Below are 53,580 nucleotides of genomic sequence, written 5' to 3'. Positions count from 1 at the left end.
TTGTTCTTTCAACCTGCAGGTGGCGCTGTTTAGTCCTTGATCGTTGCAGAAAAAGACATGGGGGGGCAGCGAGCATCAGCACTCTCCACCGCACACTCCCATTAACGCTCATTTCATTGTCCCGGAGCCTGGAAACGTGGGAGTCACCGGGCCGCCCTCCTCGTGTCTGAAAGCTCATTTAAAGTAGCACATCTTGTTCCTTTGTTGCCTTTAAAGCGACTCATTTCCATAATCATGAAGTGTTAGTGTGGATCTGCACCGGCTTTGACTGAGAGACACCTGCTCTCACTCTCTCTCTCTCTCTCTCCGTCTCTCTTTCTCTCTCTCTCTCTCTTTCCTCTGTCTTTTGTCTCTTGCATCTCTGCAGCTCACAGCCGGCAGCACCGAGCAGCAGGAGGAGGAAGAGGAGGAGGAGGAGAAGGAGAAGGAGGAGGAGGAGCGGGGTGTACCTGACACCTACAGCCGTGAGTCGCAGCTCTCTTCTCTCGCAGACACACTGGCCGCCGCGGGCGCCTCCTTCCCTCGCCTGGCTGTGTGTGCGTTAGTTAACCGGAGCTTTGTGCAGTTTGAACGGGACACGCTGCTTCTGCTGACAAACTCCTGAAATAAAAATTAAAAAAGAAAAAAAGAAAAAAGAAAAGAAAAAGGGAAAAGAAACACTGAAGGATCCTCTAAGAACTCCGGATTTTCTGACGGATCGTGAGGAGAAGGACTACACCTCAGAAGATGCGTCTCCCGGTGCTTCTGTGCGTGCTGGCGAGTCTCTGTGCAGCACCGGGCCCGGTGGCCGGGGCGGATGGCAGCTGTGCCGACCTGCGGCAGTTCTACACCGGGAAAGGGTTCACTCTAGCCGGGGTACCTCAAAGTGAAATCTCCGGTGAGTTTTTGGATTAAAAAAATAAATAAAAAAATGTTACTAAAAATTTTTTAATTTAATGCACTTTGCAGCACTTATTCAAACAGCTTTTTATAATTGTCGTTATATTTTGAACTATCCTGCTTTAATATAATGACTTTTCTTTGGTTGTAATCTTTAAAATGCAATTGCAAGTCAAAGATTAAGCTGTTTCCTCTTTACATAAAGCTTGGGGAATGTGATTTTGTGCAATCTGTGTCAAATCTGCACGTGGAGACAAGTTTTCGGTTGCATTTCTTGTTTTATTGTTCCAGCTTCTTGTATTATTGTTGTTGCGCTTATGCTGCACCTCAATACATGTGTCTCATTGTGAAATTCTGTGGCCTCTCTGTGCACACTCCTATTACCATTTTCTCTCCCTGAGCATCTCCAGTGAGGTGTTCTCTCCAGTCTGCGGGCACTCCTGCACGTCTCTATTATAGTCCTTTCTGGGGCATTTTCATTGTCTGCTGAAGGCACAATTGCAGGTGGGTCTAAGCCCTGTGTCTTGTGGAGCCATTATCATCTATTCATTGCAGTTGTGGCTGTTTGCTGACGTGTGCACTGCAGGTGCGAACAGGTTTTAATATAAACTATTCAGGAGAAGACAGACTTGCTTTTGGCTCTTGGCTGTTCAATAACAGTGGCGCACTAATGTTTTCGGAGGCCTTTTGTATTGTCTGCTTTGGACACTGCACAGTGTGTGTGTGTGGCCTTATTCTTATTTTGCATAAACTGATCATTTAGGCAAGCCTGGAGCGTTATCCAGTGCTTCAGCAATCTCACAACACAAGCTGCCGTTGAGCTGAGAAGGGATAGTTTACTCAACCTGTTCTTTTGTTTCTGATTCCCGAGCCCCGTCTTGTCAGTCAGCTGTCTAACGAGTCAGGAAATCACGCATTAAATCAATCAGTCAATTATCCAGCCAGTCAAGTAATCAGTCAGCTCGAGAGCTTGAGCCAGACATCACACATCAGACTCTGTCCGTCTCGTCTCTTAGGATGCTGCTGTCCACAAATGCTGATTAAACTGCCTTCGCTTGGAGGAAAGTGAAATTGAGTTGTTTTCCCCTTTAAGGCAATCATCTATCGTTCTCTGTCTCTAAAGATGGACAGAAGGACAGTGGCCTGGCGAAGGAGGAGATGAAAGTGAGGCGAGGTTGAGGTGTGTGTGTGTGTGTGTGTGTGTGTGTGTGTGGGTGTGTGTGTGTGTGCTCGGTGTATATGATCTGAAGGTCATGTTGTGTCAATGAAAATTCTCTCGTATGGGCGGGCGAGTCATTAATATTGGATGTGTTTTTGTGGCTGTGTGAGTGAGACAGACGGCAGCAAATAGATAAGAGTGAGGCCAAGGGATGTGGAGAGGGAGAGAAAATGAAAGAAACTGAGAGAAAACAGAAAGACACGGAGAGGCAGGTTGACAGAGACCGAGCAAGTGAGTCACCCGAGGTCCCCGTCGTCTCTAGGCGAACGACTGCGGACCCGACAAGATACTCTCCCTCTCAGTTTCTCATTAAAAACCCATCTTTTATTGACAGCTGGAAAAACACAATGCTTCAGTCACTTGGACCTTGATCTGCTCTAGTTATTTGAGCAAGAGCTTTGCTTTCTCAGACCTCATTAAAACTGTAACTCTGGAGGACGTTAACCAGGGTGAGATTCCTGATGTACACTGAATATTCGTGTAACTGCATTAAACTGGAAAGATCCTATGGATATAGAGCTGTATAGTCAGTTATTTTCTGCACATTAACCCCTATTAGAAGGGCCGTATCGGGCTGTGTCGCAGCTTTCAGCCTTCTTTGTTCCAAGTTTTGCACTTGTCATTGTTTTTTGCATGCGTGCATCACAGCTCTAGAGACAAGTGCTCAAAACTAACAGCTTTGAATTCACAACTTTCCGTGTTTAAAGGTCAAATAATCAAACTGAGAGTACAAAAGCTTTATTTTGATTTGTGCAAATGTTCAAATAAAGCAAACTGCGGTCTTTTGTTCCTCCTGTGACTGCATGCTGATAATGAGGACATGGACAGCTCTTACCTTCGAAATCTCACAAGGATCTTACCTGATAATATCTTTTAATAAAATCAAATTAAAACACTTGAGTTTTTCCGCAGGGACACTTGAAACCATCAAAACATCATCATCAGGAGCAAAATTACCAACAAAAATTCAGCCTTACCGTACTTATATCTTGCAGGGCAATAAACCCATGCACAGATGTTGCAGCCCCGTGGCCTTCCTGTGCTGCAACAGACTCACACTCGGAGGAACAAACACTTTTGTAATGGTTTAGGACAACACCCAGCTGTCGCCAGTCATGAGCAGTTCACAGCTGGCGTTATCTTCAGAGCAAAACAGTGGTAGAAAAAGTTATTTCAGTTTATAGACGGCAATGGGAGCAAAGTACATGTCTTTCTGAGCCTCGAGAGTACAAGGGCAACACTTCAGCTGAAAGAATAGAAATGTGTTTTAGCCACGCTAACAGCATGATCCTGTAGGGATGGCAATGCATGTCGGTCCATCAGCTGGTCCCATTCTTTGGTTAAGATTGATAAATCTCAAGAGCGGTGCAGTGGATTCACAGACAACTCACTGATTTAAGGTGTAGCACCCCCATGAGGTCAAACATTTAATCTGTCCAACACTTTGTTTCCTGACAAATCCAAAAGAACTAATTATGTCACATCGGCCTGAGCTTTGTGCTAATTATGCTAACATGCTAAATTAGCACGGTATGCATTAAACCTGCTAAACAACAGCATGTTAACATTGCCAGTGTTAGTTAGCATGCTGAAGTTATGTATGAGTTCCTGACTTTAATGTTGTAATTAAACCTGTAAGACATTTTGGCAAACTTGCAAAAGAAGAAGCGCCAGATGCAGAAGAAGTTTAACAAAACATGATGTTTGATTATCACTGTCTCTAATATCTGTCTCATATGGATGTAACTCTAATAAACATAGCTGCCAATATGTCAGTACAGTAGTTTGTTTCAATGCAATCCTTTTCAAAACCGATCAAACAGAAAGTATTTTAAAACTAAGTGAAGCAGCCTAATAAATTAGTACGGAAAATGAATTCAACATTTGGAAAATTTTCAAAACTGTGAAAGTTATTTTGAACTTTTCCCCCAGTCGATACACAAATTTATTCTCACAGCTCAATTCTGGCTGCTAACCAGCAAGCTAGTCCAACATTATTGACATGTCGTTAGATTTTTCATGTAAGAAAATCCTCCTCATTTTATTTTTTATTTTTTTTTGTTTCCCAATCCGACAGACTTAGATATTAAAACATCCCATTTTCATTTTCACTTTCACTAGAACACGAACAAAAAAGCAGAAATGCAGCGTGATCCCACTCAGAAACCTGTAGAGAAGGGAATACGTGCAGTGCAGTAATCTGGAAAAGATATAAAACACTTTGCAAAACGTGCATAATACCAGGTACACCGATAAAATCTGGAAGACGGTGTTGTTATGAAATGCGTGATACTGTCTGGCCTAAACGAGGTGTGACACCTGTATTTGTAAGTGGATATGATAGATATCATAATTCCAAAGTAAAACGTGTGTAATTCGACGAGCAGATGCTCTAAATTCCTACCCAGGTTTTCTTTAAAAAAAAAAAAAAAAAGAAGCCTATTCTTCTCTGTCTCTGCTCACACCTATTGTCCTATAGGTTTAACGCCATGTGAATGGAAGCCGTCTTTCCTGCTGTCTCCCCCTGTCTGTCTCTGTGCCTGCGAGCGTTTTTAACCTCACCTGGTCAATAGTTAAAGACTAGCGTATCCTATAGTGTGTGTGTGTGTGTGTGTGTGTGTAGTGTGTGTGTGTGTGTGAAAGCCAACACCTTCTCCGGGGAAGACACTTAGTTTCATTCACACATCTTTGTCTGTGCAGAGCAGCACACACCCAGGTTATCGAGTGACACACAGAAACAGAAGCACAGTATATAACCTGTATACTTCATGCTCTCTGTGTACGGAGCTGACGACTTTTGACGCCTGTGTGTGTCATGTGGCGATTTTGTATTTTTCGGCTTGTTGCGTGCCTCAAAAATCACAGATGAGGAGCAGAAAGGTTACGTGTTGGTGACGATGTTTAACGCGATACAGAGCTTCCTTTCATTTGCGTGTACGCAATCTCGTGTTCGATACAGAGCACCGAGGGTGGAGCAGTAACTCGATATTATGATCCTTTAGTCAAGTTCCCATTGACAGTTAGCTCGAATTTTGTCAGATTTTCCTGAACATGTTCTCCATCCACATCCTGTTGTACCTGTTATGGATGTCGTTGCAGAAGACGGGGAGGATGAGTTAGATTTTTATTGAGAATTATTGCAGTGGCTCCCTCGTCATGAAACACTGGTGTCTACGTCTATGGCAATTTTCAGTTCAGCCCTTCAGTGATCATGTACGTCATATGTTGTTGCACCTTCCCTTGCATTTGGCCACATTTTGCTTTCAGCCTTGTGTCAGAACCACATTACATTTCCGTTTTTTATTTTTTATTTGCAAATTGAAAACCTGCCGTAAATCAAGTGAACGTGAAACGCACCTCCTTAGTTTAGTCACGTTGTTCCTCCAGGAACCGTTAAGAAAAAAAAACAACTCCGTATGCGAAGTGCAAGGTAGAAAAAAAATCACGAGAGGACTGTGGAAAGGTTCAGCACTCCCTGAAGTAATCTCTTTCGGTTTCTCCTCAATTCTAATCGTCTTCATGAAAATACAATAACATATAATTAACCGTGTATTTGCCTCAGGAAAAAACTGTTCTGGGAGGAGGCATCGCCAATAAAACTGATCGGCTCTAAGTGGTTTCTGATGTGTGAATTATACAACTTTGGCTAACGAACAAATCCTGACATCATAACTTTAACGGTTTTAACTGATGCAAGAAGCTGACAGTGTGACTGTGGAACGCGGTTCACTGATTTAAAATTTCACTTCAGTTTTGAATCACATACGGGGATTTCCATGAACGTTGAAGTACGTTAACCTATGACGTATATTATAGTCAAGTAAGTAGTCAGTAAAAATGCCTCTCGTAACCACCTCAGAGAAAACAGACCAGAACGATAGGAAGGGATTTTCAGTCACACTGTGAAGGGTGGTGGAAACATTTGATTATCTGTTCAATATTGGCAAGATATTGGCGCCTAATACCCTTTAAAAAAACAAAACTTGAGTTGATCGCACTGATTCCTCACAGCAAGAAGGTCCCGGTTCGAATCCAGGCCGACTAGGGCCTTTCTGTGTGGAGTTTGCATGTTCTCCCTGTGTCTGCGCCTGTTCTCTCCGGGTACTCCAGCTTCCTCCCACTGTCCAAAGACATGCTCGTTAGGTTCATTGGTCATAGGTGTAAGTGAGTGTGAATGGTTTTCTGTCTCTCTGTGTTAGCTTTGGGATAGACAGATGACAGCTGAGATAGGCTCCAGCCCCCCCGCGACCCGTCACAGGACAAGCGGTTACAGAAGATGAATGAATGAATGAACTTGATTGGATCGTTTCTCTCTTATTGGATTAATGACATTCTTTTTGCACATGTGGGGAAAACCACATGGGGTAAACTTCAGGTTAAGTGACGAGTTTCTAGAAGGGACAGAAAAATGAACAAAACCAGAATATACAGCAACATTAAAAGTCCTGGTTGTCTTCTTCTATAGAATGAACTCTGTGTTCTTATGAATTGTTTATCTTTTGTTATATTTCCAACGGATTTAACGCTCCACATGGCCGGAACCACTTTGCACATGTCAGTCAAGATGTTTTGGGGCTTGTAAACACATGCAACAAAATAGTTTAGTAATTGTTTAATTACTTATCTCTAGGTCAAACACTTCATTGATGAGCTAAAAATATAGTAGACTACGAATTTGTCTGTAGTTTCTGCCTCGCAAACACGGAAAAAACATCTTAGAGAAATGCTATGCAGCATTTTTTATTTCTTATTGCACGCTTAAAAGTGCCAGACTGCTTTTAAATTATACAGGCATGAATATTTTCAGGTTTTATCTGACGCTACCTCATATCTGTCGACGGTATCTGTTAAACCGCTACATGAATGAACGTTAACGCGTGTGTGTGAGGGAGAAAATTGACGCTGTCTGTCATCTGTCACACATCACATGTTCGCTCGGGCGCTCGCAGCACACGCCACCAAGTGGAACGCCGAATGCCCAGCGCGCACTGACATACACTGAGGCACAAACACAACACACAAGCTCTCTATGCTCTGCTGTAACTTCCTCTTCCTCTCTACGGGTACCTGTCTTATTCCTGGTACTATTGTTTTTGCAGATAGGCTCAGATCTATGAGTGCTGGGTTGTGTGTGTGCGTGTGTGAGAGAGAGAGAGATGGCTTTGGCTGGCTGTTAAAAGCAGAGCTGTGAATCTTTCATGATGTCTGATGCAGCGACATAAGCGAGACAGACCGAGATAGAGGTGAGGACGAGCAGAGGGTTAGAGGAGACCAGGAGGAAGATGAGAGGAAGGGAGGAGGCGTTGTCCCGGTTGCCTTCCATGTTGCATCTAAACCTATGCCTTCACAGATGAGGGATTAATGCTGCTACAACTGGACTGATACAGATACTGGCTCCTGTGATCCATAATTCATCATTCTGTAGTGGCTATTTATCAGACGATAAATGCATATTGTCAGGAAAGATAGTAAATAACTAAACTCTACCAAAGAGTGATATTCACTATAGTTGAACAGCTTTATCACATCTAGCATGATCTCGTTAGCTTGTTCAGCTAATTAGCTCACTACTGTAGCAACTTAGCGATACGAGCAAGCACATCGTTAACTACATAGTTTGCATAGTTTGTGGCGTTAACTGTTAAACTTGAGTATTTTATCATGTTGACTGTACATAAAGATGATCGAACCCTACATGACGTAACCCGTAGGATACTTGAAGCTCAATGGGTGGCTCAGTAGGCCGCCATCTTGGTAGTGCCGGACTCCTCACCCATAGGTCCCTTTAAAGGGCCACCCCCCCCTTCTGTATGTGTAATTTTAAACTGACTGGGGCCGTCTGGGGCCTTTCTGTGTGGAGTTTGCATGTTCTCCCTGTGTCTGCGTGGGTTCTCTCCGGATACTCCGACTTCCTCCCGCCGTTCAAAGACATGCTCGTTAGGATAATTAATGATTCTAAATTGGCCGTAGGTGTGAGCGGTCCACGACGTACGCCGCCGCTCACCTCCCCACAAGAAGCAGGAAAATGAATGAATGAATGACTGAAAGTCAAGGGGGGGACTAACTTGTGTTTGGAGCCAGCCTCAAGTGGCCATTTGTGGAACTGCATCTTTTGGCACTGCCATCTTGGCTTTGTTGTTTTTCAGCCCCAGAGGTTGCTTCTCGTCTTGTCCTGTTTGTACATTTGTGTACATCATCACCCCCCCCCCCCCCCCCCCCCCCCCCCCAGCGTCATGCTTCTTCTTAGAGAAGAGCCTTCCTCCATCAGGATTGGAGTCTGTCTTTCTGAGTTCAATGTTTCTGTAGCATAAGTTTGTTTTAGGAGTTGGGGTTGCTGGCCCCAAGCTCAACCTTCCCCCATTTCTGGGCTCGGGATTGTTTTGGGGTTGGTCTGTTTGTCCCCTTCCCTAACCTCCTCCAGGTAATGGACTATAGTCTCATACCACGTGAGACCAGACAGGTTTCGGGTCGAGTACAAGCTGCTTCGGCACGTCAAGCCCGGCCAACCCGGCCAACCCCTGCTACTGTGTAATCAAGGTTTCTCCTAGAGAAAGCATTTCATACCAGCAGCGCAAGACAGACATTTGTGTACAATTTAGCTGTAATTCGAATATGATTACTTAATGTAAGGTGCAAAACCTGTTTTGTGAGGTCACGGAGACTTTGAACTTTGGTCACCACCAAATTTAATCAGTTCATCCTGAAGTCCCAAATTTAAAAACGCACACAAGAATGGGATGGACATGAAGTGACTGAGGTCATTCTTGAATTCCAAATTTGAAGAAATTTCCTCAAACTGTTCCAGAAATATTTTGCCACCAGAAGGAATTTGCCAGACGGATGGTCGGCCCCAAAACATAACATTTTTGGATTATATGGGAGTTGCGTGTGGAGTCAGTCAGGCCGACTACACCAAGCCTCAAAACTGCTCTTTAGAGGTCCTGTGGGTGTCCTTATGAAGGATTTGCCCGTATTTATATACAGTCCATGTCCATTTATTCAACATTTCTTTTAATCTCTGTCCTCTCCATCTGTATTTTGACCATGACAAATGGCACAATGGTTTTATGTTTTAACCTGAACCACATTGTCTGGTCGTTCAGCTTGGAGGACTTGTTGGTAATACTCCAAAGTTAATAACGCACATTTACATATAGGTATGGACCCATGTTATCCAGAATGACTGCGAGTAGAGGCACACGAAGATTAAATTCCTCCGCTGCCAACATATAATCAAGTCAAACTGATGAAGGGTCAGAGTCATGCAGCCCTCCTCAATCACCATGATCATCACGTATTGTAGGAGCGGTGGGTGAAGGAAGGGGAAAAAAAAGAAAAAGAGCAGAGCAGCTACACGTTCGATGCCTTAACATCAATCTTTGCACCTAAAATCGATGTGGAACAAATCAGCATCGCTTCTCGATAACCTCTGTCCTCCTCTTCTGCTGCTTTCTCTCCTCCACTCTCCAGTTCACGCCTCTTGTCCTTGTTCTCTCATCCTCCCTTTAATGTTTACATGCCCCTCCTTATCGCACGCCGTTTTTACTTTCTCCTCCTCCCGGTGCTCGTCTCATCCTGCCCTCCCTTCCTCCTCCTCCTCCTCCTCCTCCTCCTCCTCCTCCTCCTACCCGGGAATTGAGTATCCATCTGTTTTCCAAATGAAAAGATGAGTTGTGTCTCTGATGTGGTGGATGTTGTGGTTGCTCGGCTGCTTTATGAGTCAACGCTCCTCATACATAATGCTCCGCGGAGCCCTGTGCACAGCATGTGTGTACGTGCTGTATATATTACACTGTGAGCGTGGAAGGAATGGAGATTTATTGGTATTTGTGTCACTCCGCTAACACACATTTACATAAACTTGTGTGCCACTTGTTATACTGGTCGTTTTTCTGAGCTGAATCCAGGGCCACATAGCATTTCAAGCCATTTTTAGGCATGAGAATGTAGATGTTTTCTGTTTTTCTTTGTTTTTAATGTTCAAAAACTGATGATCTTTCAGTTTTGGTCATCCACCTTCAGCAAAAACTTATTATTTTGCTTTTATTTTAAGATAGATAGAGATAAACACACGGATGAATAAAGTAATGGATGTTTAAGCCTTCACAGTGCTCCTCGGCTGAAGAAGCAACATGTTTAATACAACAGTGGATAGAGGCGGCACGAGTGGGTGAGATGTGTCGGCTTCGCTTGCAGTTTGCGCATTAGCTGTCGTGCGCTGGGCTTTGTAATTTCAGCGAAGGACACAAGCGCCGTGTCCGCGGTGTGTAACGTTCAGAAAGGCGCTTTGGAGACAATACACTGAGGCGTCACAGCGCTCTGCTTTCCATGTCACTAAGCTTTGCAGCCCAACACGCAACTGCGGCGCTGCCACCACTGAACAGTGATTAATTGGTTATTACAAGGACTAACTGTTGTAATGAATGCAAAATGTGATGCATGAAAATCAGTGTTTGTGAGCTAAAACCCTTCACTGCATCAATTGATCTTTTACCTTCATATATGCACAGGTCTGTACTGATTTCTACATTTTACAGAATATATATATATGCCAGTGCAAGTTAGTTGTGTGATTGTGAATAAAGAGTATAGTTTTATGTGAAAGATCCTCCACGAGATAAAAAAATAAATAAATAAATAGCCTGCTTGGAACAGTACTTTGTGTTTAAAGGAATAATCTTTTTCTCATTGAAATATTGAGAATATGCAATAACTTTCATCTATGTCAGTTGCTACTAGCCCATTGTTTAAGTTGCATATTGGACCACGATAACATGTATGCAACAATGGCTACTTTCACGTGGGAACTGATTTTAAACTAATAATCCGAGCAGATTGGCCCAATCAGGAAGAAACTGATGTGAGAGGATGTAACCCTGATAATCTTTCTCTCTGGTGAGAATAAATATATTCTTTCTGCAAATGTTTGCCCAATGTGGGGTAAACATCAGGTGACAGGATGAGTTTCCAGGAGAGACAAACAACATGGAGGTAGCTAAATAGCCGGCTGAATGAAGATGAATGAAGCCGGAATTGATACGGGCAAAACCCGGCTCCATCTTGTCGTCTTTGTCTATCTTTTTTTTTCTTTTTTATAAAGTTGGCATTAGATGGTCAACAGTAGGCAGAAAAGTTGTGAATGATTTTCTTGGGGGCATGTTGACACATATATTTTATCAGATCATATTATTTAGTGTCCATGTAAACAGTTAATTTGAAATCTAAACTCAAAAGGGTTTCAGTCATGCTGAAGAAATATTGATCATCTAAATGTAGCCAATAAAAAGTTGAAATAACCGATAATAGATAACATGTTGTTGTGCCAACCATTGTCTTTCGGTGGTGTCTGGTGATTAGCCCGTCAGTAATATAAACATGTGCTCCCAACTATACAGCATACATTGTGAACTGATCCGGGTGAAGATGTTTGACTTGTGTTAAATGATATAATAGGAGCAAAATAATAAGAAATAGGAGAAATAGTCAATAAAGATTTCATACATACTGTATCTATGTGTCATTGACATACATAGCAGTGACACTCCTTGATGGCAACAGCCATCCCCAGCAGGATGCAACCTGACACAGGCACACACACAAAAACGGCTTAGGAACAACTGTGTTGACCTGGCCTCCAAATTCACTAGATCCCAAACTGATCAAGTATCTGTGGGATGATCCACAGAGGCCCCTCCCCTCAACCCATAGGACCCAAAGGCTCCCACTAACACCATTCTTCATAATGTTATGCCTGCTCGATGTATAAGACAGTAGTTTGTAAGTAGTTTTTTATCGGTTTTATAACCTCAACAACCTCTTTGGAGGAAAATCTAAGGCCACTCATTGCTGTTGACAGGAAGTGTCCTAACTGAGAGGTCATAGCCACACACATGCGCACACACACGGTACGGATAAGATCACGGGTGGAGATTAGTTATCAGATCTGACTGAGCGCCACTGGCTGTCCCTGGCAGGTGTATCTGTCTTGGCTCTGCAATGCAAAACAAACAGACCTGGCACCGGGTTTCCAGGAGCGGCCGAAGGAGGTGATCATCTTTGATACAGTACACGTTAGCAGAGTGAGATGAGGATTGATTTTAAGGCAGAGGAGTGGATTCAAAAAGGTCAGATCAATGAGAGATCACGCTATAGCTTTCACCCTGGATTCCAGCGTTTCACTCTCACGGCGAGATGGTGATTTGTTGAAAGTTAAGACACACATGGACACTAACAGCTCTGTGCCAGCCCCCTGGGATGAGAGGTGTGGTTGTTAATGGAGAACCCGAGACCGGTCTGAGGGATCCATCACCGTGTGCATTAGGTTTTTTTGCATGTGTTTCTGCATGTGAGGCTCAGACGCCGGCCTATAATTAGACTTGTTGCTGTGAAAAGCCTGACCCTGACCAGGCCTGCTGTGTTTGTGCTTCTCCGAGCCTCACTGTGCTCCCTCATACTTTATATCACTTTAACCTCCCGAGCTACAGCGCGGGGGTTATTTCATCCTATTTTTTATTTCACGGCATTTGTTTTTTAGTACGTGCTTTGCTGTTACGAGTGACAGAGAAGTTTATCTGATAAAGGTGGCAAACTGCATAAAAAACAGCTCTTTGGCTCATAACATTGTGAAGACAGTATGTGAGTCATGTTGTGATGATACACTAGGGCGTCCGTGTGGCTTTTGGAAATGTACCACGCTTTGCGCAGCAGCTCCAGCGCAGCACTTACAGCGCTTTGCCTGTGGGCACATTGAAAGACATAATAATGAATTAATGTGAATAATCAGAAGAGGAAACGCTCACTATGAAATTTAAACAGCTGCTTTTCTTCTCCGTTCTGCTCTGACCATGATAAACCTCATGTCAATGGCGGTTGTTTTTTCTCCAGTGATCACTGTCGCCATCACTCATCACTGAAGCTGTTTGAGGGATTTTATTTCCTTTTAGCCGAGTTAAAGCTTTTTGGTTTTCTCATTGCACGTCAATGAGCGTAACGTCTCGACTTATTCAAATGACAAAAAATCCAAAATGTGGGCAAGGATTTGGAGTTACAGAACCAGAACGAGGAGCGCTGGCTTCATGCTCTAACAGGTCCATAAATTGCAAAGAGGCGTACACCAACGAGTTATGTTCATGCTCAGTTATGACGTCAACCGGATGCTGGAAAAAAGTCCAAACCCCGATACTCAGAAGTGTGCAAATTCTGCTAATGGAGATGCATGCTTTGTAAAAATTAAATGACTTACCAGAGCAAGGCAGCCCCTACACATCAGCATCTCGACAGACAAGGTCTTTCTGACATTTTTGGACTCGACAGTGAGTTTCGTCTTGTTTTTGGTCAGTGGTCAGAACCTCTGAGTCGCCGTTGCTTCCTTATCTGTAACAGGACAAGAATACAACAATGGCTCATACAGCAACACTGCTTTCCAGCGTATCTGCAAGCTACAAGCAGTTTTGCATATACAAACCTATAAAACGATGTAGATTTCCATAAACGTTGGGCTCCAAGTTTTTAAATAACACATTTGCATTTCTAATTAAATCACACTCAACAGTACGCATGGTGATTAATGGTAAACAATGCTTCTCCTAGGTCTAAAATGGTTTTATTATGATGAACAAGTTTGAATGCAGGTTGTTAAAAGTTTTGTTTCTTATTTAGTGGTAAATTTACTTTTTACTCGCTGTAACTTCTTACAGCGGTTACAGCCTTTATCATACTTCCAAACCACGTGGCCGCTCTCCCACCGGTTCTGATCATCGTCACTTTCCTTCAGTTGCTCCGACGCTGAGGACTTGACCTGGAAACGCCCCGACCTCAGTCTGTGACCTAATGTTCGTCCGACCGCAGAGATTTGATGCCCCCTGCTGAGAAAGAGCCGGGATGGAGGATCTGCCTCTGACGTGCCCCTTCGCTCACACACATTAATTTATTCCCACCTCTCGCTCACCACCTTTCCATCACCACTGCAAACGCTGCGCTTGTTGGATTAACGGCTGATGTCTAATCTCTTGCTAATCCTGGCCTGTTAATCTGTGTGTTAGCGGTTCTTAGCTCACAGCAGGACTTCTCACGGCACCGATCTGACCACGGAGGGAGTAACACACTCACTCCATATTTATTCCCGTATTTTGGGGCCTTTCTCTCATTTGCCATGTCACTGAAGCTCTCACTATTACTCAGTTACCTTTTAATTCATCACGATGCAACGGAGCCATTTCCTGTTTATCAGGTCAGCTGAAAATAACGGCTAATCCCTGTTGTCGGAGATGGCTGACGTGACCTTTGCCTCTGCATACTTCCACAAATGTGCACAGTCACTGAGAGAGACGCTGACTCGTCGCAGCGTGGCACACACCAGTTGGCACATGTTGTCATTTTTTTTTACAGACTGAGTGTAGGGGAGTAAAAGTAGTAGTTAGTTTAAAAGCCTTTAACGTCTCCCAGAAATTACATAGAATTATGGTATTATACGGTGGAGTCGGTGCCATGCCACACACACACACACACACACACACACACACACACACACACACACACACACTGGGCAGCAGACAGGGCTGGACTGTGGGGTGGTGGGATATTTTTAGTTCAGTAATAAAATGAGGAAAGGTTCAAGAAAAACACTGTTTGCCTTCACCTCCTTCCTTCCTTCTCTCCTTTCTCTGCCTTTATTTTGCAGTTTTCTCTTTTTCCTGTCTCACTTTAGCATTCATATATGTTTCCTCTCTGTTTTATGTTTTCAGTGTTTCATACATAAGAATCTGGGGTTGATATATTACGGTGCAGCATTATAAAATTAATGAGAAGATCAGAGGAACAAGGAGTAAGTATTTGCTCATTATACCAATTGCTTAAAAGCTAACAGATCTCAGCGAGATGAAAATATCTTCACGGCCATGGCAGGGATTGTCACGAAATATGATCCTCCACTGGAGGGATGTTAAATTTAATATTTATGACTATAAATCCAGGCACATGTTCATCAGCCCCTTCTGTCCTTGAGCGTACTTAGAAAAAGTGTGATTAGAGCTAATTAACTTTATGCCACATGCTAAGCTAATGTGGTTCACATGGCTTGTTTGAAAGGCTGCTACACCTGTTGCCCGGGCCACACCGAAGTACATCTTCATTGTCGATTCGTCTAATAATGCTGTAACTATAGTGACAAACCATTGCTGTAGTTCCTTTTTGTTACTTCCAGTCCAAATTAAATAAGCAGCTGGAAACAGACCTCCCCCATCCAGACATTTATTGCTGATCTGTTTTATGCTCTGGCAAACATCTGTCAGGCCAGTCAAATCGTTTCGACGGAGTTTATGTGGTTATGGACAGAAGAGTAACGGCAGCGTAGTCATACATGTCATTTGTGCGCCGCGGAATTAAAACCTCTTTACAACAAACTGGCTCTAATTGGTTGGACGACTGCTATCCCAATTTTTTGTTCCACTCTCTCTCCTATATTGAAATCCAAATGGCATGTTACCAGTCTCATAACCCGATTAGAATTGAATCTAGCCACACGAGGCTGATCACAACAGGCAGTGAAATGAACGTTTCGGCTCCATTTCGAATAACATCTAGAGCTGCGAGAGGATTTTTTTTTTTGCACAGTTTGTCGAGCTGTTTCTTTCTTATATCTGCGGCAAGTATTGATAAAGCTACCAGACCAGCAGCGGCATTGATTTTCATGTGGACCAGAGCTGTCAGTGGTTTGTTTGCTTGGGGGGGAAAATTGTGTTGAACTGCCACAAGTGTAAGCAACTTTTTAAATCGATCAGCCAGGACTTTAAATCACAAAATCACAGAAAAGATAATAAGCTACAGATGTACCCACTGCCTAAAAGCTGATTAGAGTTTCGTAATTTACTTTTATTCGCTCTCTCTTTCGTCAATAGTCTTTCCCTCTTTCAGTTGCATTTTATTGCTTTCTCATCCCTCCGTCTCTCTGTCCTCTTCCATCATTACAGCTCTGCGTCTCTCGAATCCTTTGCCCCCCCCTTGCTGTGGATAGTAAAAAGGTAAAAGTGTACTTTGGGAGAAAGGCCATGTGGGACTTTAAATCACATACAGGTGCCCTCAAATGGGGAAGAGAGTGTCTGATGGAAACACACACACATGTGCATGCAGACATACCGTCAGCCCCTCATTTAGGTAGCAGTAATTCGCCGCAGTAAGTGACAGGGTTATTGTAAGACGCTCATTAAGAAAGGGAAGCGGCGAATAAACGTCTGACTGAAGGGGATAAATTCAAACCACTGCACCACTTTTACTGCTTGGCTATGGGGCTCTTTGATGTGGCGTGTGTGACGGCAGGGCTAGGGCAGACTGAGGGCGTGTGAGTGTTTGTGCGTTAAAATGGAGGCTCTTTAAAGCGCTGATTTCGCATTTTATTTGTAATGCGATCGCAGCAAAAACGGGGCGTTCGCGTGTGCGTGTCTGCCGTTACGACTTCCGGGGTCGGAGGTCAGAGCGGTTACAACGAGATGGGCCGTTATCGCGGTAACACGGTGCGAGGTCACTTCCTCCGGCGCACTTTTAAACTCAGCAGGAGAGGAGGAAGTGAAGAAAGATGAAGGGATCAGACGGCGATCTTTAGAGTCGAATGAAAGGATGTAAGATGAAACTGATTTTAAGAGAAGAGTTGAGAGGGAGGCAGCGTGGATTGAGGGAGGGACAGGGTGAGACGAGACTGGAACTGTGAGGAAATCAGGGTGAGAAGGTGAAGACTCATCTGCCTTTAATTTCTGTTATATAGGACAATGATACCAGTATGTTTACACTCTATTATTGTGCAGTCACGAGGTAATACTATCTATAAATTTCCTTTTCTTTGACAGCATTGACAAGAAAAATGTGACATAAATAAACAAGATAGCCAAACCAAAATAGATGACATTAGTTTACAAATTAAAATGCTTTCAGGTATAATTATCACAAGACAATCTGTCATTATCACATTGCGATAAGTCTGTTTATGTTTGGTTCGGCTCTCAACCGCATAATCAACCTTTAAGTGTACAGAAACAGAGTTACATGACTGATATGTGCTGTGCTGAGCCAGAACAAGGAAATGAAAGACACGCGTATCGTTGAGAGTTAGACATGTGCGCAAGATTATAAAATGCTCAGCAACAGAGTTCATAAGACATATTTGGAAATGGTTTGAATGGTATATCCTGCAATATTGTGAAACCAATGTTTTCCATCACGAGGCCAAAGCCTGTGCTCCTTAGTCATTGGCAACTACCTTTACGCTAACAAGCCTCTTGTGTCGATGTTGAGGTACTCACCAAAACCAGCATCAAAGAACTACAGGCGATGAAGACTGACTGTGACATCAGGGCATAAAGTTGCACCTGAACACACCGGTCACAGGCAGTTAGCGCAATTTAGCTGCAATTTAGTTGGACAATTGGTCTACAGTTCCATCTGGGCCTTTCTGTGTGGAGTTTGCATGTTCTCCCTGTGTCTGCGTGGGTTCTCTCCAGGTACTCCGGCTTCCTCCCACTGTCCAAAGACATGCTTGTGTGTGCACATGAGTGTGAATGGTTGTCTGTCTCTCTGTGTTAGTCCTGCGATAGACTTGCGACCTGTCCAGGGTGTACCCCGCCTTTCGCCCAGTGACAGCTGGGATAGGCTCCAGCCGCCACATGACCTTCCAGAGGACAAGTGGTTACAGAAAATGAATGAATGAAGGAATTAGTTGGTCTACAGTTTATTAATTGTAGTTAACCATGTTGTAAAAGTATTGATGTTGATGATGAAGATGTAAAATGAGAAGGAACCTCTGTGTGACATTTGAACTTTCTCTTCTTCTGCACTGGTTTGCTAAGATGAGTAGCCAATCAGAGTGATCTCTCTTACCGACTTGTTTTGCCGCTAGTTACAAGATTTTGAGTAGTGCCAAGTTGAAAAACCCCGAGCCACAGACGTTCATCGATGACCCGACGCCAGAAAATGACCACGAGTCATTGTCAGACAGCAGTCTAGCTGTTTAGCAACCTATTTATGGAGAGGTGAACGTAAAAATGAGCACATTGACGCTGTGGGAGAAAGTTCTTAAAACCGTAATAAATCCACAAGAGAACTGCGGAAGATTTCAGGGTGACGGAAGTTGGTCAAACCTGTGATAGACGTTTCCAAAATATAGTTTAGGTGATCATTCAACCTTTTATCTACTGTATTTGGCTAACCTGGAGCAGGAGTTGAATCTGACCTCATCATGAACTTATTTACTTTGCTTGGTTCTTTTCAAAAGAACATCCTTTCTTTGTCAGCAGCTAAACCCGGTTGAAGTACAGCCTAACATGTGGAAACTAGTCGTTTGACACACTCCAGTTGTGCCTTTGAGTTCGCTGATTCAGCCTCGGCATATACCATCCGGCCTCTGAGAAACATTAGTCTGCAGTGTCGGTGCAGGTAAGGTGGAGCATTTCTGCTGCGGCCCAGAGTCTAATTAAATTTACACGTCTCATTTAACCAGCTAGATGCCTCAACAGTCTCCGATATTAGAAGCATCTCTCGAGTTTCTCAAGTAAATTGATCTTGTATTTTTTATGGTAAGGAAATTGTGTTTAATTAGTTGAAACTGAGGAAAGTGCAACTGCAAAAAAAAACTTTTAACTAGCTGAGCAAAAACTCAAAATTGTGATTAAAGATCTCTCTCTTTCTTTGTGAGTGTGTCTTTGTAGCCTGGATGTTTTCACATCCACATTTGACACCAAAAAGTGAGCTGTGTCTGCATGCGTTGATAGCTTTTTACCACATATTCAGAGCTGTGGTGTGTATTTGTGTGTGTGTGTGTTAAGATAAAAGATAATTCCTTTCATTCAGCATAACCCACATCCTCAGGCTGTTATGTCTGTGCAGCAGCATGTAACATTAAATGCCTCACCTCACCTTTTTTGTGTGCTGTGAATAAAAGCGTATTCTGTACATTTAACTTTAATACCTGCTGTGTTTGTTATGAAATGCAGTGACCTGATCTTCTCAGTTGTTTGTCTGGTGGCCTTGATCCGACTAATCAAGGCCACGAAGGGAGGAGTGTGTGTTTGAGTGTGTTTGTTCTCTTAAGCTCCCAAATGAGGCCGTTTTGCATTTAGTGGTGTTAATCTGGCTCTGTTTAGAAGCATTGTTATGTGTGGCATGCTTAGATATGATTACTCGCGACACTACCTCATTTTTATAACCTAAGTATTCTCTGCAGTTGTTTTGTTTAATGTTTCGTGAATAAATAGTAATTTTTGGGGATAAAGAGTCTGAAAGTTGAGACTTTTGTTGTCTTTTTACTCATCACCTGAACTGTGCTTTAAGTGGAAAAGAGTAAAGGCTTGTTTAAGGTACTGCGGGAAACAGACGCCGTAACCTACGTACGTAGCCTACGCCTGGCTCGCTCTGTTGAAACGCCACAAAAACACTAGTTGGTGCTGTGTCTTTTTTGCCAGTCGGGTTCATTTCTGTTTCCACTTCCTGCTTCACTTTCAGCAATGGCGACTGAAACTTTCGCCAAAATTTTGCCAAAGATAAGTCATACAAATGTGTGTATCTCCGAACCTCCTCAGTTAACCTTTCCTCGATGTGTTCCATCTTTGTTGATCCAAAACAATCAGTTTGAAAATTGCAAAGCTGGAGAAGCAGCCAGAAATACTAAAGTGGAAACACGCTACTACCAAGCGGACCAATCACAGCTCTTGCCACATGTGTTGCCGCAACGCATAGTTACATTTCGGGGGAGGTCCACATCAGTTACGGCACTAGGGTCTGCGTATATTCTGCGCTGTCACCATAGCTACGGTGTCAAATTGGTGCAGGAGCCTAAACCACCTATAAGTTGGTACGCCAGAAGGTAAAACAGAGAAATTGTTTGCACTGTCACCAGCCTTGGATTTAGCTGTCTTGAATGAAGTATAGCGGGAGCCAAAAGGTAATTAGCTTAGCTAAGCTTAGCTTAGCATAAAGTCTGAAAGCAAGGGAAACTAGCTAGCCTTACAGAACCTCTAAAGCTTTACCTCATTTATTTAATAAACACATTACAACAAACTGTCGGCCTCTGGTTTCAGAAGGAGCTAAGCTAGTTGTTTTCAGATTTTTGCTCTAAACAAGCTAATCACCTACTCTGTACTAAATGTGCAAACGTGATAATGATTTAAATTTTCTCATATAACGCCCATGAAAGAAGCAAATAGACATGTCAAACACTGAGAAACACTGATTAAAATTAATGATGCCGCAGATAATAATTACAGCTACAGGATCTTGGCAGAACTTTGTAGTTGGACTGGGGCGTTAAAGTGTCAGTCTGGAAGATTTTCATTTGTCTGTTGAGCAAATGCAATACATACATGCAATTACCACTTATTGCCACAGGGGGAGCCAAATAGAACAAACCGGAGATCTTGAGATTACCACTCAAATTCAATTAGAGACAATTTTCTGTCGCTGTTGATCAGGTCAGTTAAAAACAGTCCACTCGATCTTCAGTAGCTTCAGGTCAAATAACTCACTGCAACAAACAGCTCAACCACATTTACTTGGACTGGGTAAATGTGTGATATTTTTGCAGCCCAATTCCATAGAATTTCTGTTATGAAACCACATTGTAAAAATAAACAACTTGAGAGAGGAAAGAGCAAAATCTTCCCACGAACATGCAATTACCGCAGGGCAAATACCAATTATGTGATTGTAGCCAAAAGCCAAACTGTGTGTGACATGCGAGCAGCAGGCCACCAAAACAATAACACCATAACGGGAGAGATTAATTAATTATAAGTGTCAGACTGTGGTAAACAGAAAGCTGCTGTCAAATGTTTAAATGAATTGCTGTATCAACAAAGTATGTCTTTCATTAAATCAGGGTGTTGGCGAGACAAAAGTGTTGGCTTGGTTTATTAAAGGTTTGTGTTTATGGGAGTTTAATTTGAGTCTCAGTTTAGTTAATGGCCACTGAGAATAGGTTTAGATTATAGGTGGTTCTTTGGCTATGTCGCCTCTGAAGTGTCCGTCATGCCGCACTACTGAGTGGCCTATGTTCAGCTCTTTGCTCCCCTCCTGCATGGTTTCCTCTCAGCCCTGCAGAGCAGCAGAGAATTATCTGTTTGCCTGCTTGGCACACGTGCTCAGGTTGGCTCACTTGTCGAGACGGGCTCAGGTATGTCGGGGCCGCTACAAGGAATTCAGAGAAAAAAAGTGAGACGAAGTAGGAGGGTGTGACACTGAGAAGAAAGCGAGAGCCAGATGCTTTTGATGGGAAAGGGAAATGAATGGCTCAGCGCTGTCGACTTGATGTGGTTTCCATGGCTACCGGGGTAAGCTGTGATACGTCTGCAGGCGAAACCAAAAACAAGTTTTGAATTAAATGGTCACGCTAATGATTAAGTGCAAAATTCCCCTGCAAGCAGAATGAGGTTCTGCGTTTTCTCCTAATGCGGCCCTTAGCTCCAGGAGGGCTGTGGGAAACTGTGATCTCTGCTTGGCGTAATATCCAGCATTAAACAAATTATCCCCATAAATGTAACATCAGACGCTTCCACATGATCGATACTAAAGAATTTACCTCATCACGATTCATGCTGGTGTTAACAAGGTAAAAAATATGTGTGTGTGTGTGTGAGAGAGAGAGAGATGCTGGTAAAATTTAAGAGAAAGTGAATGAGTAGCAATACCAAAAATAGAGGGCTGTGATTGAACAAAGTGGCACTTTGAGTTGATTGGGATGAAGATTGCAATGATGTGACGCAGGATTTTATGCACGAAGAAGGTGACCTTTCCTGCATAAACACAACTAATGGTTGATTGTTAAATGACTGCACAAGAGTTTGTTTTTTTATTCATTTCTGCAGTCAATGTTTTTGGTCCAGTAATGTGCAATAATAAAATTCTAAGATCAAAGAACCACTGGCTAAAATTGCATTTGTACTTAAATGCCATTTAATTGCTGTTTGCTGTTGTTCAGTTTTACAGTTTCCTGGTTCCCAGGAACAAGTGTGGCAAATTTACTTGCTGTTCATCTCAGTCTTAGTGAAAGAAAAATGCGACTTAAAGATGCAAGTATTATGTAGACAACAACACCTATAATCTTGTAAAGGCCCAGACACACCAAACCAGCAACAAAGAACTGCAAGCAACGAAGGCCGACTGTGACGTTGCCTCACATCACTTGTGTCTGCGCCAAATAGTTGCACTTGGAAAACACCGTATGAGAAATAACTCTCCATACCAGCAGGTGGCAGTATTCTGTATTTGTCATTTAAAAAGAAAAGTGGAAACCCAAAGAGCTACTGTCAGCTGGGAGGCTAGGAAGAGCTACAAACTGACTGCCGCCAATTCAAAACCAGTCACAAAAACCAGAGTCACAGTCGCTCACACAACAATGGCCAATGACTGACTGTCAGCTTGATGTGTCAAGGTCTTAATCTGAGTGAGTGTTTCTACTTCAGTATTATGAGCGAGTTTAAACGCCTGAATTGGTAAAAATACAGACCTTTATTTGGCTAATAAACGTTGTATTTGGATCAAATTGTAGAAGTCGTGCCCACGCGCTGGTCTTCGATTGACCCTGATGAAGGCCACGAACCGAAACGCGTCAGTTGTTCCATAAACTCCATTAAAGTTGTTCCATATACTGCAAGTGTGGCTAGAGTCAAATTAACCTCAGTCAAAGGTTAGACACCGTCTCTCCTAAAGCTGCACACTATTCAGTTTTCAGCATTGCTTACAGAGCTGCAGGATAGTTTCTGCTGACCAGGTTTCCTTGTTGGAGGACTACATGGCTGTCAAGTTCTGTGTGTTTTTGTGACCACAACTCTGCCCAAACTTGACAAACTGCTTGATCAATCTTCAAGAGATGCAAAGGACAACTCAATTCTTCTTATTGTCCATTTATTTTCTTAACGACAGGTTGAGTTTTCAGTTTTCAGTTGAATAAATGATGGATTTGAAGATAATAAAACAAAATAGAATAGGTTGATAACCTTCAAGAAACAGAAAAACATTCATTTAGTTTCAAATAAATAACAGTAAATGTTTTCTTTCAAAGTTATCCTTAAACAAACTTTACACTACTCTTAAACAAAAGTAATTTAAGTTAACTTAGGGTCTCAAACAGTTACATAAGGTCGTCATCACTTAATTAAATTCACCAATATTCATAGCATAGCATAACAAACTGTAATGTCCTTAATAATAATAATAATAATAATTCACTCCAGAAGCATGACTTCATTACACCAATCAATCAACCAAAGTTGTTCATTCCATACCAGTTGCGTCTTCTGGATTGATCAGGAGTTGTGGTCTTTTCTTCAGGTAAGTGAGGAGTTTACCAACAATCAAATGTGGTCTTGACTTCCAAGAGCTAGTGAGGAGGTTAGCAGCATCCAAACATTTCATGCCATGCTTTTCCAGTGGGTGCGCAGGCAAATATGGTCCCTATAAGACTTCCTGTTGAGCACCTGTTGAGTTCCTGTGTGTGGTTGCCCTCTACAGGTTTGGAGTGCAGATTCCCCTCTGCTCTTGAGATGACTTGTGTTCTGACATGACACCTCCCACTTGACCTCCTGGTTATTCAACCCAAGGAGGTCACACCAGTTGCATAATGTACTGGTTTCAGTCGTCTCATCTTCAATTTTGTTGTTGCTCTTCAATTGGAAGTAGGACAACTATCCGTCTGACATCTCTGTGAAGAATTGTAGCAGGTATTTTGGATGATGGTTTTTTCATCTTTTGAGTGAGTTTGACAGTGGAGACTGGGTAGCTGGGAAAGGTCCTGACATGTACATCCCTTACAATTCCTTTCTTGTCAGTGTTGACATCAACAACTCTTCCAAGTCTGAACTGACCTCTCAGGGTGTTCTGGTCAACTAGCCAGACAACATCTCCAATAGCCACATTCCTGTGTGCTGTGTGCCACTTGGTCCTGACAAACAGGTTTGGTCCTGCTAACTGGCTCCATTTCCTCCAAAACCGGTCAACTTCTGTTTGGATGGCTCTCAGTCTTTTGTAAGAGTAACCTTCAAAGTCAAAGATTCCTGGATCTCCACTGGGTCCAGCTCTTCCAAGCAGAAGTGAATTTGGGCTGATGTATTCCACACAGTCCTCCCGACTCTGAGTCCTGGCATCAATAGGTCTTTCATTGGCGAGGTTGGAAGCCATGTAAAGGAAGGTTTGAAACTCACTCCATGTGAAGACTCCATTCCCTCCCAGATTGTGCAAAGCTCGTTTCACAGTGCGGACAGCTGCTTCAGCGGCTCCATTCCTGTGAGGTGAGTCTGCTGGATGGATTTTCCAGCTCCATTCTGTGCCATGTTTGGAGGCTTCATTTTCAAGGTTTGACCTTTCCAGTTGGTCCAGAAATGTGTAGAGCTCTTTGAGGGCAGGTCTGGCTCCAACAAAGTTCTTTCCAGGATCGGACCACAGTTTCCTCGGATGTCCTCTCAGCGCTGTGAATCGTTGGTAGGCCAACAGGAAGCCTTCAGCTGACTGATCACTCACGAGGTCTGTGTGTATAGCTCTGGATGCCATGCAGCAGAAGACAATTCCCCACACTTTGAGCTTTACCTTCTTCCTCACTTCATCCTTCACTTCGTAAGGTCCAAATAAGTCCACTGTTGTGTACTCGAATGGATTGGCTGGTGTTATTCTCTCAGGTGGAAGGTCACTCATGATCTGCTGGCATCTCCTGGCCTTGGCTTTTCTGCATGTTATGCAGTCATTAACAACCTTTTGAGCCAGTTTCCGGCCTCTTACTACCCAGGCTTTCCTTCTCATTCGGAGGAGTGTACCTGCAATTTCCTCATGGTTTGCATTGTGAGCTTCCTGGGCTAGAAGATTAGATATCCAGGATGTGCAAGGTAAGATTGGTACTGCAGTTTTTTCTTCATTGAAGATTTGGAACCTTCCTCCACAGAGTAAAAGACCGGTGTTCTCATCTCTGTACACAGCAAGTCTGTTGAGTGTGGTGCCTGGAAAGATTATCTCCTCTTGAGCCGCAAGGAAGATATCCCTGAGCGCATCTTTACACTCACTTACAGTGAGTGCAGCTTCTTTGGCTCTGGATTTGATCTTTTGGGCTGAAGGAATTCCCTCCTCCTTTGGCTTACTTGTGGCTGAGGTCTTGACCAGTACTTTTCTCCACTTCGTGGCAGCTCTCCACACCCATGCAATAACTCTGGTCAGCTTGGTTAAACTGCTGAACTTGCTGATGTCAATAATGTTTTTCACTGCAGAACCAGCAGGTGGTCTCTGGACTCGGATTTGGCGTTCTTCTCCATTTGGAATGCTTTGCAGGTCCTTGCTTTGGTCAGCTTTGCCTGGAGCAGTGGTTGGAAGCATTTTCACCTGCGCTCGGGTTAGTGCTGCTGTGAAACCTTTCCTTTGGAGCTTGTTTATGCCTTCTTTAGCATGTGCAGCAATGTCTTTGGCTGACTTTATGGGCCATTCACCAACGGGTCGTTTCAGAAACTCTGGTCCATTTTGCCACACAGAGTTCTCTTTGAGTTCTTCTGGAGTTGCTCCTCTCGTTACAAGGTCAGCGATGTTTTGTTCACCTGAAATCCATCTCCAGTCTTCAACAGATGTGGATTTCTGGATCTCTCCAACCCTGTTTGCAAAAAATGTTTGGAACCCATAGCTGTCTCTTTGGATTGCTCCTAGCACGGTTTGACTGTCCAGCAGATGGAACCAACGTTCAACTTGCATTCGACTGTGTTTTTCGATGTATTTTCTGAGTCTTGCAGCAAAGACAGCACCACAGACCTCAGCCTTTACTGGTTCTCCCTTTTGGTCCAGTGGTGTGAGCTTTGCTTTGGACTCAACAAGCCGGACCAGGATGCCCTGTTCAGTCTCCCACCTGAAGTATGCGACAGCTCCGTAGCTCTGGTCACTCCCATCAGAGAATGTTATTCCCCAGGGACCTCCAATCTTTTTGACTGGTGTGAGGCTTCTGTGGAAGGTTACTTGGCTGAGACGTGTGTATTCCTCAAACAGGTGGACGGCTTCTTCTCTCAGTCTTTCAGACAGAGGTCTGTCCCATGTGTCCTGTGCCAGAGATTTTCCTCCAGTTTCTTGAAAAGCTTTTCTGACCAGGATGGCACCCTTTTGTTTGGCAGGTGTTGCGAGGCCTATTGGGTCATATAAGCTAGCTACTTGGCTAAGCAGTTGTCTTCTAGTTAGCGGGTTTGGAGTTTTTTCCCTCACCTCTTTTTCAAGGAGATTTTGGCTGACTCTCATCTTCTTTTTCCTCTTCGAAAAGTTAATCGAGGTCATGAGGTACAGTTTGTCTGATTCAACCAGGTAGCCCACTCCAAGGGCTTTGTTGTCTCCATCTCTCATCTGGTTGGGAAGAATGAAGACTCGATTTGAAGATGCTGGATGTTCTGCTGCATACTCCTGCCTCCCACTTTGGCCTGACCGGACCCACGGCTTGAGGAAGAATCCACCTGCCTTTAGGATTTCTTCAACTGTTTTGGTGGTTTTGTCTAGTTTTTCCAGGTCATTGTGGGATGTTAGGATGTCATCTACATAGGAATCCTCTTCAAGGATCCTACGCTCCTCCTCCAGGTGAGTGAAAATGGGCAGCTTTGCTGTCTCTCTCATGGCCAGTTGTGCGATACACCCTGCTGGTCGATCGCCAATGTTGACTCTGGTGATGGCATATTCCTCAATTTCTTCATCCTCGCTGTCTCTCCAGAGAAATCTGTGGAGGTGCATCTCCAGGTCTTCAAGCCACACAGAATTATACATCTTCTTGATGTCACCAAGAGCAGCATGGACTCCTCTTCTGAATCTTAGCAGCACAGCTCGGATGGGATTAAGGACATCAGGCCCTTTCAGAAGGAGGTCATTCATGCTGAGCCCTTTAAATTTCTGACTGCTGTTCCATACCAGTCGCACAGGTGTTGTAATGGAGTGAGGGTTTGGTGCCACCAAGTGGCTGACGTACCATACTGGTCCTTTCCAGTTGGCGATGGTCTCCTTGGTGAGTTTCTTGGCTGCTCCCCTCTCCACCATCTCATGGACTTGAGTTGTGTATGCCGCACGCCACTCTGGTTCTCTCTTGAGCTGTCTCTCTGTCCTTAGAAAGGTGGCTTCCACTGCATTCCTGTTGTTGAGCAGGGAACTTGGGTCTTCAATCCAGGGATACTTTGTGTCCCAGTGAGGCTCCTGACTGTGAACATCCGCTTTCACATAGGTGAGGCCTTGTCTGATAATTTCCAGCTCTCTTTCCTCACTCAAAGTCATGTCTTTGCCTCCTGGTTGACAGTTTCCGCACCGGCATCCACCACACAGGGGTTCGCAGGCTGCTCCAATGCTGTCCCATTTCCACCAGTTTAAGAACTCTCTGCCAGCAACTGTGCTTTTGGTTTCAGCTTTGAACTCTTGCTCTTCAGCAATTTCTTGATACTTCACTGCTGCGGTTCTCATCGATCGTGCAAAGTGAGTGTCAGAATTATGCAGTGCCATATCCACTATTTCACACAGGTCTGTATGTGCTCCGCCAACAGTCTTTCCTAATGGGCCGTCCCAAAGAACAAGGTCTCCTACTACCTTTACTCTTTGTGGAGCAAGTCTTCCTTCACGGTGGCTGATGAGAAGCTCAACATGCTTTGGTCTCTGAAGGTCTTCCAGGTTGGTGTCAGGGAAAAACTTCTGGAGCTGTTGTGGTTTGATTATTCTGTGCACTCTTGCAATCTCATCCAAGCCGTAGCAGATGAGCTCATGGGCTTTCTCTGTCCCTTCAGGTGTCTTGACTCTCACTTTGAGTAAATATCTGTTGGTCTTTACCTTTATAGCCATGCCTCCGACTCCATGGACAACAAGCGTGATCTTTTCACTCCGTAGCTTCAGTCTTCTGGCCGCTCTGTGAGTGATGTAATTGGTATCCGACGCCAAGTCAATGAGGGTTCCAATTTTCTGTCCTGCATTGGCGGTTACTTCCAGAAGCATAAGAATAACTGGTAACTCACATGTATTTGAGTCCATCACTCCAGGTAGGTTCTTTTCAGTGCAGTGTGTTTTTTCAGCCATGTTGGTGAAAGCCTTCCTGAATTTTTCTGCCATGACTGGGGTGAGTTCAGATATTAATTTCTCCTGCTCTTCTGTGAATGCTTGCCTTCTGGTGCTGGGTTTTCCCACTTCTTTGTCTTTGAATCCTCCCTTCAAGCAAAGAAAGAAATGATGGTCTGAGGATTTTCCTCTCTTGCAGTCTCTGTTCCTGCACAGGTATTTGTCCACGCATTCCTCCCCCTCTGCATGACACATGAGGCATCTTCTACATGCTCCCAGCTTTTCAACAGCAATTAGCTTCTCGCTAGGCTTTAGTTCTTTGAACCTCTTGCAAAAGAAGATCTTCTCACTGTGTCTTTCGTCACCACAGACAACGCATTCTGCTTTCCTTGTGGACTTTGTGGAAGCATACTTCTTCTCCAGGTAAGTAGGCTTCTTTTCAGATTTTTCACTTACACCTAGTTGGTCTAGTCTCTCTAGAATATCCTCCTGAGTCTTTAAGAATGTGAGTAGGCTGTCGAAGTGGTTGTCCGGTGTGACTCTGTTTCTTGGATTGACCATGAATGTGAGCCAATCTCTTTTCACATTGTCTGGCAGTTTGCTCTCTATGGATCTGATCACCAGGGGATTTTTGATGGCTCCAGTGCTTTCAAGCTCGATGAGGTCATTCAAGGCCTTTTCCACAGCCTGAATTAGGTCAATCACCTTCCTTGGCTGGTGTGACTTTACAGGGGGGATCCTCTCCAGGTCCTCAATTATTTCCAAGGTGATTGCTGGCTTATTTCCATACCTATTTTGAAGCACTCGAAATATGTCTTCAGCACTGTTGTATGTTGATAGGCGTAGGTCTCTGCATATTCTCTCGTCCACACTGTCAAGGAGTTGGAACTTTTTCACTTCCACCGAGCCGGTTGGCTCTCCCTGTCTTTGCAGGCTTTCCCAGTCTCTTCTCCATCTGTAGAAGTTCCTCTTGAACCCAGCGAATTTAGGTAGACTGGTTGGCTTTAATCTCATCACTGGTTGTTGAACTGCCATAGGTTGAGGTTCTCTCCTTTCCTCTTCTGTGACTCTTTGTGCAGTGAGGAATTCTGCCCTTCTGGCTTCAAGGTTGCTACCAAATGCTCTCAGGTCTTTTACCCTGTCCTCCAGGTATGCTGTCTGATCAGGTGGGATCCATCTTTCCCAGTCTTTCAGGCTTGCACTTGCATCATGGATCAGCCTCCTCACTCCTTCCATCTGCAGTTCATAGCCATCCCTATTGATAGCAGTGATGGGGCATGCATGAGCTCTTTCACAGGCTACTGCTGCTTCTTGGATTGCAGAGCTTACCTCCTCGTCACCATACCTTTGCCAGAGGTTAGATTGGACCGCTTTCCGGACTTCATCCAGTCTCGCGACACACTCATCCATTGTCTTTTCAAGCTCATCCTCCTGGTCCTTGCCAAGCTTGACTTCTTTGTCCTCATCAGTTCCAGCTTCATTATCCGCCAGTAGGCCAGCCCTGTACTCCTCATTTGCATCACTGACATGCCTTGCCAGGGAACTGAGCTTGCTGAACTCCTCTTGTAGCTCATGCTTGATCATGCTCTTTGCAGCTCTGCCCAGGTAGTTTGCTTGCTTGGTGAAGGCAGTTTTAGCTAAGGTCCTCTCTTGCTTCAGTTGCTTGACTGTCTTCCCGGGAGTCTCCTTCGCCATGTTGAAGAATTTCCAGTTATTTCTTCTTTCCTTTGCGTCAACAGCTTGACTTCAGGCCTTTGATCCTCGTCTTCCTGCCACGCGTGGTTATCAACTGTCAAGTTCTGTGTGTTTTTGTGACCACAACTCTGCCCAAACTTGACAAACTGCTTGATCAATCTTCAAGAGATGCAAAGGACAACTCAATTCTTCTTATTGTCCATTTATTTTCTTAACGACAGGTTGAGTTTTCAGTTTTCAGTTGAATAAATGATGGATTTGAAGATAATAAAACAAAATAGAATAGGTTGATAACCTTCAAGAAACAGAAAAACATTCATTTAGTTTCAAATAAATAACAGTAAATGTTTTCTTTCAAAGTTATCCTTAAACAAACTTTACACTACTCTTAAACAAAAGTAATTTAAGTTAACTTAGGGTCTCAAACAGTTACATAAGGTCGTCATCACTTAATTAAATTCACCAATATTCATAGCATAGCATAACAAACTGTAATGTCCTTAATAATAATAATAATAATAATTCACTCCAGAAGCATGACTTCATTACACCAATCAATCAACCAAAGTTGTTCATTCCATACCAGTTGCGTCTTCTGGATTGATCAGGAGTTGTGGTCTTTTCTTCAGGTAAGTGAGGAGTTTACCAACAATCAAATGTGGTCTTGACTTCCAAGAGCTAGTGAGGAGGTTAGCAGCATCCAAACATTTCATGCCATGCTTTTCCAGTGGGTGCGCAGGCAAATATGGTCCCTATAAGACTTCCTGTTGAGCACCTGTTGAGTTCCTGTGTGTGGTTGCCCTCTACAGGTTTGGAGTGCAGATTCCCCTCTGCTCTTGAGATGACTTGTGTTCTGACATGACAATGGCAGTAGAATCCATTCTACAAGAGCGGTATTCTGTTTAGTCCGTCTTTGACTGTTATTTTTGGCAACAACTTTGGATTATTCATACATGTACGGGAAATGGGCATCAGAGCAAAGAGCTTGGAGGTGGCATGTTTTAACAAGGTCGTGTTGAGTTGAGCTGTGTTTGTGCTCTTTTTATGATCACCAGTTTTAGGGTTAGGGTTAGGGTTAGGGTTAGCCCCCAAGGGCTAACGGTCAGTGGGATAAGATCCAGAGATGCTCCACAAAGACTGTCACCTTTGTTCAAGGTGATAGGATCCTGAGTAGTGTTGCTTTCGTCAACGAAAACTATGACTAAATATTGTCGTCAACGAACCTTTATCACGTGACTAAAACGAGACGAGACGTAACGTAAACGCTGGTCATGCGACGATGACTATAATTAAATGTATAATGCAATATTGTTGACGAATAAAAACGAGACTAAATGTGGTTTACAAAATAAAAACTATGCTAAAATGTCTCTCCATTTTCGTTGACCAAAACGAGACGAGACGAAATGTTACAACGTCATTTTGTCTTGTTTAGTCGCGTTATTATTATTATTTTGTAGTTTTTCTGTTTCCTGTGTCCAGAGAGCCCGTTTCTCTCGCAGGCGACGTCACTTCCTCAAGCTCCACTCGCGGCATTATTTAGAAGATGCAGCTGCTCCAGTGAGTCTGCGACTTTGCGTGAGTACTGAGTAGCGAGAGAACTGTGAGTAGGCTACTGAGTAGCGTGACAGAGAAAGGGAACGATGGCGGGCCAGCCGGGGGTCTTTGGTAGAAGAAGAAGAGAAGACATTTGGAAAAACTTTAAATACACCGAAGTGGAAAATAAAACCGAATGTCTTGTGGTGAAAGATAGGGAGAAGTGCGGCAAATAGTAAATAAATAGTAAAATAAATATGTTGTAAATTCAAATCAGCGTCTTCCGTGTCTGGAATGGATGTATTCTTGAGTCTATAAGGTAACAATAATATAATAAGAACCTTGTTTGAAATAGGTTTGGCTAAAAGAAAATTTTGGTTTTGTCTATACTACAAGGTAGGCTACTTATACTGTATTGACTGGGTTAAATAGAATTGCATTACTAAAAAGAGACTAAAATACAATTTTCATTGACTAAAACTAGACTAAATGTCATCAGTTTTCGTTGACTAAGACTAGACGAAAATGTCATCAGTTTTCGTCGACTAAAACTAGACGAAAATAGTCATGGATAATTCTGACTAAAATAAGACTAAAATGCTCAGACTTTTAGTTGACTGAAACTTGACTAGACTAAAAAGAGTATGAACATGACTAAAACTAATAAAAACTAAAATGACAGCTTGACACAAAGACTAGACTAAAACTAAAATTAAAACAGGCCGCCAAAAACAACACTAATCCTGAGAGGCGTCTTTGTATGATTAGATTAGTAATGATTAAGGTTTAAGGTGTCAGTAAGGAACAAAGGAATTACTTGTCTGACTGTATCTGATAACTCCTCCACTCATCACTTTTTGACACGATAATTGAGGAAGTTACATTTACTTTGTCTGCTCAAACCGACATCACAACAAGCAGCAATTGTGTAAAGTTTACAGAAGTGAATAGGTCAGGTATTCATTGGTTTTACTTCCACAAGAAGCTGTGTGTGTCTCATAATCAGTCATGTGTGACAAAACCAACTCCCTCGAGGAGTGTCTGTCTCAAAACGAGCTGTACGTTTGATCTATTGTATCTCACCGGGCAAACTTGTCATCGTGACTTTAAAAGTGGCAATTAAGAGCAGCTTTGAATATGTTTGTCTCACGCGCCACTTCCTACAAAGTAGTTAAATTCAAGCGAAGCCCAGACTTTATTTTAAAAGGTTAGGTGTCTTGTGAAGTGAGGAAAGTAGACCATACAGTCCCACTTAATTACACCACTAGAATTTTGAATATTTCTGCATAAAAATGACTGAAAACATCAGCGGATTGAAAGTAGACAAGAGAACCCAACCACGAATGAAAGAAATGAATCCTTTGTTCATATCTGTGAGTTGAAAAATTATGTGGAGCCTTGATTTCAGTATCTGATATGACCCCCTTGTGCAGCAATAACAGCAACTAAACGTTTTCGGTAACTGCTGATCAGTCGTCGACAGCGGCTTGGAGGAATTTTAGCCCATTCCTCAGTTCAAAACCTGTTTCCAAGATGTTGGTGGGTTTCCTCACATAAACTGCTGCTCATAAAGCACTCCTTTGTAAATCCAAAGGAGTGACAAACTATTCTAGATATCCAATTTACACTTTTTTTTTCTGCTGATAGTCACAACTCCCCTGAGAATTGCACTTTTCTCCTCTGAAAAAGGCCTCAGGCGCCAGAGAGTGGATTATTTCAATGAGGATCCCAATAAGTGTAGTGCCAACCTGTGTGTGTGTGTGTGTGTGTGTATTAGCCCCTCAAGAAGCGGACTTTATTAAATATATGCTGATGCTCGAGGGCAAAAACTGTGTGCGCAATCAAATCACCTATAGAAGCTGATTTTATTTGACCCGAATCTCCCCTCTGTGGAGCAAATCTCTCCTTCCCTCTCCTCCCCTCTCAGTTAAGAGCAGTGTTTTCCTTCGAGGCTTAGCCTAAAAGGAGTCTCTACCATTTTGATAATCTCACTCTCCCTTTACGTGCAGATGAATGCCCAAAGCTTCTCCTGTCACGAAACCCTTGAGAAAGGCACTTAATCCCAGATAACCGGCACTACTCTGGACCTTCTGCTCTTTCCGGCTACTGTACTTTAACCGTATGCATGTGTGAGCATCTTTGCAAGCTTGTGCTTTGTGCACATGTGCTAGCGTGTCACCGCTGCGCTCGCTTCTGTCTCTCCAAATAAATTAAGGTTTTATAGCAGGATGCCAGCTGCTTCCATTACCCAGCAACCCAGGAATGCAGTAAAGCATATGTGTTTGTAGTAAACGCCCCGTGCCGTCCGCGTCGGTGAGCAGGCCGACAACAAAATGCTAACATTATCTGTAGTACGTGACGACTCAAAGATGGCGTCTGCTGCCGCCGAGTCACATATGTAAGACTGATGTTGTGGTTTCAGCCCTCAAGACCAGACTTTACTGACACTACATAGATACCAAATCAGAGCCTTCCTACTTCGTAAAGTTGCACAATTTTAAGTATAATTTTGGTTTTTTTGAGCTTGTGCCTTACTTTCATACTTAATTGAGTGTAAATGATGATGAATAGCATAGTTGGTCCACAGTTGAGCAAGAACAGTGTACCTGGAACCACTAAAACAATGTAATCCTATGGGGCACCTGGCTGCGTCAAATTACATTCTTGTTTTTGCCACAAACTTTCATATTTTGTCCATACTCCTGACTTACTCTGTGATTGTTTTTGACCTTACCCTGTCATGCTTTCATGTGTACTGACGCCAGACTAAGAAAACCTATCTGTAGTCAAGTCTCTACAATCTCTGAACAGCAATATTGGAGGGTTTATTCTCCGATTTGAGAGCCACTCGCCATCTCAGCCAAATGGGTAACTGCAAACATGATAGTCTGCAAGTTGCAGTGGACAGACAGGGGTGTTTCCATCCATCTAGAGCATGACTAACCATCATTTCCCGTCTCTGTAAAGCAGTGTTTGTGTTGAAACAACCTGGAAGTGTTTGTGTTTTAAATATTTTATAGGACAGTAACCTGCCTGTACTCCAACTCTCTGACACAACACCAGATTACTCAGCTTGCTTGCTGCAAAAACATCACCTCTACTAAACTTCTTGGATGTTTGACACGAGTCTTTTTCTCTGGCAATCTCTTCCATAATGCTGTGGCCACTTAGAAGCAGATTCTGAGCCTGTTGGTGGTAAAAACAATCTGCTTGGATGGATGTAATATGACATAGGGTAAATTTCTTGCAAGCTTGTGCTTTGTGCACATGTTCAGCTGAAAGGATGTATATAGAATTTTTACATGAATATATCGGAAAAATAATATCCAAGTTAAAAGATTATGAAGCTGTCCTTTAAATCTGATAACACATATATGATGTTGCACAGTAGTTCCTCCAACGGCATTACAAAGGCATATTTATTAGTACTGACCATGGATTTTGCACTTTATAGCAGAATTTTAGTCAATCCATCCATTTTCGTTCATTCATTCATCTTCTGTAACCACTTGTTCCTGTGAAGGTTCGCGGCGGGGGGGCTGGAGCCTATCCCAGCTGTCATCGGGCGAGAGGCGGGGTACACCCTGGACAGGTCACCAGTCTATCGCAGGGCTAACACAGAGAGACAGACAACCATTCACACTCACATTCACACCTATGGCCAATTTAGAATCACCAACGAACATTATAAGCATGTCTTTGGACGGTGGGAGGAAGCCGGAGTACCTGGAGAGAACCCACGCAGATACGGGGAGAACATGCAAACTCCACACAGAAAGGCCCCAGTCCATGGATTCGAACACCTTCTGGCTGTGAGGCATCAGTGCTAACCAACTTTCCACTGTGCCGCCCCCATTTTTGTTCATTTATTCAAATTCCGGTTGCGTTGGTTGTACAAGTACAAGAATATGAAGACGAAAAGCTTCTGGTCTTCCATTTTTATTGGCTGGCTTTAACACCTTCATTAAATGTAAAAGTCTCAAGCTGATAGAAAACTTCTGTCACAGGCTTTAGACTCTTGAACTGAATATGTGTAGAAGGAAAAGCTGCAGCCAGTGAAATGACGTGTGTTTTTTTCGGTCATCAGTCTTTCTGTCTCTGCACGTGAAGCTTTGAAGCTAACCAGCTCAATATCTTGGAAATCGCTTCTTCTTCTTCTTCTTCTTCTTCCTGTTCTTGTTGTCCTTCTTGCTCTTCTTGTTCTTGTTCTCAATGATGTTAATCTTGTTCTTCGTGTTGTTCGTTTGGCTTGGCTTTATGCGGCGATGGACAGATGTGTAACAGTGACATAGTCATCCACGTCATATGAGCACTGTGGAGCGGAATTAGTTTAAAACAAAATGACTGAGGCGTTTATTTTCTCTATATTGGTGGAGACATGCCCAGACTAATATTTTGATAAGAAATAAAGGAAGCCTAACTTTTAATTAAGTGGCAGCCATCAAAAGATAACGTCGCTTCACCTGCCGAAAACTTCCTACACGGGTCTTCGTGTGCTTTGTACGAGGACAAATAGTTGGAAGAACTGACAGTAAATCTGTACTAATATCAGCCTCCAACACAAAGAGACGATGCAGTAGTTCTGTCTCTACAAACCAGACTGACAGGATTGTGGGCGTCGTGAAATTCACAGCTTATGTGTGAGGATGTGATAACATTTTTCAAAGCTCTTTCCGAGTTTTAATAATGAGACACGCCGCTCGTTTAGAAGAAGGTGTGATTAGCTGAAAGATTTTATTTATTTATTTATTTATTTTTTAATGCTTTCAAAGTCTCGCAGACTGAATGACCCGCACTTGACACTTCAGGACTATCGAAGAAATGAGAATATTAAATGAGAGTCATGGCTAATCTGTGGGCGTGCTCCAAGGCCAGCCTGGAAATCCGCTCCCTGTATTTGAAGTTAAATATCCGAAAGAAGACAAGAAGAAAGGAATTAAGGTAGTACACGAAGCGCTGTTTCCTGTAATCCAGCTGCTTTGTTTATCTCGTCCTCGGTTATCTCTCTCACACACACACACAGCAGCCAATGCCGATGAAAGATTCATGGAGCAGCGATGATGAAGGCGTCTCCTCTTCTGCTCCACTTACCGCGGTGGACGAATTCTGCCCCCCAACCCACACCCTTCCGCCCACGCACGCACACACACACACACACAGACGGCGTGCACACCAGCCGACGGCCTGCTCAGAAGGAAGAGAGCAGTGATGCACACAGCTGTGGGGTACTTACTCACCCCTAACCTTCTCATACGCACAAATCCTGAGGCAGCTCGTCTGTCAAGGGACTGATGCTGCAGACTGATTTCTAGGCTGTCTGGCAGACCTGATGTGTGAAAATATTTATTTTATTTTACTTTTTTATTTTCCCTCGTGGGCCTGAGAATATTCATAAAAAACTGACAAAATACCACTAAAGGCGAGACATTTTCAGGTCTACATTTTTTCATGATCAATGTGTGTCACGATCAGGCTTTAGTAGCTGGCTGGAGGAGAGAAATAGTTTCAGGACTTGCAGAATTAATCAGTTTTAGTACGTCCTGTAAGCACATCTAATAGGCTATTTTTAGGGTTTTATTCTCAGAGAGGTGGGCAATGAACAAAGTACATCCATTTATTTAAGCACTGGGAATATGTCTGAGGTACTAAACTATATTCACTCCCTTGCCAAAACATTAGGTACACTTGTGAAAGCAAATGCATTCTAATAAATCTGCGTTCAGCACTAAATTCACCCTATGACCGTTCAGTTTATGTTGAAATGGTGTCAGAAAGGTGGCATTTTAGCTGCATGGCTTTTGGAGGATGTAGTTTGTGGTGCTGTTAAACTGAAATGTGTTTTTGTTATTTAGCCTAGCCCACCGACTAAGAAGGGTTGTCAAAATAATAAAGACGTGTGTCGGTGCAACACGCTACAGTTCAGTAGCACTACAAACCACGGCCTCCAAAATGAAAACACAGCTGCATCAACAGCTCTCTCAGTTATTTACAACAAATACTTGAATGCCACAACCTTCATGAATCATGAAGCTAAGATTTAGTGCAGGACTTTTATATGAGAATGCATTTTAAGGATTTTGGGCTAGTGTACCTAATGAACTGGCAGGTGAGTACAGATTTAATGCTTTACTCCACTATATCTATTTTACTTTTTACAGGGTTAAGATTTTACATACATAACTAATGCTGCTGCAAGCGTTAATAAATAATAAATAGGATGATCTGAATAGTGCCATTTTCGTAATTTCTTTTTGCAGCAAATTCTCCTGTACTTCTGTATAATCTGCACGCCATCAATGCATGACTTTTACTTGTCTTGGAGTATTTCTTAACTTCTTTTACTTGAAGAGTACCTTGACCTCTCACCGTAATGCATCGATGTGCCGGTGTGCTCTAGCTCTCCGTGACAGGCCTGCATCATACCTGAAACTTTCAAAACTCAGATTTCCAGGCCGCCGTTAATATTTCAGTAAAAGGCAAGGAGCTCGGTATACCTTCAACCACTGGAGGCGAAACGAGTATGATATGCAGTAAAGATTCATGCTTGCACTCGAGCCAGGGTCGTCTGCAGAAAACCTTTAACAAGCTTCAGCTGCACAACCAAAACTGAGTTCTAAAACCAACATACTTCAGCGTTACTGATGTTCAATTGAAATACAGAACATATAGCCTTAGTATCGAGACAAACAGCCTGAAAGCAAACACGGTCGCTATAAATAAACCAATTGTGTTGCATTTGCTGTATGGAGTGCTTCTCAGGTTGGCAACTATCTATAAAAGTATTCCAAGAGTGACATAAATAATTCATGAAGTTGTGTGAGGAGCACGCAAATTCTTCACCTAAGCAAAAAAAAACAACCACAACAAAAAAAAGAAGAAAAAAAAAACTGCAGTCAAATAGTAATTTAAATGTTTAAATGTAACCATTGTTTTTATTTGTTACTGTGAAACCCTGATAACCAGGTTAACTGAGGCGCCTTTTAAAGCCTGAAATGATTCACACTCATTTTTCTTTTTCTGTGGACATATGTACTTGGACTTGACTTAGACTTAGATAAACTTTATTGATCCACAAGGGAAATTGCTTACAGTGAAGTTCATTAAAGTATGCAAAGTGCTTTTTCAGTTTAAAGACATTTTTACATATAATGCATCTTACAGGGGGACACTGATGCCTCACAGGAAGGAGGCTCTGGGCTGGATTCAATCTGTGGCCTTTCTGTGTGCAGTTTGCACACAGAACCCTGTGGGTTCTCTCTGGATACTCCGGCTTCCTCCCACCGTCCAAACACATGCTCGTTAGTTAATTGGTTATTCTAAATTGGCCGTAGGTGTGCATGTGAGTGTGAATGGTTGTCTGTCTCTCTGTGTTAGCCCTGCGATAGACTGGAGACCTGTCCAGGGTGTACCCCGCCTCTCGCCCAGTGACAGCTGGCATAGTTCCAAAATAGTTTTGCATGTATTCAGTCAGAAACCAAAGTATGTGCTGCCTTACGCTTTTAACCTGATGGTGACAGTCCATCCTGCATTTGTCAAGACATTCAGAATTGGATTAGGGTATTTGTGGCAGTAGACTACATAGATTTTAAAAGTTGTGGCTAATCTACTTCATTTATTTCATGACTAACTGCAGGAATATATGAAGAATTATGAAGAAATTTGCAATAATACATAATATATACAGTGCTTTTCATGGTTTCATTATATAAATATATAACTTTTACTTGTCTCTGAGTATTTATAATAGTAGGAGTTCTTTTATTTAAAGGTCATCTTAACATCCTCTGAATATCACTGTGTTCCAGTGATATACCGGTGTGATTCAGCAACTTGTGACAGCGCTACATTGTACCTGAAACTTTCGACAATAGAGGGCAGACAACACAGATTTTCTGGCTTTTTTCTCCTTTTTAGAAACTGGAGGGGTTACAATAAACAAGTATGACATAAAGCAAAGGTCCTTGTCTCCATTTGAATATCTGGAGAAAAATGTTGACAGGCTTCGACCGCAGGAGACGCTGCAGAAAACGGATGGAAAGGAGAAAAGATTACCGATGTCTGCAGGATTCATCCTCTGCTTACACTAAATCCGTCCAAAGGTTAACGGGATGTTTGACTAAAGCCGTTGCCGCTACGAGAAGTGGCTAACAACACATGCAGTTACGACTCCATTGACTTTAACTCCCATTTCTTTAAGCCTGGGAGTAGGATGCTCGTTTGATTTGGTGGTAAATGTACATGTTTGAGAGCTGGCATGTTTTAGCCAGTAATGTAAATTAATGAAATGCAATTAAATTAATTAGTGATTCTGTGTCTTCCCCAGGTGAACATCTGAGGATGTGTCCTCAAGGTCCCACATGCTGTACCAGCACCATGGAGGAGAAACTGGCCGGGTTGAGCGCCCAAGAGACCGAAGGGCTGATCAGAGAGGCCGGCAGGTCGCTGCAGGCTGCCTTCAACGCTCTCCACAGGAGCTTCGACAGTGAGTATTATTTGTGTGTGTGTGTGTGTGTTTGCGTGTGTTTGTGTGTGCGAGACACTCATTACTGGTTGAGCTCAATAGCAAGGCTTCAGAAGTGAGCTCAGAGGAGTGTGACATTTGTATGTTGTGTATTTGCGAGGGTTTGTGTTTGGTACAAGCTCTGGCTGTGCTCAGCGCTCAATACCCGCAGCTTCAATAGAGGTGGGGAGTGTGTGGGTGAATGTGTATGTGTGTGTGTCCTGTGTGTGTGTGTGTCAAGGAGACCCCTGACTGGGTGCTATAATGAGAGTGGAGTCAGCCAGACACAATGAAATGTGATAAGCCGATCCCCTGATCTCGAGGGGAGGGGGGGAAGCACACATGCACACTTGCCTACATTCATACACACACACACACATAAACAGAGGGGTGTCCCCCGGGGCAGCGGCTGGTTCGGCTAATGAGCAGTTGACCCACTGAGGAGCCGAGTCTGCAGATCACTGCACATCAGAGAAAGAGTGAGGGATGGAGGGAGGAAGACGACAGAGAAGGGCCACCGCTAACAACAAGGGAGACGGATGAAAGTGAGAAATGCGTCATTAATATTGAGAAGAAACAATGAGTCATAAGAAAGAAAGAAAGAAAGAAAGGAGACAAACGGAGAGCAGGAGGCGGACTTGTCAGAGGAAGAGGAGGACAGTATTATTAGTGAGAAGGCAGCAGGCCACCTCAGTAGCACTAATGTGGCCGTCCATCTGGTTGTGGTTAGAACAGGCTGGCACTGGTCCACAGCCTTTGAAGCATGAGGGAAAAAACCAAGTCCAGAATTTAGTGGCGAGCTCACTGTCTCCTTACTCTCCCTGTTTGACCTCCCTCACTCTGAATACATCTGGATGCAAGGGAACCCAGTTAAATAATAAAAAATAGTTAGATGTTCAAATTCAGGAATCGAGAATTTATCAAGAACGCTGGATAAGCGTACACTAATCAGGCATAACATTATCACAAAACAGTTGTGACTCATCAGAGAATGGACATGGGCCTTCTGAGGTTGTCCTGTGGTGTATGTCTTTGGGTCCTATGGGTTGAGGGGAGGGGCCTCTGTGGATCATCCCACAGATACTTGATCAGTTTGGGATCTAGTGAATTTGGAGGACAGGTCAACACCTTGTGCTGTTTTTCATGTTTTTTTGAGTTGTTCCTAAACCGTTTGTGTGTGTGCCTGTGTCAGGCTGCATCCTGCTGGGGATGGCTACTGCCATCAAGGAGTGCCATTGCCATGGGGTGGGGGTGCCTGGTCTGGTCTAAATGGGTGGTACATGTATAATCCACACGAATGCCAGGACCAAAAGTGTCCCAGCAGAACATTGAATTGTCACAAGATCGTCAATGTTGTTCACTTCTCCTGTCAGTGGTTTTAATGTTGTGGCTGATCAATGTATGTGTTAATCATTCATTCTTATTTTTTTATAAAATCTAATCTCTTATCTTCCTCTACGTCCTCCAGCGTATTTCACTGAGCTGCACAGCCAATCTGAGCACTCCCTGCAGGAGGCGCTGTCACCCCTCGGCCCCCTGTACTCCCAGAACACCCGTCTGTACGGAGAACTCTACGCCGACCTGCGTCAGTATTACCGAGGCTCCGCTCTCAACCTGGACGAGAACCTGTCTGAATTCTGGTCCCGCCTGTTGGAGCGGACATTTAAAGCCTCTTCACCCGCAGATGTGAGTACGGACGAGTTCAAAACACAGAGATGGAAAAAAAATAAAAAAATCATGGATAGAGGCAGAATGATGAAATTTGAAAAACAAAGAAGAGAACAGGGAGCTGCAGTGAGGAGATGAGTGGAGAGGAGTGGCACAGCTGCACAAATAATGATTAAATTATACTGAGTCATACCAAAACTTGGACCAAATAAACAAACTTGATATTTTGTGAACTAGTTTTTCAGGCCCTGCACCTGCTGTGGGTCATGTGTGTGACAAGTTAATAGAAAAGCACAATTACACAATGTTTTTACATCTTTTATTACTTTTGAATGTAGTCTGATTTGCATTGGCCTCGTAAGGAAGTAAATGCATTGTGTGTGTCTCTTTACTCAAAAACACCTTTCCGCTCCGTCTCTGCCTCACAGGTGACCCTAACGGACGACTACCTTGAATGTGTTGCCAAGCAACTGGAGACGCTGCGGCTGTTCGGAGATGTCCCTCGGGACATGAAGGCGAAGGTGATCCGGGCTTTTGTCACGGCCAGGTCGTTTGTCCAGGGGCTGTTAGTGAGCACAGACGTGATCAGGAAGGTCTCGCAGGTGAGTGGGTGTCCTTCTATTGCTCATGTTTTGGTGAAAAAAAAAAATGTGTCCACAGAGTCACACTGCGGTGACCTGCCTTCCTTCTCACTGTGGACAAACAGTAAGTGATCATGATATAATTTATTGCGTTTGGCGGTTAAGCAAGTAGTGGTTAGGGTTCGCGTAAGTCTCAAAGTCAAATACTGTCATCTGAAGCTGATGAAAACATGACTCAGAGCGTGTTTGTGTGCATCTGAGGCCTGCTGGGATGAGTCCCAGGAAAACATATGATGGCTGCATGGCCGTCACACCCTAACTGTCGGAGAAAATGTCTCCACCCTACAAATGAGAAACAACAAAAGATCATCAGAAACGAAGTGTCAGACTCTGCCGTCAGAACAAAGCTCTCATTTGGAAGGGATGACAGCGCCGTTGTCAGATTATGGGTGTGATGATGTTTTTCTGCTCTCTGCTCAGTTTTTCCCAAACTCTCACAGACAAAGAGTGTCGGCTGTGACCGAGTGTTTGTGTCTGTTGTCGTAAAAATATATTTTTTAAGGTTTGACGTAACAGATACGGTCACAACATATCTTTTTACACCAATCTTTTTCTTTTCTTTTTTCCATTCATGCCCTGCAGGATTACTGCATTTGCTGCATTAGATTAGTGCATGTATCTTTTTTATCCATTTTGCAAAATATTCTACTTAAATGTAAATGTGTTTTTCTTTAGTTTCTGGTTACTAAAATCCTGAAATACGATCCGAGCGCATTCTTTAAACGTGTTCTTGTGTAATCCATCAGTATACAGTGCATCTAATCTGTGCAGGCTTTTAAAATCAGTCAAACTGCGTCACCACAAAACAATAATGTAGCACTGAATCAAATGACCTGATGCTGACGGGAACAGATTACAGAACAAGCTGAACTACGTCTGTTGACTGAGGCTCATACGGAAATTAAATCAACTCTTATTTGCCTTGTAAATACAGTATGTACACATGCGATGAATGGGTGCTCTGCCTTTAACCCATCCAAGTGAGCAAACTTGGACTAGAGGGCAGCCATGCGAGGCACCCAGGGAGCACAGAAATCAGTGTGTGTGTGAAGACATGTAAGAAAATGTCTACTAACTCACTGCATAAAACTGCAAAGCATGCATTTAACATCTGTCAGAAAAGATGTTGATTCCAGTTTTGGAGACAGCTCTGGTTTCAAGCTCTTTTCAATCTGCGAGGAGCACAGCTAAAATGGCTCCAGCGTTGAACTGGACACCTCTCATGACTTGCATTCATGATCAGACGCTGACAATGAAATAGAAACCTTGTACAGTGTAAAGACTGACAAGGAAGGGATATCAGTGTCTTCTTGTTCAGGCGTTGTCCCTTATACTGTTGCAATACTGCCCTCTACTGTCATTCCTTCTGAATGAAACCGAGACACGGAAGAGCTGCAGTCTGTTTACAGATGCACATTTTGAAATGGGATGTATAACAGTGACCGTTCCTGTCCACCCTCACCAGGTTCCTCTGGGCCCAGAGTGTGTGAAGGCCCTGATGAAGCTGGTTTACTGCCCCCACTGTCACGGCATGGCCTCCGTTAAACCCTGCTCCAACTATTGCTCTAACGTCATGAAGGGCTGCCTGGCCAACCAAGCTGACCTGGACCCTGAGTGGCAGAACCTCATAGGTGAGACACATCTAGAATATATTTTCAAGTTTAAGTGATGTGAAAATTTTTCTTTTTTTTTTTTTTTACGTCAGTGTCTGTCCTCATTCCTTTGTTCAGACACAATGATCCAGGTGGCGTCCAGTTTCAGCACAGAGCCCAGCCTCGACGTGGTCCTCTCCTCCATCCCCGCTCAAATCTACGAGGCTGTGCACTACCTGCAGGAAAACATGGACGTGTTCCAAGCTAAGGCACGACGCCTCTCTCTCTTTGTCTCACTTGATCTAACTGCATACAAACACACAGGAGAGTGTCCCCTGCAACTCATCGTGCTTGCTGTCCTGAATCCTTCAGAAATCTCTTCAGTGTGTCGGTTGAATCTGATTCCCAGGCCTAATATCATTCAGCAATTAGCTGTTATTCACATAAAACTTGCACCCCAGGCAGCCTAGTTTTGTTGGTTTCACAGATGGATAATCAGGCTGCAGTAATTTGCAACACAGACAGTGCATACACAGTGCTTCAATAGTTACCACTCAAGAAAACATCAGTGCATTAAAGTGTCTGGTATCAATCTTAGAGGCCTAACATCCTCAGAGTTTGAAACACTTGTCTGTGGCGACATCTAGTGGCCGCTTCAGTTCTCACAAATACAAGCTAACCAGCCAATTCTTCACAGCTTCGTTTCTGTTAAAGTGTGTTTATGTGTCTTTATATGTGTGTGTGTGTGTGTGTAGGTGTACCAGACATGTGGAAATCCAGGTGAACCAGGAACAGGAAGCCCCACACCTCATGAGCAGAAGAGGAAGAGCAGCTCCCTGACTGCGTCCGAGTACAAACCCTCTCCGACCGCTGGACTCATACTGGAAAAGCAGGTGTGTGCATCTCCATGTGTCGTGTTTCTGTGTAAACGCTGTGAATGGAGAACTCTTTCTCCTCACATGAGTTGGGTTCTGCTCGATTTTTTGTTTCCAGTTAAAATTTAAATTTTCTTTTTTTTGTGTACATGCACATGGAAAACAATTAAATCCTGATTATTTTTGCATGTGCAGAGCAAATCCCAGTTTGTCGTCGTATTGTATGTATATGCTGCATAATAGGATGTTGTTTAAGATTCTGTATCCAAACCAAATGATATATAAAGATATATATATATATATATATATATATATACTGTAACGTCTCTCTTGGTTCTCAGGTGTCAGATCTCTCCAGTAAGCTGAGGGAGATGCGTCAGTACTGGGTCCAGCTCCCTGTGGCGCTTTGCAGCAAACTGGCGGCAGGAGGCAACGCTCACGATAAATGCTGGAACGGCATTACCAAAGCCAGGTGAGAGAGCAGGAAAACTGTGAGGAACACTTTGAAAAGAGTCTAACCTATTCTGTCTAGATTCAACTGCATTTGCAGTTTCTTTGCTAAACACTCAGCTTAAAGGCTTCTATTTTAGCCGATGCAGTATTTGTCGTCCATTTCATTTGATTACAATCCATAAACCCAGTACACTCGTTTTTTTAAAGACCGAAAGGAAGGACGCGCAACACTCCCAACCACTCTTCCATTCATAAGATCAACAGTGGAGTGTTGAATAAAACACTCTCAAGGTCTGAAATGTGTTCAGCGCTGGTTTTATTCATGCAGAAACAAGATTCACTCCAGAGAGAAACTTTGTGTTATTTATCACTCAAAGGCTAAAAGAAGCTTCTGAAGTGGAGAGAGCACAGAGAAACGACTAGCTTCTCGTAAAGTTGCTATGATACAGAACTCCTCTTCTCGTCAAAACCCATTTGTAGCACTTGAGTTTAAACAGGAGAGGCAACGAACGATTTCTTCTCAGACAAACCGAGAAAGCTGCACCGAATGGAAATTTATACCAAGGTTTTTTTTATTGTTTTTTTTTTTCCATGAGCATCAATTTGAAAACGGTTTTGAAATTCACATCTTGCATCGCAAGCGTTCACGGCCACACCGGCACACACGCGTCTTTTAATCCGTGTGTAAATGGATTATAGAACAATCTGATGGCACGTTGATATGTGTGTGGGTGTGTGTTTGTGTGTACTTTACCCAGCCACGCTACGCAAACTCAAACACATACACACCTGCCTTTTCTTCAAAGTGGTTGGATTACAGCCAGCTGATGAGATTAATCCTGAGCAGAGCCTCTCAGGTGTGACAGTCAAAGAGCATGAAATATAAATATGCCCTTGTGTATTTGTCTGTGTGTGTGTGTGTGTGTGATGGTGTGTCTGCGTGTGTGTGTGTGTCTGAATAATGTGCAAGAGACCATGAAATATAGATGAATCGCTGACTGTGTGTGACAGATAAAGGAAAAGTGAAATTTGTGTGTGTGTGTCTGTCTGCGTGGCATGGTGAATTAATACTGTTGTAAACAGTTTGAAGCTCTGCAGCGACACCTAGTGGATTAAATGGGAGCTCAAAATTAATTCTTGAATAGACTGCTACTTGGAGTTAGGTTTAGTTTAAGCCTGGCTAATGATTCATTATCATCACACATCTGCTCTCATTTAAAACTATGGCATGAAGATATATTTCCGTGTTAATGTCTGATTGCCATATTCTTCTAATTTGATCTAACCTGAAGATTTTGTGGGAAATTATTCACATCACAGACATTTAATGTGACAAACTAACTATTCTCATTGTTGTAATGATTTACTTTAGTCATTTTGCCAAGCCTTAAGGAAATATATTTGTTTAAATACCTGTGTCTGGCAAATAATGGCCCAAGATCTTAATATTTAGCCCTATGGCATATGTTGACTGAAAAAAAAAAATAGTAATTTCCCAGATCTACTGTAGACAGAAATATGAATATAAGCCTTTATAAATCCTTGCCTTCTCTCGTCTTCAAAATCCATCTCTGTGTGAGTCGTTTTCTGCCAAATAAGTATTAAAATATGCGCAGCTTTGACTCAGTCAGCTCCCAGACACTACATGTAACCTTGTGCAACACTTATGTTTTATGATTTAAAACAAATGAAGCGACAAATGAGACCAACTGAAAACCTGCACGCCTGCTCGTCCACCTCACTTAGAAAATGCCTCCTCTCTTAATGAACAACAATTTATTTTTATTTTTTTAATGGCTGACAATCGAAAGTAGTGGCTTTTATGTGGTTCAGTCAGGATTACTTTAGTCAGACGACGTATGCATTTGCAGTAAATTATTCTTGGTGGTATGACTCTGTCCTTCGACGAGCACACGTGGAAATCTCAAGGCGAATGAGAGAAGCAGCAGCAGCAGAAAAGACACCGATACAGAACAGACAATGACACTGATAAGACGGGTGGCACAAAAGGAGGAGCTCTGGCAGAGGTGGGTTGGTGAGGAACGGCAAAGGAAGATAGGCTAAAGCATTATTGCTTCAGCTGAGCTGTTAGCTGAGCGGTCACTTGATGTGTGCTGTCTCATTGATTAACTATCAGCTGATGAGCTGGTCTCGACTCAGTGGCCCGCCTGAACTAACGCTACGCTCGATTTGTTTTGGGGGAGGTGTCGAGTAGTGGCTGGAGAAGCAGCTTTGGGAGCGTAGGGTCATCGGTTTGCTTCCCTCCATGTCCATGGCTGCCAAAACTGCTCCCCGGGAGCTGCGCAAGTGTCAGCCCACTGCTCCGAGTGTACATGCTGCTGAGTGAACAAATCAATGGGTTAAATGCAGAGAAAGAATTTTGCCCATGGGGGAAATAATAATAAATTATTATTTGATTAACACAGACACACGGGTGTTTGTCTAAGGGTTGAGTTACTAAAATCTGGTTATCGGCTGCCTCTAGAGCCACAAAAGGTTTTGGAATCTGCCTCGAGTGATGTCTTGTTGGACCTGAGGTTATTAATAAAATAGGACTGGGGCGGCACAGTGGCATGCCTCACAGCAAGACGGTTCTGGGTTTGAGTCCAGGCCGACTGGGGCCTCTCTGTGAGGAATTTGTATGTTCTTCCTGTGTGGGTTCTCTCCGGGTACTGCAGCTTCCTCCCACTGTCCAAAGACATGCTTGTTAGGCTCGTTGATTCTGAACTGGCCTTAGGTATGACTGTGAATGTGAATGGTTGTTTGTCTCTCTGTGTTAGCCCTGCGATAGACTGGCAACCTGTCCAGGGTGTACCCCACTTCTCGCCCAGTGACAGCTGGGATAGGCTCCCCCCTGCGTCCCTTCACAAGACAAGCAGTTACAGAAGACAATGAATGAATTAATGAAAACAGGATGGAGTTACAAAGAAAAGAGCTGACCTGTCCGCTTTCGCCCACTCCTGAACTTGTCATTATACGTTTTTCTACAGATGACAGTCAAACTGAGAAAAGCCAGGGGTTTGACAGCTCAGAAGAGTGTGTGGGCTAAGAAGACAACATTTCTGCTTCTGCTGCATCAATTTTACTATCGATCAGAGTTCCAAGTTTAGAACATGGAGTATTCTTTTAAGCTTGGAGACTAAGTGATGCATTTTTTCTATGACGATCCTCACAAGCTCAGAAGTACAAGCACTCGTCTTTGCATCTGGGAAACTCTGAAAGCTCAGATAGGTCTGACTTAGTACTTAATAACAGAAGAGCTTAAAGAGAGAATAGATTAAAATGCTTAACAACATTTAATCTTCATACAGTGGAACAAACTCTGTAAATGTGCAGCTGATGGGTTATGAACACGTGTAAGTCAGTGATTCTTCTCTTCTCCTCTCAGGTACCTTCCGGAGGTGATGGGCGACGGCCTGGCTAACCAGATCAACAACCCGGAGGTGGAGCTCGACATCACGAAGCCCGACATGACCATCCGGCAGCAGATCATGCAGCTCAAAATTATGAGCAACAGGCTGAAAAACGCCCTGGAAGGCAACGACGTGGACTTCCAGGACGCAAGTGGGTTTTTATTTCTAATATTTGTGCTAAACGAGACATCTCTGTCTGTTGTCACGCCTACAAAACTCACCAGTCTGCATTCTCACACATGCACAGTGTGTGAAGCTGCACGAAGCGCATAAATAGTCTAATTAGCTTAGTTCCCCCAGACTCGATGTCAACTGGGATTTAAAGGTGAAAATACTCCAAAAAAAGACTCAATTAAAACATTAATTCCTGTCATGATGCTTATCTACAGTAAAAACTGAAAGTTGGAGCAATTGAAGGTGACAAAAAAACAGAAAAACTAACCGGCTTCTTTTTCTGATTTTTCGTCTTGCTCACAACCCCCAGGTGAAGACATCAGCGGCTCAGGAAGCGGGATGTGCGTAGGTGGCCAGTGTCATCGGAGCAGGCCGGGATTGTACGCCTACGCGCCGGATAACAACCGAGTCAGAGGCGCTGCCACGTCTCCCAGCGGCCGCTGCAGCCTCCCACTGCTGCTCCCTTTGACCGTCCTGCTGCTGCTGCTGCTTCTTCAGCGATGATGGACCGCCGCTGCCTCCAGTCAGACTCTGAGGTCCAGAGCTGGGCTGAACCACGGGAAGGGACAAGAGTTCGGAGAAGATTGGAACTTAACTTTGCCAAAAAACAAAAAAAATATTAAAAAAAGACGTTATGGGGGATGAATGAACATTTTCGTTGAGCAGGAGGAACAAAAACTGACTATATTCTTTATTTTGCTGCGTTTTAATATGTTTTATTTTATGATTTACTTTGTTGAGCTGGTTTCAATGGATTCTTGGGATGGGGATGGTTGAAGGAAGACAAAGAAGGGGAGTGATGACGAAGATAATGACATCCATTTGGCTCCAGTGTCCCGTCAGCAGGCTGAAGAGCTCGGTGAAAGAAAAAAAAAAATACTCTCATGCCCCGAAACAAGGCTTTTTTTTTTTTTTTAATTTAATGTTATTTTATATCTTGAGTCCAAACAAACGTTTTGCGTACAGTTTGCTGTAAATGTTTGTGTACATTAGCTTAAAGACTGGCACCATACTGAGCCATGAATGTACAGCATAATAATACTCTACTGGCAAAAATGAATCCCCCCCATTAATCTGTGATGTAGTCGTCCAGATGTTTTTAGGTGTGTGTGTGTGTGTCGGCATAAACAGAAAAAGTAGGACTTGTTTGAAATATCGCAGATAAATTATCGCACTCCTGAAATGTACGAGATGTTGTGATTGCGAGACTTAACCTCACTCTGACCGTATACTCAACGATCCAAGAGGAGATCACTTTTATAATCGTCTTTGTAAAGAAGCAAAGCGGACTCTGTTCATCAGGGCTCTCACAAACAAGCACACGCGACCGGTTTCCTTACGTTTGGTTTTCTGAGGACAGAAAATTGCACATCAATCTGATACATCTGACTGAAACACAACAATAATAAGACACAAAACACAGGAAGACACTCCACAGAGAACGCAGGACTCATTGATGGATGCACACGGTTGCTGATACACGGCAGGTCAAACCAAAGCTTATTACACTGTACACTTGTTGCAACGTTTTCAGGTTTGGTAATGTCCAAAAAACAAACAAAAAAAAAATCATCACCAAGGACACAAAAGCATTTTTGTACATACAAGATATTTGCAGATGTTTACTCGGCATGCCCTTCCTTTCAGACTGCACCTCTATACTGGTACATATGGGACTCCTGATTCACACAAATGGCAGATGTGTTATAAACACACACACACACACACACACACACATTCATTCACACACGCTGGGGCTGTGTATTAAGCTGGTTTTTATTCATCAGTGTATTTAATCACACATTTCATCCATTAAACTCTGTTTGATTGTAGCAGTGGATTTTTTTTTTCAACATGATTTAAAAGCTAATACTTGTTCAGCAATTCAGCTCAGCGTGATTAATGTTGCCAGGAGTTGCGAGAAAAGATTAATAACCCTCTCATTTCTGTTTTTTTTTCTTTTTTTTAAATACGAAGCTGCAGGCAGATAGCTTAGCTTAGTTTTAACACTTCTGTTTTTGAATGTATTGATTAAAAAAGATGAATTAGGGAGATTTAGAGGCGACGATTGGTGGATACATCTTTAAGCAGCTGTAGCTAGCAGAGAAAGAAACTTTACAAAAATGCCAGCCAATTGCTTTTATCACTGACTCCATCTCATTTTAAGACTTTTTGTTGGTCTTTTGCACTTTGGATCTGATGCAGTGTTTTACATCGATCAGGCATAACATTATGACCATTGACAGGAGAAGTAAATAACATCGATCACCTTGTGACAATACAGTGTTCTGCTGGGAAACTTTTGGACCTGGCATTCATGTGGATGTTACTTAGACATGTAGCACCCACCTAGACCAGACCAGGCACCCCCACCCCACCCCATAGCAATGACACTCCTTGATGGCAGCATCTATCCCCAGCAGGATGCAGCCTGACACAGGCACACACACAAAAATGGTTTAGGAACAACTCAAAAATACTGTGTTGACCTGGCCTCCAAATTCACTAGATCCCAAACCAATCTAGTATCTGTGGGATGATCCACAGAGTCCCCTCCCCTCAACCCATAGCACCCAAAGGCCTCCCACTAACAACATCCTGTTTCCAGACAGGACACCCTCAGAAGGCCCATGTCCATTCTCTGATGAGTCACAACTGTTTTGGAGGCCCAAGGGAGACCTACACAATATTAGGAAGGTGGTCATAATGTTTTGATTGATGCATGCGCATATAAAAGTCAGCACAGATCAAAAAGCAATAATGCTGTCTGTTCCCGATCACTGGTCTACTTCAAGGCGATGCAAATTCCACACCCTCTCCCAGATATCGTCCCACTCCAGTCGAGAGCATCAAATCTGCTCTCACTATTAAACGTCTAGACTCGCTAGCTGCACTTCGGCTATAAATAAACGTTTAGCTCTTTCTACCAGACACTGACAAGCCTCATCTGGGCCTTGGAGGGGGGGAAATGACAATGCTGCACCAGACAGGGAGTTTGAAGTTAATGAATGATTTATCGCCCTGATGCTGATGTTTTTAAATCTGATACAACAGAATGAAATGGAGCACACACACACATACACACAGAGGCACAGAAAGTTCACTACAGGTGTTTCAGTGTAGGGGGGCTCACATTTCACTTCTCAGCACCAACTGGGAGACTGAGCGGGCCTGATGTAAACATCTGTCTGAACTGACTGTGAATGATGCGGAAGCAGAAAGCAGAATTTGGACAAGTGAGGCAGACACGAAGAAGGCTGATCGAAGCTCAGCGCTGCGTCCGGGCTGCCTGTCCGCGATCAAAGTTTGCTGTTTGAGTCACTCAGGACTGAGTTACCGCTTCGCACAAAAAGCTCCACAACTCTGGCTGTGCAATTTTAAAAGAGTATAACCTTAACTCTGGAGACGGGTTATTGTTCTGCTCGTGTGGCACACAGCAGCTCTGTAATCGATTTCTGGGTCTCCACCTGTGGCTGGAAGGACTTTTTAAATGCCTCCAACTGCTGACTTTAAGATAAGAAGCATCTCCCGCTATTTTCCTGCCTCTCGCTTACACTCACACACGTACACAGCCCTTTAAGGTGCGGGTCCATGTGTGGAGGACTCGCTCGCCTCGGAATAAAAGTGATTATTGTCGTGGCGCGGTGTCATAAAAGCTGTTGCCAGCTGAAATGTCACGTTGAGAGACTGCAAATGGACCGTCTGGGCTGAAAAATGCTGTAAAGTCACTGTGTAAGAGGCACAGGATGAAGGAGATGAAAGACAGAGAGGAAATTGATCCAAGGCCACCAGGGCTAAAAAAAACACACACACACACACACACACCGTGAAGTTTTCAGCTTCCAAACCACAGTTGTCATTAAAACTTTTAAATTGTTGCAGGGAGGTAAAAACTTTTTAGTGCTCCCTGTTCACTCACTGTTCCGTAATACTGTTGTTCAGTCACCAAAAGGGAAATGAATACATCTAATTGTGGCCAGTGTTAAAAAGAGTAATCCAAGCTCAGCAGTAGATACAGCTGAAACTCTTCAACTATGGTGTCATAGGACTTTTAAAAAGAAGGTGCCACTGTCTAATGAGCCCATAAAAATGATATCTCCACATGTCGAGGCCTCGTGTTCAGCTCAGATTCATTTTTTTTTATCTAGCAGAGAAAGCCCAGGTTGGTGTCATTCACGGTGCGAAGAGGAAACTCAGACTTAAAAGGAGATCTGACTACTCAGTACGATAAAAAGAAAACACCAGCGCAGGTGAACCGCAGCGGTCCTGTGTAACACACGAGGCCATCGACTCGCTGCCTTTTTTCCCCTCTCACCGCTCCAGAAGATGTTTTCATGAATCAAATTAACCCAAAGATCTCGGCAGAAAGAAGTGGAAAAACCACTCAGCTGATGCTTTTGATTTTTCACCCGAGAGCTGGAAACAGCAGCACACGGATTCCAGAGACCAGGTTGAGTAATTGAAAGAGTACGAGTTGGTCACATCTGAAATCTTTAAGAGACCAGTAAAATTAAAAAAGTGGTAGGGACCCTAGAGAGTAACAAGAATTCTGGGATGTCAAGGTGAGATATCTTCATGGATCTCATATACACCAATCAGCCACAACAGTATGACCACTGACAGGTGAACTAAATAACATTGATCATCTTGTCACAATACAATGTTCTGCTGGGAATCTTTTGGACCTGGCATTCATGTGGATGTTACCTAGACATGTAGCACCCACCTAGACCAGACCAGACCATGCCCCCCCGACCCCATAGCAATGACACTCCTTGATGGCAGCAGCCATCCTCAGCAGGATGCAGCCTGACAGGCACACACACTCAAAAAAACATGAAGAACAGCACAAGGTGTTGACTTGGCCTCCAAATTCCCTTGATCCCAAACTGATCAAGTATCTGTAGGATGCACTGGAACAAGCCTGATCC

At 43.3% G+C, this 53,580-nt stretch overlaps 2 protein-coding genes across 2 annotated transcripts; one reads left to right on the top strand and one right to left on the bottom strand.

Annotated features, from left to right (window-relative positions):
- Positions 1 to 707: 707 nt before the first annotated feature.
- Positions 708 to 50,623, top strand: LOC311490283 (glypican-1-like). The gene is made up of 10 exons (XM_084547697.1): positions 708 to 877; positions 39,657 to 39,815; positions 41,302 to 41,519; positions 41,930 to 42,103; positions 43,608 to 43,773; positions 43,873 to 44,003; positions 44,490 to 44,627; positions 44,951 to 45,081; positions 48,451 to 48,626; positions 48,960 to 50,623. The coding sequence occupies exons 1-10, from the start codon at positions 727 to 729 to the stop codon at positions 49,151 to 49,153; spliced, it is 1,638 nt and encodes a 545-aa protein (XP_084403823.1). The 5' UTR covers positions 708 to 726; the 3' UTR covers positions 49,154 to 50,623.
- Positions 23,720 to 30,408, bottom strand: LOC311491092 (uncharacterized protein; the record flags this gene model as incomplete). The annotated part of the gene is made up of 2 exons (XM_084548961.1): positions 30,381 to 30,408; positions 23,720 to 30,092 (listed from the first exon to the last, which is right to left on the bottom strand). The coding sequence occupies exon 2, from the start codon at positions 29,795 to 29,797 to the stop codon at positions 23,720 to 23,722; it is 6,078 nt and encodes a 2,025-aa protein (XP_084405087.1). The 5' UTR covers positions 29,798 to 30,092; positions 30,381 to 30,408.
- Positions 50,624 to 53,580: the final 2,957 nt, after the last annotated feature.

The sequence above is a fragment of the Chelon labrosus genome (assembly GCF_963514085.1).
Source record: "Chelon labrosus genome assembly, chromosome: 7".
NCBI classification, from domain to species: domain Eukaryota; kingdom Metazoa; phylum Chordata; class Actinopteri; order Mugiliformes; family Mugilidae; genus Chelon; species Chelon labrosus.
The sequence above is the reverse complement of the archived record's forward strand: the minus strand, read 5'-3'. Positions and strand labels throughout refer to the sequence as shown.

What these genes read in the sequence shown, in the direction of transcription:
- LOC311490283 (XM_084547697.1), top strand. Translation starts at nt 727, where the DNA reads ATGCGTCTCCCGGTGCTTCTGTGCGTGCTGGCGAGTCTCTGTGCAGCA. An exon ending in TGATCAGGAAGGTCTCGCAG is followed by an intron (nt 42,104 to 43,607) that starts GTGAGTGGGTGT and finishes CACCCTCACCAG; the next exon opens with GTTCCTCTGGGCCCAGAGTG. An exon ending in GACTCATACTGGAAAAGCAG is followed by an intron (nt 44,628 to 44,950) that starts GTGTGTGCATCT and finishes CTTGGTTCTCAG; the next exon opens with GTGTCAGATCTCTCCAGTAA.